Raw genomic sequence first — 68,601 nt, forward strand, 5'->3', positions numbered from 1 at the left:
TTTACTATAGAGAGTGTTGTGCTTAGTATGCATCCTTGTGGCACACCATTTTCCTGAATGAATACACGTGACAGCGCCGTTCCTAAACGCACCTGGAATGTTCGGTCCGACATGAAATCGGCTATACATTTCAGCATTCTACCTCGGATTACTAAATCTGCTGAATACCTTAAGATACCAAACTTCCATGTTGTGTCCATACGCCTTTTCAAGATCAAAGAAAACTGTGAGACAATATTGCTTGTGTAGAAAGGCCGCACTTATCTCGTCTTCTAGCCGGACTAGGTGTTCTATTGTGGAGCAACCTTTCTTGTATCCACACTGATAGTTATCTAGCAGGTTCTCCGTTTCAAGGACGTATGTCAATCTTATGTTGATGATGGCTTCATAGGACTTTGCAAGACAACTTGTGAGTGCTATGGGTCTATAACTGGTTGCTCTTGTGGGAGGTCTTCCAGCTTTCAAGAAAGGAATTATGATGGCTTTCTTCCATTCTTTGGGCATTTTTCTCGTTTCCCAGGTTATGGGCCCTATAATGTAAAGCTATTCCAATATGTTTCTATTCCAGTCTCCTGACGTCAAATTTGCGTAACCACCGACGCAAGCACCGGGCGGTCACCCGCAGGGTTGTCTGAACAGACCAATCAAACGCTCTCCTCGCTCATAGGAGGTCACTTTTGTTTGCTTGAAAAACGAATAACGTTGCCTAAACTGAGCGGCTTGTCGTATCTAATTGGCTGACAAGAGGCGAGGTGAACGCTCAAGTGGAGAGGGATTCACTGGGGTAGAGCCAGTGCACTGAAAATTGATAACCGGATGAAGAGGGTGGTGCCGGCGTGTGCGATTGGTCGGCTTTCCCTTACTTAGCTTGTGGTGGCTGGTCGAAAATCACGGCGGTATACAACGGAAGCTTAAGAGGAAGCTTTAGCTCGAGTGCTCCTATCTAAATACATGTAAAAGGAGAATTCGTTTTTCTCGGCAACCACTGCACCAAATTTGACGAGGTTTGTTGCATTTAAAAGACAAACTTAAAATCTAATGACTGTTGGTTTCGAATTTTTGAGTTAGGTTGTCAATTTTTTATTAAAAATTGGCAAAAATCGGAAATTTTCAGAAAACGAAACTATCAAGTTTACAACTCTGTAACTTAACCACTAAAAATGATAATACAATTCTGTGAATTGCATCCAATAGTACATCTAAAGCGGACAAAATTGATATGTTACACATGAATATAAAAAAAATTTATCTTAGGGAAATACAACTTTTGCAAAACCGTTGTAACCAACGTAACAAATTCACGTAAGATTTAAAATGACATATTGAATTTGTCCGCTTAGAATGATCTAATGAATGTCGTTTACAGAACCGCGATATCAGTTCTTGATGCAAACCTATGAATTTGTAAACTTCGTGATTCCATTTTTTTCTAATGGTCAAATATTTGAAAATCGTTTTAAGAAAATTCAAGCCCCCAATCGAAATACCGCTTCCAACAGTCACTTGAATTTAACTTTCTCTTTCAAATGCGACAAATTTCATCAAAATCGGTCCAGGGGTTATCTCATAAAAACGTTTTTGCGTTTTACATGTATTTGAATAGGCCGCGTCGGAGTTGGGCCCGAGCTAAAGCTTCCTCTTAAGAGGAAGCTTTAGCTCAATGAAGCCGATCAATGAGTTAGCGGTGAGAGGGAAAATAGAGGAATTCCACATCAAGCCACAGAACAGGTTTTCGGCGTTAACTGAGGAAGAAGACTTTAGTGTTGAAGCAATGAACGACAATCTTGTGGGCATCATTAAGGAGTGTGCAATAGAAGTCGGTGGTAACTCCGTTAGACAGGATACCAGTAAGCTATCGCAGGAGACGAAAGATCTGATCAAGAAACGCCAATGTATGAAAGCCTCTAACCCTACAGCTAGAATAGATTTGGCAGAACTTTCCAAGTTAATCAACAAGCGTAAGACAGCTGACATAAGGAAGTATAGTATGGATAGAATTGAACATGCTGTCAAGAACGGAGGAAGCCTAAAAGCACTGAAGAAGAAACTAGGAATAGGAACGAATCAGATGTACGCGTTAAGAGACAAAGCCGGCAATATTATTACTAATATGGATGAGCTCGTTCAAGTGGCCGAGGATTTCTATAGAGATTTATACAGTACCAGTGGCACTCACAACGATAATGGAAGAGAGAATAGTCTAGAGGGCTTTGAAATCCCACAAGTAACGCCGGAAGAAGTGAAGAAAACCTTGGGAGCTATCCAAAGGGGGAAGACAGCTGGGGAGGATCAAGTAACAGCAGATTTGTTGAAGGATGGCGGGCAGATTGTTCTAGGAAAACTGGCCACCCTCTATACGCAATGTCTCATGACTTCGAGCGTACCGGAATCTTGGAACAACGCTTACATGATCATAATCCATAAAAAAGGGGGAGCCAAAGACTTGAAAAATTATATACCGATCAGCTTACTGTCCGGTGCCTATAAAGTATTTACTAAGGTAATTGCAAATAGAATCAGGAACACCTTAGACTTCCATCAACCAAAGCACCAGGCAGGATTTCGTAAAGGCTACTCAAAAATACACCATATTCGCACGATCAATCAGGTGATAGTGAAATGTGCGGAATATAACTAACCCTAATAATAGGTTTCATTGATTACGAGAAAGCGTCTGATTTAGTCGAAACCTTAGCAGTCATGGAGGAATTACGGAATCAGGGTGTAGACGAGCCGTATGTAAAAATACTGAAAGATACTATAGCGGCTTCACAGCCACCGTAGTCCTCCATAAAGAAAGTGTAGCGAAGAGAGACGCTAGTGGGTTCAGCGCTACTGGCTCTAAACGCTGGTGGGTCGAGCACTGCTGCTCAGAAACGGCTCTCATGCTTGGAAGCTGTGACTGCCCTGCCCGTCGACGTTGCGCTGCTCCGAGCTCTGCCAAATAAACACCATTAGAATTGGTGGAGTGTGCGGGGTACCCTCAGACGATCATCCTGGAACTCCGGTCCCGTACCCTACCATCTAATATGCCTCAAGACGCCTCCCAGCAAACGCCTCCTCCTGAACCCACTGCGTGTCCCGGGGTGCCTCGTCATCGCGACCCTCCTATATACACTGGAGCGGACGACACTGACGTGGACGAAAGGCTCACGGCGTACGACAGGGCAGGCGACCATAACAAGTGGGAAGTAGCGGCCAAACTGAGCCATGTTCTGTTCTACCTCGCTGGAGTGGCCAGCCTGTGGTATAGCAACCATCAAGCAGAGTTCCAGACATGGTCGGAATTTAAGACTTCCCTCGCCGATGTATTTGGTCGCCCTGCTGTTCGCAAGCTGCGTGCCGAGCAACGTTTGCGAGAACGAGCTGAACAGCCAGGCGAAATATTCACCAGTTATATCAAAGATGTCCTGGACCTATGCAGAAAAGTCGATTCGACCATGGCGGAGTCTGATCGAATCCGAAACATCCTGAAGGGCATAGAAGACGGCGCCTTTAACATGTTGCCGGCCAAAAGTCCACGCTCTGTGGCTGAAATTGTCACACTGTGCTATGAAGAACTCCGCAGGCAGCGGTCACTGACCCGTCGATCTCTACCGCGTGACGAACACCTCGCTGGTTTGGCTGCCATGTCCAACCAGGCAGCGTTGCTCGCAGAAATGAAGCCGTTCGTCCGCGAGGAAGTTTCCCGGCAACTCTCGTTGATGGATTTTGTACAGCCGCAGTCGGTACACGCCCCTACGCCAAGTTTTGCGCATCCACTTCGCCGCGTCATAGCGCAAGAACTGCACGAGGTTTTGCCTGAGCACCAACAGCGTGTTTCTGCGGCTGCCGCCTCACAGCTACGCCGAAGTCATGGCCAGGTCCCAACAGATCCCGACGGCTGTGCCGCTCAGCTACGTGGAAGTCGACACCCAGCCTCAACAACTCCCTCAACGGGGATCTTTCACGTACGCCGAAGTCCTCGCTATGCCCCTACAACAGCCTGCTATGCAATCACTTCACCAGCCGCCACGTCCAACGTGTCCTTCCACATGGAAGGGACCTGCCGCAACGACTCGGTGGCGTACAGCAAACAATCGACCGATATGTTTTGCGTGCGGCTATGCAGGCCACGTCGCACGCCACTGTAGTCGCGTGCAGTCGCCTGGCGCTACACCATATGTGCCAAGTTCTACGGCGGGTTCTCCGCCCCCTTATTACGACGACGAACCTCGGGCTGCGTCACCACCATTCCGCTGGTCCGCCAACATTCGCCGCTAATCTCCTCCACGCCGACGCTCCCCATCATCGATGCGGCCTCGTCCAGAAGCTCAAGATGAGGAAAACTAATCATCGCAGTCCATGAGGCAAAGGCTGCGACGCCGTCGAAACGCGAAAGTCCTCAACGTACCCCGACCCATGTGATAGGCGTGTTAGTTGACGGTGTGCGCACATATGCCCTCGTGGATTCCGGAGCCGCTGTATCAGTTATGGACGCAAAGCTTTGTCGCTTCCTTCGAAAGGTTACGATGCCCATTGCTGGATTCGCCCTCCGCACAGCAGGCGCACAGCGTATTCACCCGATTGCGGCGTGCACCGCTCGTGTTCTCATCGAGGACGTTGTATACGCCGTCGAATTTGTTGTGATTTCCTCGTGCTCCCACGAAGTTATCCTGGGGTGGAACTTTCTCGCCCGCCACGATGCCGTCATTCATTGCGCACGGGCCGAACTAGAACTGTCGCCGATCTCATATATTACGCTTGCCGATAATGCTTCTTTTCGAACAAACTACTCGTCAGGCACGACACCAACGTTCCTCCCAACTCGTCAGTGATTGTATCAATGCATTGCAGCAACCTCTCTGACGCCATCGCACTACTTTCTCCGTCGGGCCGCTTTTATACTCGAGAAGGTCTGCTGCTGCCTTTTGCGACTGTGAACGTCAAACAGGGCTCCACAGCTATTTTTGTCTGTAACCCCTTCTCATACCCTGTGATGCTGCTTCAAGGCAAATGTCTTGGCCACGTGGAAGTGATCGACGCCGTACAAATTTCGGATGTTCCTGAAGACACGTCCTGCGCCAGTTACAACACGCTCGGTTCTCTCTCTACGACCGACCCTTTGCCCACAGGTGTGTTCGATTCATCTATTGCCGATGGCCTCACCCCACCTCAGCGTTCGCAGCTTCTGGGCATCTTAGAAGAATTTCGTTCTTTTGATGTCGGGCAACAGTCCCTGGGCCGGGCGTCTGCTGTCACGCACCATGTTGACACTGGCTCCCAACCGCCATTGCGGCAACGACCATATCGCGTCTCTGCCACAGAACGTCGTGTGATTAATGAGCAAGTGGACGATATGCTTCGCCGAGAGGTGATCCGACCCTCGAACAGTCGATGGGCATCCCCTGTCGTCCTTGTTACGAAAAAAGATGGCTCGGTACGGTTTTGTGTAGACTATCGGCGCCTGAACAAAATCACTCGCAAAGATGTATACCCGCTGCCGCGAATCGATGACGCCATCGATAGCCTACAAGGAGCAGAATTCTTTTCATCTCTAGATTTACACTCCGGCTATTGGCAAGTACCCATGGCCGACGTCGATAGGCTGAAGACAGCCTTTGTCACACCCGACGGCTTATACGAATTTAACGTCATGCTGTTTGGACTTTGTAATGTGCCAGCAACCTTTGAACGCATGATGGACAAAGTTCTCCGAGAGTTGAAGTGGCACACGTGCTTATGTTATCTCGACAACGCTGTTGTTTTTGCCTCTGACTTCACCACGCACCTTCAACGCATACGGCGTGTTTTGACGTGCTTAGCAAACGCTGGCCTCCAACTGAACCTAAAGAAATGCCGATTTGCAGCGCGGCAGCTCACGATACTAGGTTACGTCATCTCGAAGGATGGAATCCTCCCCGATGCAGACAAACTTCGTGCCGTAGCTGAATTTCCTAAACCGACGTCCGTCAAAGAACTGCGCAGTTTTCTAGGCTTGTGTTCCTACTTCAGGCGCTTCATTCGCAATTTCGCCGCCGTCATATCGCCCCTGACGAAGCTCCTTGGCAGCAACGGATCTCTCCATTCGTGGTCGTCCGAGTGCGACGAGGCGTTCACTAAGCTCCGTCGTTTGCTGACGTCTCCTCCCATTTTGCGCCACTACGACCCAACGGCACCTATTGAGGTATACACAGATGCCAGCGGTGTTGGCCTCGGCGCTGTCCTAGCGCAGCGCAAAGAAGGGTTTCCTGAATATGTTGTGGCATACGCAAGCCCTATGCTTACTAAAGCCGATACCAATTAGACCGTCACGGAAAAAGAATGCGCGGCGATCACCTGGGCGCTTACCAAGTTCTGTCCCTATTTGTATGGTCTCCAATTTGATGTCGTCACGGACCACCATGCCCTATGCTGGCTGTCGTCATTGAAGGATCCCTCAGTCCGTCTCGCCCGCTGGGCGCTTCGCTTACAGGATTACGATATCCGCGTACTGTACCGCAACGGACGCTACCATGCTGATGCTGACGCCCTCTCACGTTCTCCCTTGCCAGACGACAATGCCTGCTGCGCAATATCCCAGCTTGACGTTTCTTCCGTCGACATTGGTACCATCGCTTCTGAGCAGCGCCAGGACCCCTGGATTGCCTCCATCATAGACTGTCTTGCTGATCCGTCACCGCAGCCAACCACACGTGCATTGCGCCGTCAAGCTCGCCATTTCATCATTCGTGACAACCTGCTTCACCGACGCAATTGCACCTCTGACGGCCGCCAGTGGTTATTAGTTGTACCTCGAAGCCTGCGTTCTGAAATCTGCACATCGTTCCACTCTGATCCACAGTGCTTTCACTCGGGACTTTTCAAAACCTACCAGCGCCTCCGACGGCGTTACTACTGGCGAGGAATGTACAACTACATTCAAAAGTTCGTTCGCTCATGCCCCGACTGCCAGCGCCGAAAATCTTCACCCCACCTCTCACCAGCTGGTCTGCAGCCTCTACCCTGCCCTACCCGGCCGTTCGAGCGCGCTGGCATCGATTTGTATGGGCCACTTCCCCTGACGTGGGCTGGTAACCGCTGGGCCATTGTGGCAGTAGATCACCTTACACGATACGCTAAAACCGCCGCTCTCCCAGCAGCTACAGCGCGCGATTTCTGCTTCGCCGATTCATCCTGTGGCATGGTCCACCTCAAGAACTGCTCAGCGATCGCGGACGCGTCTTTCTGTCGGAAGTAATTGAAGCGATTCTCAAAGAGTGCCACGTTGTTCATCGTACTACTACGGCGTACCACCCTTAAACGAATGGCCTCACAGAACGCTTCAACCGAACGCTCGGCGACATGCTTTCAGTGTACGTTGCCTCCGACCGCACTAACTGGGACGCCATTCAGCCATTCGTCACCTACGCGTATAATCCGCTACGCAGAGCACCACTGGATTTTCACCCTATTTATTCCTGTATGGTCGACACCCTTCGCACACCATCGACACCATTCTTCCGCACCGGCCGGATGCATCCGAGTGCGTGCCTATTTCTGCCACGGTCAGATATGCACAAGAGTGCCGCGACCTCGCACGGGCCTTCCGATGATCAAGAGCTCGAGCACTTACGGTGACGCCACTGCCACGGCCACCTTCGATCCGGGAGCGCTCGTGTGGCTCTCAGTCCCTTTAAGTGCCCCTGGCCTCTCATCAAAACTGGTCCCTAAGTATGAAGGCCCTTATCGTGTTCTCGAACGCGCATCTCCTGTGAATTATGGCATAGAACCAGTTGAGCCATCTTCAGACATGCGCCGCCGTGGACGAGACATTGTCCATGTCGACCGTTTAAAGCGTTACTACGACCCGCTCATCGTGACGAGCTGTTAGGTCGCCGGACGGCTCCCTTCTCGCTCCCGGGGGGTGATTGTAGCTAAGAGAGAATCTAGTGGGTTCAGCGCTACTGGCTCTAAACGCTAGTGGGTCGAGCGCTCCTGCTCAGCAACGGCTCTCGTGCTTGGAAGCTGTGACTGCCCTGCTCGTCGATGTTGCGCTGCTCCGAGCTCTGCCAAATAAACACCTTTAGAAAAACAACAAAATCCCGATAAAGAAAGGCGTCAGGCAGGGAGATATGATCTCTCCAATGCTATTCACGTCGTGTTTACAGGCGGTATTGAGAGACCTGGATTGGGAGGAATTGGGGATAAGGATAAATGGAGAATACCTTAGTAACTTGCGATTCGCTGATGATATTGCTTTGATTAGTAACTCAGGGGACCACATCCAATGCATGCTCACTGACCTGACCTGAACATCGCCCCCGAGGGCTCCGTGGCCGCTGCGCATGCGTGAGCTGAGAGAAGATGAGGAAGGAGAACAACTCTTTTTCGCAGGATGTGGCGTCCAATTGTTGCTTGTTTTTACTTTTTTGAAAGAGCTACTCTCGAACGTAGATTAGCCATTGCCGTCGTGTCGGCTGCAAGACGTTCTGCGCGCGCTTTTGTGCGTGTAGAAAGGGCTCAAACGTGCGCGATGTTCCTGAGAGCGCAGTTCGACTTAAGCAATCGTGAGCTTGGACTCCGTGACATTTGCTTTCGTCATATGGGAGTTAGGGGCTTGCCGACAGGTAAACCGCCGCTGTACTTAGGTGAATACCTTGTTTTCCGTGGTCCTGAAATAAATGGCGCGGAGCTGCGATGGCGACTTCAATAGAGTGCGGTAATTGCTGCGCATTACGGGTGATTTAATTGCGCAATACGTGCTGCATTATCGGTGTAGACAGTGAAAACTTATCCTGTGAGCCTTACTTCCGTCAGTAAGTCGGTTACATCCCCGCAGGGGCGTCTGCGTCAGCAGGCGTTTGGTGCGTTGCGACACCACGTACCCGAGCACATGAGGGTTGGACCCTCCCGCGTGTAGCCGTGCGCGGCTTAGCCGTGTCTGGGGAAAGGGGGATCCTGGGGGTTGAGCCGATGCTGGGTGTTTGCACCTTTAAGGCCCCCTGACGGAGGCAACACACCACTTTGGTCTCTGCTTCACATAGACGGCACCCCCGGACTGACCCACCCGGGGGAAATCGGTAGTTGCCTTTTCCTGTCTCTCTCTCCCTCCAGCCTTCGTCTTTCTCTCACTTTCCATCTTTCCTGTCTTCTCCTGGCTTCTTTTTACTTCAAATTTTCCCAGGCAGCCAGGGTTAACCTTGTGTGAATAGCCAACATAGGTTATTTCATATTTGGTTATAGTGATGACTTACAGCTGGCGTTTACAGGACCTGTGCATACAGTCCCTGCAGCGTCCCCTTGTAGGGCACCATGGTAGGTGGCTGGCGTTATTGCCGAAAATTCAATTCCTCTATGGCTAGCTCCTTCCCTCCGCTTCCTGATCGCCCTCACAAAAGAGGGCGCACCGATGAAGTTTTCCAGTTCCTTCGACGTCAAAGACCAAACTTCCCACGTTACCATGTGATCCACTCAGAAAAATCCGATAAACAAGTACGAAACATTTCCCCTTTTCTAGTTTCCAAGTCCTTAACTGATGCCCTTGGCCCAGGCTAAAGGTATCAGGGCTGGCAAGTGGTGATCTCCTGTTAGAGCTCCATGATCAGAAACAGTACGAAAAGTTGCCCAGTCTAGTATCATTTGCAGTCGTTCCACTGACAGTAACCCCACACCGCACTCTCAACACCACCCGCGGCGTTGTCTCGGATGACGATTTGCTCCGGCTGACAGAGGCTGAGCGGCTGGAGGGCTTCAGTGATCAGAATGTTGTCAATGTGAGAAGAATTAAGATGAGAAGGGATGGAAAAGAAATTCAAACGAAGCACCTAATACTCACATTTGGTTCAAGTATTCTGCCCGAGTCTGTAGAGGCGGGGTACATCAAGCTCCGTGTCAGACCATATGTGCCAAATCCCCTAAGATTCTTGAAATGCCAGCGTTTCGGCCACAGTTCACAGAGCTGCCGGGGCCGCCAAACATGTGCAAAATGCAGTGCCCTTGAACACGCCACTGAAGCTTGTAATAACTCTCTCCACTGTGTAAACTGTGACGGGGATCACGCCGCGTACTCGCGGTCGTGCCCCTCCTGGAAGAAGGAAAAAGAAATTGTAACCATAAAAGTAAAAGAGAATATATCGTTCAGAGAGGCACGAAGGCGGGTAGCATACCTGCCCAAGAAAAGCTTTGCCGAAGTGGCGCATCAGGGGGCAGCGCCACAACGGCCTCCGGCGGCTATCCGACCCACAAACAGTGAGTCGGCAGTCACGCCATCTGCCCCCGCGGCGGTTGCAGCTAGCGCTGCTCCGTCAACCGAGAAGAGGGACCATCGACCCCGAAGGTGGGCGCAGCCGAGGCTGCCTCAACCTCCCAGGTCCCTTCCAGCACTGGCGACAGCCGGCGCAGCCAAATCCCTCAGGGAGCCCCATCCACCTCCGGGCTGGTGGGCGCAGGGGTCTCGCCTTCCGATGTGAGACTCTCTCGAAAAACTTCTCGCTCTCAAGAGCGCGTGTCCGGCGCCTCACAAGAGGCAATGGACACAACACCTATCCGCACGGCGCTCCAAGCGCCTAAGGAGCGGCGAGGCTCCCTCGAACGCTCCAAAAAAGGCAGAACCCCGGTTACAGGACCTCGCAAGAGCTCTGGAATGGAACCTAAGCCCTGAAATCTCTGTAATTAATACTTCTGTTCCCGTATACACAGCACCTATTTACTTCCAATATGGATACACCAATAATTCAATGGAACGTCAGAGGTCTTCTTAGGAACCTTGATGACGTGCAAGAGCTTATCCAAAAACACAATCCAAAAGTGCTGTGTTTACAGGAAACACACTTAAAACACCAACACACAAACTTTCTCCGACCGTATGTCACGTTTCGCAAAGATCGCGATGATGCTGTTGTATCATCAGGCGGTGTTGCCATTTTTATTCATAAAAGCATAGCGTGTCAACCTTTACAGCTACGAACGCCCCTTGAAGCAGTGGCGGTTCGTGCGATTCTCCTAAACAAACTCATCACCATTAGCTCTCTTTACCATACCCCCAAATTACAAATTAACAAAACATGAGTTCCAATCCCTTATAGATCAATTGCCAGAACCTTATGTTGTTCTTGGCGATTTCAATGCACACAGCAGCCTGTGGGGAGACTCTCGTATCGATGCGCGAGGTCGTCTCGTTGAACAGTTCCTTTTTTCTTCTGGTGCGTGCCTTCTGAATAAGAAGAAACCCACATATTACTGTCTTGCAAACAATACCTTTTCTTCAATTGATCTGAGCATAGTTTCCTCGTCCATACTGCCTGAACTCGAATGGGAAGTTACCAACAATCCTTACGGAAGCGACCACTTCCCCATACTATTAAGGACACTTATTAAACAAAACGAACATCCACCACAGCCTCCTAGGTGGAAGATTGACACAGCAGACTGGGAGAAATTCCGAAACTTAAATAGTATACCAGGGGATGACATGTCCTCGTTAGAAATTGATGCTGCTGTACAGCATTTTACAGCCTTCATAATAGATGCCGCATCTAAATGCATACGTGAAGTAAGTAGCTCGGCATGCAAACGGCATGTCCCGTGGCGGAACGATGAATGCAAAATCGCACGTAGGAATCAGAACAAAGCGTGGGGGTTGCTATGTGCTTCGCTCACTGCAGAAAATCTTGTGAACTTTAAAAAAGTAAAATCCCAAGTTAGGGGAACCCGCCGACAGGCCAGAAGAGAAAGTTGGCACAAGTTTTTATCGAGTATTAACTCGTTTAGAGATGAGGCCAAAGCCTGGAACGGGGTTAATAGGATTAGAGGGCGGCAAACATATTCACTCCCTCTAGTAAATACACAGGGCGATACACTGCAAGATCAGGCCGACTCACTTGGGGTGCACTATGAGAGTGTATCAAGCTCAAATCATTATTCGCAATCCTTCCTGAAATATAAACAAGTAGAAGAACGTAAGCCATTAACAAGAAAATGTCGAGAGAATGAGCCTTACAACCGTCCTTTTAGTATTGCCGAATTGAGAGCTGCCCTGAGCGCATGCAAGAGCTCCGCACCAGGATCTGATAGAATCATGTATGAAATGCTCAAAAACTTACACAATGACACGCAACTTACACTACTCACACTTTTCAACACCACCTGGGATGCAGGGTACCTTCATACTGCGTGGAAGGAAGCCATTGTGGTCCCTGTTTTGAAACAAGGCAAAGACCCTTCCTCAGTGGCAAGTTACCGCCCGATAGCCCTCACAAGTTGCATTTGTAAGGTGTTTGAAAAAATGATAAATAGGCGACTCATTCATTTCCTTGAACAGAGCAAAATGCTTGATCCTTATCAGTGCGGCTTCCGAGAAGGGCGCTCCACAACTGGTCATCTCGTACGTGTTGAAGGGAATATCCGGGACGCATTTATACATAAACAGTTCTTCCTATCGATATTTCTCTATATGGAAAAGGCGTATGACACAACGTGGCGTTACGGAATCTTAAGAGACCTGTCAGAAATGGGCATCCACGGTAATATGCTTAATATAATAGAAAGCTATCTGTCAAATCGTACCTTCCGGGTAAAAGTCGGCAATGCACTCTCACGTCCTTTTACGCAAGAAACGGGTGTACCCCAAGGTGGCGTGCTCAGCTGCACGCTTTTTATCGTGAAGATGAACACGCTTCGTGCTTCATTACCACCCGCCATCTTTTACTCTGTCTACGTGGACGACATTCAAATAGCTTTCAAATCTTGTAACCTCGCAGTCTGCGAGAGACAGGTACAGCATGGCCCAAACAAAGTGTCAATGTGGGCAGACAGGAATGGATTTAGGATCAATCCTAACAAAAGCTCTTGTGTTCTTTTTACAAGAAAGAGAGGACTTATCCCAGATCCTTGCATAGAACTGCGTGGACAACAGATACCTGTAAACAAAGAATACAAATTTCTAGGTGTCATACTTGACTACAGACTCACTTTCGTCCCCCACATTAAACATGTTAAAGAAAAATGCCTAAAAACAATGAACATAATTAAACTTCTATCCCAGACTACATGGGGTAGTGACAGGAAGGGCTTAATGACTCTCTATAAAAGCCTCATTCGATCACGACTAGACTATGGCGCCATGATTTATCACTCTGCCGCCCCGAGCGCACTAAAGATGCTAGACCGAGTCCACCATCTAGGAATCCGACTGGCCACTGGCGCTTTCAGAACGAGTCCCATACAAAGTCTATATGTAGAATCAAATGAGTGGTCACTTCATCTGCAGAGAACATACATCAGCCAAACATATTTTCTGGAAGTCCACTCAAATCCTCAACATCCCTGTTTTGATACCATTAATGGCATGACATATGCTACACTCTTTCGCAATCGTCCCTCAGTAAGATAGCCTTTCTCGCTGCGTGTGAGGGAGCTTAGTGAAGAAATGCACGTTCCACTCCTCGAGCTTCGCCTAATGCATCCAGCCAAGCTGCTACCTCCTTGGGAGTGGCAGCTCATACAATGCGATATATCTTTCGTGGAAGTCACAAAGCATGCTCCAGAGATTGAAATACAAATGCATTTCCGGGAACTCCAGCACAAATACTACTGCACGGAGTTCTACACAGACGCATCAAAGTCACACGACGGGGTGTCCTATGCAGCCGTCGGTCCATCCTTCTCGGAATCCGACGTACTGCATCCGGAAACTAGTATCTTTACGGCTGAGGCCTACGCACTGCTGTCGGCCGTAAAGCATATAAATAAATCACACCTCCAGAAATCAGTTATATATACGGACTCCCTCAGTGTTGTGAAGGCCTTGATGTCTTTCTGTAATCACAAAAATCCAGTATTTATTGAACTCTACTGCGCACTATGTAAAGCATACATATCTAACCAACATGTGAATATATGCTGGATGCCTAGACATAAGGGCATCGAGGGAAACGTTCTAGCCGACCAGATGGCCACATCAATTTCATTGCATGCAGTTAACCCTACTGCTTCGGTCCTGTCACAGACCTGAAGCCTTTGTTAAGAAGGAAACTACGAAACAACTGGCAACGCATGTGGGACGAAGAAATAAATAATAAACTGCATGTAATAAAGCCACAATTAGGTTTCTGGCCTCCTGTAACAAAATCCCGCCGGACAGATGTCCTATTCTGCCGTCTAAGAATAGGACACACTTTTGGCACACATAACTTTTTACTCACGGGAAACGACCTCCAACCTGCGGTAGATGCGGGGAGAGGCTGACCGTCCTCCATGTCCTCCTGGAGTGTCGGGAAGCCGAATCTGAGAGAAGGAAACATTTTTCCCTTGCATACCGGCAGCACATCCCCCTACATCCCGTAATGCTACTCGGCCCAGAACCTTTATTTAACACCAACACAGTCCTAAGTTTTGTGAAAGATGTTGTCTTGCATGTTGTTAGCCCCACATGTTCGTAGCGGGTCCTCTCTTCAGAGGATGCCGCTGTGATAGCTCTTTCATACAGCACGTGCCTCTAGGCCCTTGTGCTTCAAGGGCTCTGGCGAGGCAGCAGTGCTCCAAGTAATTTTACCATCCTATATTTTTCTATTTTGCATCATTCTCCTACGATTGATTTTAATGCTCATAGTATTCGTCATTAATCATCGGCATAATTTTATCCACGTAGCTTTTACGCATTTTACAGCGACTATTTTTAGGCCACTTTACAGCCAAGTCACATCTTCCATAATACATCGTTGACACTACCACTTGTCATGGCGCTCTTTGGCCAAACCTGGCCCTTGCGCCATAAAACACTACACATCATCATCATCAAGTCGGTTACATGTTTCGCTCTTATCCAATGCACATTTCTTGATATCCACTACCGATCTGCTGCAAATATCGACGAAGTGTCTATTCGTCGTGCAGATGTTTTTTCTTATACACACAACTGGCGATGGGCAGCAGGGTTACGGCCGTGAGTTTTCCTTTCGAGCAAACCTTTTCAAATTGCCGCTGTATTTTTCGATTCCATGTGACCTAGATTTAAGCTGCCTCAGGTTGTATTAACGTGCACAGAGGCTCTTAGAAAAATAGTTGTCACCTGAGAAATCAATGCAGTGTGCCAGTTCTTTTGGAATGGTGCTATTTGTGAAATTGATTATATTTCCTCTAGTGATGTTCAACTACTTACTGGTCAGATGCTTGAACTTTTGAAGTATTTGCAAAGTTTCCCGTCCAACTCAGCATTGTAACCGACGCTTCTCGGAAACATGAGTGTGGTATTTGCACCTGCAGCACTGCCATGAGTTCAAGTTGAAATTGTGCCCACCGATTGTATATCCGTGTGCCACTAGAAAGTACAAATCATTTCTCAATTGGCGCAACATTTCTTTTTTATTCGATCTTCAAGAAATTTGTTTACTTCTTTTCCTGGTCATTGTGGACTTTCACACATTGAAGTTTTGGATAGCTTGACCAAAATCATTGCATAGTGGGCCTGTAGGTTGTTTTTTTTTTTTGTATTTAGCGCGTTCCCTTCTGACTTGCCAAATTATTTATACACCAACAGTAACTGCATTACAAATATTTCACTTCCTTGGAATGTCTGTTCCATGTGCCTCATAACAGTACACGGTTGAATTTGGCTCATGCACCTTCATATGACCAAGTGTAGGTTTGTATTGCAATGGAAATAAGAACATGAGTGCTTCTTCAATTGTCTTCATCACATTGCTGATGCCTTCTTCAGTGTGTGAAAATGGCTTGTAACAATATTCCTGTGTTTCATGTGAGGATATGGGATAGAATAACTTTCTTCTTTTATGCTGAAGGTATTCAGCCGAAAAAAAATTTTGACAGCTACCCCTTTTGCCTGTTGGTCTTCAAATCTTGCAGAAAATGGTGTGGACAGCCTGGGGTGTGCCTGAAGAGTAATGCTAGTTTGTGCATTCTCATATTGTTGCTGCTGGGAAGACGACATCTTAAGCACATATTTTAATACAATTACCACAAATGTTTTCATCTTTCCCCTTGTGGCTCAATCGTAGTAGACCTGTTCGTATTTCAGTTACTTTGTTGTTTCTTTTTGTTACATATCAGTATTATGTACTATCAAGTCAGTAGGAATATCAAGCTATTTGATGTATTCATGGGAAATCCTAGCCGATCCCTTGTCATGGGTATGCGCCATATGTCACAGGTAATAGTCATTCTAGTCTCTCTTCTTCTGGTAAAAGTATCCTAAAGCCTGTTTTGTATGTTTGCTGAGCAGTTGAGATTTAGAGATTAATGCCTGCTCACAAAGCATCTTATACGACAATCAGCCAGCCACCTACGCAGATGGAGAATTCTGCAGTTTCTAATCAGACTGTTTCTGTTGTCGTTGGCAGAGATTTTGACTGTACACAGCAGCAATAAATTGTAGGACAATAAAAATAACTTGTGGTGACAAGGGCCATATATGGCGGAAATTATAGTAGACTATGACCAGCATTAGTGGAAGCCCTGCGGTGTCTAAAAAGTTAGTAAAGTGCTGGTTTTCATATGCTATAGCTGCTGTGTGCATTAAGCTCACAACTCCCTTCTTGGCAACATCACCCAGGTATGCCCACTCCAAACACTCTGTCACATGCACCTTGACAGCATCTGCTTTGATCTACTTAATTGCATATCAGTAAAGATGGGTCTAGTTCACTGAAGACTGACAATGCTGCATTCGAAAGGAACCAAACCGTTTTCGAAAAGTTCTTGAAACCAGCCAAGCAGGTTTAAGAGAACTTTTAATCTGGCAAAATGAAAGTTATTTGAAACAAGTGATGCAATGCTGATGTGGTTTGGGCATTTCAAGGTGCTTGGCCTTCATTATCTCTAGTAATAGTGAACCTGCCAAATTGGCAAGGGTCTTGAATGAATTCTTCACTAGGCCCAACTATTTGGTTGCTGCCCTATATTGTCTCTACAGGAAGAGTGCACAACAAAAATCTTGTGACTTCCTGTTATCATAACATCCTATAACTTCCTTAGATGTAGGGCCCCTATTTCATATTCTCCAATAAATACTTACACAGGATTCAGATGATGCCTTTAAAGATGTGTCCCTTATGCTTACATGTAAAGGAGCACTGACATTAAACTTTTGGACTGAATTTTTTTATATTTATCTGGTTCCACATGGCAGCTTTTATGACCACACCATGCCACTGAAAGCTGCATGTGCTTTGATCAATTCTTAATGTGTGCTAAGACTTGCTTCACTAAATAAATTTTCTTATGACTCTTCTCAAACATCTAAATTAAAATTAATTTAATTCTAGTGTTCTATAAGTCACAACAACGATACGATTACGAGGCATGCCACAGTTGCGGACTCCGGCTTAACTTTAATTCCCTGAGGTTTTAACATGCACCCACTCCACAGTGTGCACCAAGACTGAAAGGAAAGACCAATGTTGCGCTGCATAGTGGTCCTAACATGCTCAATAAATAATGACATGGCTTACTGATGAACAACTGCAGCATGCATCATTTGTTTGTGACCTACCATGCAATGTATCACCAGATTATGGGACCACACGGCCCTTGGCACATGTTTAAATATTTGCGTTAAGGATATATTTGTTGCGCATAGAAGAAATTTGAAGTTTTGTAGTGTAATTAACTGAATGACAGCTACACACGCATAAGAAAAAAATTGTGCCAGGACTACTTAAACTCTGCAGTGTTTCAGCTTGACCAATTCTTGCGATTTTACACATTTCGGATGACTGCAAGTGTTTCATTAGTTATACCAGCTTTTGTACTTTTTAGACATGCTGTTTTCCCCGGTTTCACACAGTGATCATAGATAGCCACACCACAACATGTTGGTAGAAGAATTCGTAATTTTAGTAAAATGGGGTTGCTCCATGTTGAGGTGCACCAGCATGTCAGTAAATGGAAGCCAGAAGCAGCGTTTTAAGGTATTGTGCCGCACCATGTAAAGTCAAATTATTATGCCCCCCTCCACTCTCGCTGGCAAAACCTGCTGGTGAAGCATTGTGAGGAAGCTTTCGAGGTACGCTGCACTCTTTCCAAAACAGCGTCCGAGGCGGCCATCTATTTTGCCTACAGGACTAAAAGTCTCTGGCCAGGAGTGCATCAAACATTCGGAAATAGCTGTCAATTGGGCTGCTGAGCTTCTAGATATTTATATTTTTGCCCTCAAGTTGCAGAACACAGCCATGCTATAGCAAGCAGCGTGGTGAAAGCTGTTTCAGCGCTCTACCACCACATAGCCAGCATTGGATTTGCATACTGTACACAAACACGACGTTTTTTTAGCAGCAATACTTAAGAGGAACCTTTAGCTCGGGTGCTCCTGTCTAAATACATGTAAAAGGAGAATTGACTTTTCTCGGCAACCACTGCACCGAATTTGACAAGGTTTGTTGCATTTAAAAGAAAAGCTTAAAATCTAGTGACTGTTGGTTTCGAAGTTTTGATTTAGTCGTCAATTTTTTATTAAATATTGGCAAAAATCGAAAATTCTCAAAAAACGAAACTATGAAGTTTACAACTCTAACTGAACAACATAGAAGGATAATACAATTCTGTGAATTGCATCTAATAGTACATCTAAAGCGGACAAAATTGATATGTAACACATGAATATAAAAAATTTTAGCAATATGGAAATACAACTTTCGCAGAACACTTGTAACCAACGTAACAAATTCACGTAAGATGTAAAATGGCGTATCTAATTTGTCTGCTTTGAATGATCTAATGGATGCCGTTTACAGAACCACAATATGTTTTCTTGATGCAGACCTATGAATTTGTAAACTTCGTGCTTCTATCTTTTTCAAAAGGTCGAATATTTGAAAATATTTTTAACAAAATTCAGGCCCTGAAACAAAATTCCACTTACAACAGTCACTAGAATTTACTTTTCTCTCTCAAATCCAACAAATTTCATTGAAATCGGTCCAGGAGTTGTCTCAGAAAAACGTTTTTGCGTTTTACATGTATTTGAATAGGCCGCGTCGGAGTTGGGCCCGAGCTAAAGCTTCCCCTTAACAGGAAATTGTATTTTTACTTCAACCTGTCTAACACTGCCCGACTTTAATATAGATGAGGTCACTCTCTTTCATTTGATGTGTTTATACAAAAAAAGTGTGTATGCATGGAAGAGGTTAAGGCTCCTTTATCAAGCCAAAAAATGCTTCCTGGCATGATAAAGTGAAACCTTGTGCATTCCAGTCTGCAGTCGCTCACTGCACTTTCAAAAGCGAAATCAGCACAGAGAGCCCAGGAAAACACACAAGCAATAGTTAAGAAATTTATTTGAAACAAATGCAACTTTATTTTACAGAATGACCACATTTCAAAAAAGCACCAACATGCAATGCAGACAATACAGCCAATTTACGTTAATTGGAAAGCTGTTAACGTGTCCTGCCTTTATATGTGCAAATGTTTCAAGTCTCAAAGTGTGCCCCTACTTTGTAACTTGTCCTTGAAACAATGTATGATTTGAACAAATGCTAAATATGTCACCACTGCCTCACTTATAGAAGAAAACTACATATTAAAATGGCAAGTCCTTGTAGAACAGAAAAGGGTGTACAGTAAACTTCCAATAATCTGACTCAAGTTAATTTAAATTTTCAGCTAATTCGATCCTGGCCGAAGGTCCTGGTCGGCGCCCATGCATTTCTATGGGCCTAAGCATTCATTATTTTGATCCCAAAACTGGCATTAGCCGGAGAATGTGAACTTCACCAGACCCCAATAGCGACCCCTTTAAGTGGCAGCGTCTCTCTCAGCAGCGCTTAGCGGACAGTAAGTGCGTTAAACAAATGCCATCTCCTCTCTGAAATGCCTATTTTTGGCTCACCCGAGAAGGATTTTCAAGCAGTAACGGTAGCTGACAACGTCCGATTGTGATACGTATCTGGTTTTGACGAACACTTTTTGTTTTCAAAGGACATTGAGCCGAAAATTACCTAGCTTTGCAATCGATTGCGAGACTAAACCCGTGGTTGTAGCATTCATATGCTTTAGCGGATATCATGGCTAAAATACGGCGAAGCTGACTAGAAAATCGGCTGCCATTCTAAAAAATCAGGTACGCGTAGGTTTTTACTTTGGTTTGGAGTTAAGTGATTTCTACTTTAGTTTTATACTTTGGACAAATAGAAAGTTGGTGCACGTCCGTTTCAGAGGCGTGTTACTCAAGCACATATTGCCAAATGAATCAATGGTGTTTCAGCAGGTTTTTGCATCTTAATTTGATCCGTCAGTCTCATGAGGGTAGAATGAGGGAAGCTGACTGTAGAAATTGCGTGATGAAGCACCAAGAAAGTTACCTTGCTCAGGTAGTGAAAAAGCATGAAAAAAGTGCTTCACACAACATGCACCGATGTTCTGTTGCAGATGCAAAAGCTGCCTCCCTTATCTGGAACAGAATAAATTCTTTTCGAAGGCAAAATCAAAAACAGAAAGAGAAGTCATCAAGGCATTCCACATCCATCTTATTCAGTCTTTAAAATGTTGCTACATCATCATTTGCTTAGCATCCTATGCCAAAGAAGGTTGTCAAAAATAAAATGACCTGATTCCCGCATTTTTCACCATACAAGCAGTGTTTACTGTCAATTATTACTGCTTTTTGTAACCTCACCTGTAAATACTGTAGGTTAACACTGAGCTATATGATAAGCTTAGTAAAACTTAAAAAAGAATATTGGATGTTTATTTCTGCTTTTTTAGACATAAGAAGGGGTGCTTAAAAGCAAGCCGCATTTGCAAAATGCTTGCATAAACAGCATATCCCGGTAATGTGCTAATTGTGGTCATGTTGTCCATGCAAACTTCTTAATCTCATCCGCCCACCTAACTTTCTGCCGCCCCCTGCTACGCTTCCCCTCTCTTGGAATCCAGACCATAACCCTTAATGACCATCGGTTATCTTCCCTCCTCATTACATGCCCTGCCCATTCCCATTTTTCTTGATTTCAACTAAGATGTCATTAGCTCGCGTTTGTTCCCTCACCCAATGTGCTGTCTTGTTATCCCTTAACGTTACACCCATCATTCTTCTTTCCATAGATTGTTGTGTCGTCCTCAGTTTAAGTAGAACCCTTTTTGCAAGCCTCCAGGTTTCTGCCCCGTAGGTGAGTACTGGTAAGACACACCAGTTATACACTTTTCTCTTGAGGGATAATGGCAAACTGCTGTTCATGATCTAAGAATGCCTGCCAAACGCACCCCAGCCCATTCTTATTCTTCTGATTATTTCAGTCTCACAATCCAGATCCGCAGTGATTACCTGCCCTTACCACTTCCAGTGCCTCGCTACTTATCGTAAACTGCTGTTCTCTTCCGACACTGTTAAATATCGCTTTAGTTTCCTGCAGATTACTTTTCAGACCCATCATTCTGATTTGCCTCTCCAGGTCAGTGAGCATGCATTGCAATTGGTCCCAAGAATTACTAAGCAAGGCAATATCGTCAGCGAATCGCAAGTTACTAAGGTATTCTCCATTAACTCTCATCCCCAATTCTTCCCAATCCAGGTCTCTGAATACCTCCTTTAAAAAAGCTGTGAATAGCATTGGAGAGTTCGTATTTTCCTGTCCTTTATTGGGATTTTGCTGCTTTCTTCATGGAGAACTACGGTGGCTGTGGAGCCGCTGTAGATATCTTTCCATATGTTTACATATGGCTCATCTACAACCCGATTCCTTAATGCCTGCATGACTGCTGAGGTTTTGACTAAATCAAACGCTTTCTCGTAATCAATGAAAGCTATGTATAAGGGTTAGTTTCTTAATTAGATCTTTCGTCTCCTGCGACAGCTTACTGGTATCCTGTCTAACGAAGTTACAACCGACTGCGATTGCACACTCCTTAATGATGCCCATAAGATTTTTGTTCATTGCTTCAACACTAAAGTTCTCGTCCGGGGTTAAAGCCGAATACCCCTTCTGTAGCTTGATCCGAAATTCCTCTATTTTCCGTGTTACGGCTAACTCATTCATCGGCATCTTATGTATCAGTTTTTTCCATTCCCTCCTCAAGTCTAGGCTAATTCGAGATCTTACCATCCTATGCTCACTTCAGCGCACCTTGCCGATGTCAGGGTCAGCGCAGAGTATGAGGTCTAATTCATTTCTAGTATCGCCATTCGGGCTCCTCCACGTCCACTTTCGGTTATCCCGCTTGCGGAAGAAGGTATTCATTGTCAGCAAATTATTCCGTTCTGAAAACTCTACTAATAACTCTCCCCTACTATTCCTAGAACCTATGCCATATTCCCTCACTGACTTTTCTCCAGCCTGCTTCTTGCCTACCCTGGCATTGAAGTCGTCCATCAGCATAGTGTATTTTGTTTTGACTTTACCCATCGCTGATTCCACGTCTCCATAGAAGCTTTCGACTTGCTGGTCATCATGACTGGATGTAGGCGGCTAGACCTGTACGGCCTTCAATTTGTACCTCTTATTAAGTTTCACAACAATACCTGCCACCCTCTCGTTAATGTTATGCCATTCCTGTATATTACCAGCTATATTCTTATTAATCAAGAATCCGACTGCTAGTTCTCGTCTCTCCGCTGAGCCCCGGTGGCACAGGATGTGCCCGCTTTTTGGCACTGTATATGCTTCATTTGTCCTCCCAACCTCACTGAGCTCTATGATATCCCATTTAATGCCTGCTAATTCCTCCAATATCACTGCTAGACTCGCCTCACTAGATATTGTTCTAGCGTTAAACATTGCCAGGTTCAGATTCCAATGGTGGCCTGTCCGGATCCAGAGATTCTTAGCACCCTCTGGTGCGTCACAGGTCTGACCGCCGCAATGGTCAGTTGCTTCGCAGGTGCTGGGGACTGAGGGCCGGGGTTTGACTGTTCTATTCATATAGGAGGTTGTGGCCAAGTACTGCGCCAAGGTTGCCAATCCTGCTCTGGTGAGGGAGTGCATTACCGGTTCTGGTCACCTGTTTATACAATTGTATACAACCAGACCTGTTTATACAACTGTATCAAAATGTAGATTTTTTTATCCCGTCGAAAATGGCGTGGCACCGGGATTTGAACCACATTCCTTTTGCACGTGAGGCAGATGCTCTACCTCTGCGCTATCGGGGCGCAAGTAGTAAGTAATTATACAGGAAGCATTTTATTTACGGTAGTTGGAGTAGATTAGTTCGACCATTCAAAGAGTGGGAATGGTCCAACTGTCAGAATTCCTACGAGTTAAAAGGACTGGAATCACATAAACTACAACTCTGAAGGAATGGAGTGGGAATAGAATGGAGCGCCCCCACTCTGCAATTCTGCACCATGCCGATACATCTTGTTCTTGGGTAATGCCAGCGCACCTCTAGAACCGCAAAGACGACCGCACTACCAGGGCGAAACGCATCGAAGGCCCGTCAGCTGCCGCATGATCACATGCTGCCAACGGGCAATCCTGCACAACACACACACACACACACACACACACACACACATATATATATATATATATATATATATATATATATATATATATATATATATATATACACGCAGTGCACAGACTGGTAACCTAGGTAGGGCTAGGACTCGCAAAAACTATAACGTTCTCCACAATTGTGACGAGTACCAGGTCACCAAACTCCTTGCCCTGTGCACGTTGCTGTCTATCTTCATGAGCCTAGATCCTGATGCAACCACTGGTGCCACACTGCTATTTCCAAAGGCCACCACTAGGTGAAGCACCAGGGCCCGCCCAGGCCATGGGACATCGGCTTAATCCGATACACAAACGACAGTAAACTTCGAATTGACAGAACTAAAAATTGAATTAGTAAATTTTTAACTAACCGGTACCAATTTGTAACTACTAATGAACTTTCTTCTCCATGATCGCTAGTAAGATACGGTGTGCCACAGAGCTCTGTATTGGGCCCAATTTTATTCCACCACAAACATGGCTCCACACAATAGTTTTGTTTCAAAACATATGTGAGTGAGTATGCTTGTATCGGACAGCGAGAATAAGTAAGAATCAGTAAGCAACGTCAAATACATGCAATTTGGCTTACAAAACAAAAGAAACTGGTCACTATTTAGTAACTGTTTTCTTTTGTGTGAAACAATTTCACCCTTGAAAAGTTCCTCATTCTACAAAGGTTTATATAGTGAAATATAGAAATATTTGGATGCATTTGAGTTATCACCTGGCCCAAGGAACTTCTAGTGGCAGCCTGTCTCGATCTCGCAATTCCTGGCACTCCCCAATATACAGCATGCCTGATTGCTGCAGCGGTCAAGTGCTCTGCGGCTGTAGGAAATCGAGGGATAACGGATGGTTGCACAATTAATGGCATTTCCAGATTTTTAACTTAGTATCATCTCTATAATATGTCGACACTATGCCACTAGACCACTGCTGTGCTGCAGTCATCATAATATTAATTACTCATCGTATACACAAGCTATACAACTGTTTAGGCAAAATTTTAAACTCCGCGAGGAAGACGGGACGTGAACTGAAACATAGACGCACACAAAGCACAGGCTTCCAACTGGTTTTATTTCGTGAAAGCAGAGGATATATAAGGTACTTCAAAATAGCAAAACACGGAGCAATTGCAAATAATTCGTGCACGAGGCAGTGACGAAAAATATCAAGGCCATGTATGCAATAAGAGTACAGGAGAGTCTTAATGTGCCCATCTAAGAATTTTATTTCTTTCCTTGAGAATCTCCTCTTGCAGTGCAAGAGCTGCGACAGCAAAATCTGCCGGCCTTATCTGGAACAGAATAAATTCATCTTGAAGGCAAACTCAAAAACAGAAAGAGAAGTCATCAAGGCATTCCACATCGCCAAAAGGTGTGACAACTAAGTTAGCTCACCTTCTTGATCCCTATCAAGGAAAGAAATAGAATTCTTAGATGGGCACATTGGGACTCTACTGCACTCTTAACGCACAGGTGGCTTGCCATTTTTCGTCGCTTCCTCGTGCACAATTTCTTTGCAAATGTTCTTTGTTTTGCCATTTTGAATAACCTTATAAACTCGCTAAGTATGGACAGCTGGGCTAGTTGGTTATGATTAGCATTATGAAACATCGTTCCAGCGCACAATTGAACAAGGACGAGTGTTGTCTTTCTCTTCTCGTCCTTGTTCAATTGTGCGCTGGAACGATGTTTCATAATGCTTATAAACTCTCTGCCTTCACCAAACAAATATGAATGTTTCATAGATTCTGATTAACCACTTTACATAGATTTTAACATGTACGTTGTATCTACATGATTCTTTTTTGTATTCCAGTGAAGAAACATTGCAGCATAAAGGTAGTACTATGTTGCACAGTGTCCATGCTTTGCTAGCTGCTACAGTGAGGGGACTTAGAAATGTGAGCGAATCCCAAAGGTGGTGCATTCTAACAAAGCACCACGAAGTCCAGCCACAAAGGAAGAATGGGAGACTGACATGCTCTCAGTTTAAAAAGCAACTTGCATATGCACACAAGCTCTGACACGTATTATGCACTGTAATACACGTGCCACTATCCCATATACACAGCTATGCATTGGCGAGCAAGAAGTATGTGCACGACAGTGGTCAAATGATTAGAGCGTCAGGTTGTTATGCTGGGAGATGGTTCGGGCTCACTGTAACATATTCTTGTTTTCAATGCACAAGATCGAAACGAGTCGGGACGTAAAATTGCCTACTGCAAAGTGCTTGGTGTGAAGAAATAATTCTTTGCATTAAAAATTCCCAAATCTAGCACATGGAAGTGTGCATTCCCACATACCTGAAATGTTTTGAGGTGCAACACATTACAAGTGCAGTGGCTTTGCCACACGGTTGACGTGTATACCAGTAAAGAGCGTAGCAACAATCGTAGCTTTTCCACATAACCAAGGTGCATTGCGGTGCAGCACATTGTAACAGCTGTGGCTTCCACACAAAGCAAATGTGCATAATGCTGCAGCATGATGGAGCATGTTTTCAACAGACACAACATAGAGGCTCTTTACATGCACTTCAATGATTTTATGAGCAGCTAAAGTGGTCGTGAATGTCGCAACGATAAGCTGAAACCGCTGAATCCCAAACTCTGTGTCACATAACATCTGAAAGAATTAGCTACTACGAGAGAACCAGCGAGATTAATCTGGCACGCTATGCATGCATCTGCAGCGTAATGGGGAAAGAATTGGGCTGCTGCACTAAGGGCCCAGAATAACGACCCACCATCAGGCACGTTATTAACTATTATTTAGCCTATCTGACTGGATGTACGAAGAAACCAGGAGACAGATCATGATAATGCTTTGCACAAGAGACAATGAAGCTGAACCCATGTTTTCTGCCTTGTGCTTGCAATGCTCTACCAAGTGAGCTTCAACGACAGTTGTCCTAATGTCAATTTTCTTGGATAGCTGCGCATGTGTACTAAGCATAGCCCTGGGAGTGCTAGGCAGCAGCACTCACAGTAATGATAGCAGATGTGAAGTATCCTTTAAAACACCCACATTACAAAGCACATCCTCTTAGAGGCTGGTAATTGGCTAATAAACGCTCGTTTTCTACCATGAGGCACCAAGGCAGCCGAAATCAAAACATTTGTACCTTATGGGCGAGAAAAATCAGGCAGCTCAATTTTTTGTTTACAACAAGCATGTGATGGCAACAGACAATGAAGCAACAGTGACTATATAGAAAAATGGGTTAGAGCTGACGACAATCATTGGCAGCTCACACTATAATGCTTTCTCTAAAATTTATTGTCTCAAGACATCTGGCAGCAAATCTTCTGGATTCTTCTTCTACTATGTCTTTTGCAACTGAAATTTTAAATGTGTGTAATACTTCATGGCAACTTAGAACACTTAAATGGTTAAGCATCTCCATACCTTAAATTTGTCGACCAGCTTTGTCACCTGTCTAGAACAATAACTCTCTGGTGTCATACATCACTCAAACCACTACTAATTAAATCTAGCTTTAGATGAGCAGCACCTGCATTAGACGCAGCAGCATACCCTTTCAGCAAATGGTTCTACATACCACGCTCAGACTGGGCAAACCAAACAAACCAACACCGACCAGTACTTGTGTCCATTTGTCTTCAACGAGGCAGAGACAGGCCAGGTCTCGATAAACACAACAAATATAAGGTGCAGGCAGAGGAAATAAGCAGAAGTTGTAAAGACAGCAGCAAAGTGAAACAAATTAGACAAATTTGCACAGTCAGCGATCTGGGCCGAGGAAAATTCAAAACGTTACTGCCACAATTAGAAGCAAATGCTCCTTATGCAACAAGAAAAAACAAGTTTTAGCTGTAAACAGCACGAGTACGTGGAGTTGGTTGATAGTCTAAAAACAGCACAGACAACAATTAAAGCAGACACACTACTTGTGTCATCTGCCTTCTTGCTGTTTTTACAATATCGGTCACGGTTGACAAGTGACGCACATGATCTATGAACGAAAGCAACGGACGTGCATATAAAGCTTGGTGAGCCGATTCATACTCATATATGTTTAATTTTGAAAGTTCCCGTAAAAGCAATAGCAGCACCAGCAGTAAAGTGGGTTCGTTTACCAGCTCGCTCACAATGTACGCATTGTACGATTTAACTCCACGGCTCGCAAAGGAGCTACTAAGAAGCTTTAAGTGAAGGAAATACGCTTTCGTTATCTCACTGCAACAAATGAAATCCACTGACGCCCCTACCGAGGTCAGTGCGAACAGTGCGAAAGGTAATTAAATGCATCCATGCGCTGCATGGCTGCATTGCATGGCTGCATGGGTGCATAAGAGGAGCATAGCGTAGTCATCCTATAGAGATGGAGAAAAATAGATTTAAGAACGCGATAAATATCGCAGGACGACATCCACACTAGTTAGGTGCATGCATTGCTGGCGCGTGGAAGCTGTCGCTGTTTGTTTTTCCTTTTCTTTTTTTACATCGGTGCATTGCGTAGGAACTGCTGTAGTATTTACTGAAGGCATGAACAAATAAATAATCCTGCGATCACTGCGGGACCTGCGACAACCGTTTCGTGTTCCTTCGAATTTCGAGACCACATCGACCACAGCTCGAATGCGCAACCGGTTTTGTACGTGTCAGCGAGACAACGGGTAATCGCACAACACTTACCGTTGCTCCAAGTACGTCGCGGTAGCACCAGCAGTTGGCCAACAAATGTCATCAAGCCCTGGCCCACCACAGTGTCCGCAACTTGAAGCTTCTAAGCATTCGCCAAAAACAAAAAGCAGTCCACATCATGCATACGGTATGCGCGTGAACGAGACGCGAGCCATGCCGTCTGAGTTCGAGAGTAGTTATTTCATAAAAGCAAAAAGAAGGAAGGAAGGAAATCAACTTTATTCAGGTCCTGCAGGCCACGAGAGCTTTGGGCTCTCATGGAGTGGGCGTCTCCCACGACGGAACCGGGAGGTTGAGTTTCCTGGCGGCGTCGTGGACCTGCTGGACAGCCCAGATTGGGGAGAGAGTTCTTCGCTCCGGATCGCTTTTTCAAACTTGCGCTTGTCCGGTTCGGAGTTTATGTGAGCTTGCGAGCACGGCCAGAGTAAATGATATACGTTAAGGGATGTATTGCAATTGGTGCAATAAGACTTGTCGTAGAGCTCAGGCATGTAATGGTGTAATCTGTTTTGCGTGGGGTATGTGTCTGTTTGTAGTATTCTGAGTGTAACCGCTTGAGCTCGTGTGAGCGTGCGGCGTGGCGTGCTATACTGTCTGCGTTGTAGGTAGTAGTGTTTAGTGATTTCATTGTATGTAGTGGGCGCGTCCTTATTCTCTGAGTGGTTGGGTGAAGCCGCGCGGTCTGTAAGCGCGCGCGCTGCCTCGTGTGCGGCCTCATTAAGGTTGGGGACGTCGCCGATCTTTGGTCCTAAGTGTGCCGGGAACCAGTATATGAAGTGGTTCTTAATCTCTTTCTTTGAAACAATTCTTAGAGCCTGTGCGCAGACCGCGCCCTTTTGGAAAGCTCTGATAGCGGCTATGGAGTCGCTGTAGATATGGGAAAGATTGTCGTCGGTGAGCGCAACAGCGATCGCAACCTGTTCGGCCTGTTCAGGCTTCCTTGCAATTACCGTGGCTGCATATCTTTTGGATCCGCGGCCGTCCACGACCGCCACTGCGAAAGCTTTGTTTCCCGTGTATGCCGCCGCGTCCACAAAAGATGATCGTTCACGGTTCGCCAAGGCTTGGTTAAGAAGGAATTGTCCTCTCGCTTGTCGTCTGCCCCTGTTGTTTTCGGGGTGTACGTTTCTGGGTATAGGGCGCACCGTGATCTTGGCGCGGATGTCCCGTGGGAGGTCCGCAAAGTCTTTTTCTCTGTCTCCTTGAGCACAGCCTAGCTTCTCTAGGATCGTGCGCCCCGGAGGCGTCGTCGAAAGCCTAGCAAGCTGGGTGCGCTGCTGGGCTTCGGCAATTTCTTCCAGGGTGTTGTGCATGCCCAGGTGCCCGAGCTTCTCGTTGCTGGTGCTGGTTGGAATGCCGAGCAAAAACAAACAATGTGACGTCACATCCGGTAAAATCAATTTGTCCTCCTTTCTCACCTTCTCGCAGCTAACGCCTGCGCAGCGACCACAGAGCCCTCGGGGGCAATGTTCAGGTGCTGACCAGGAGAGGCAAAGCAGAAGGGTGGGTCCAGTGTTGCCAGGTCGGACAAGGCGGCGTAGCCCAAAGGCAGAGAAACTGTAGCCCAAATGTAGCCAAGTACAAAAAAGAGCAAAACCAATTTGTACCCATATATAGCCATTTTAATTTGTATATGCATTGTCACATTCGACTGTGCTAATGCCTTTTTGCGCAACCCGTCGTAAGAAAAAGTCCGTGACGCTGTGACGGTCGACCCTTGACATCCAGAACAGCGACATCATGCTTGTACACAGAACACCTTTTTGTTGGCCCCGGAAACTCAAGCTCCAGCGAATCGCTGCTGAGGAAGAACCTGTCGAAATGAATATCGAATGTAAGCATGAAAAAAAAACTTGGAGGACGCTTAAAACGACTGACAACTGGCCAGAATGTGTTGTAAGACGTTGATGGAAATGAAATGATCATGATTTCTAGTGATAAAACCAGGCACGCTGTTTGCAATTGAAGTAAGATTATAATTTTAAATTGACAAAGCAAATGTCAAAGGCCAGTAAGTGGCGAGGCCTGGCAATGAAATATTGGTACTTCGGATGTAGTATATGAGATTACTTTAAGTATGTCGGCTGTTATTAAGTACGACATAATTACTGCTTAAAATTGCAGTTGCTATATTATTAGACACTTGCGCTTTATTCTATGCTTAGGAAGTCAAAAGCGCATGCATGGCTACGCCAACACGCTGAACTGCGTGTCACGTGTAAAATCGTCGCTTCGTTTTCAATCCGATTGGTTTCGCGTTGATTGTTTAACTCTTTCTGTATACTGCACCCATGGACATAGTTATCCCGCTAACGATAGTTTGAAACGCCGCTTTCGAAACCTTCCGCGCCGCTCACGGACACACTGCGCCATTAGACGCGAAAGAGGAGAACCACATTTGTGTTTTCTAAGCAGTTAGATTTTCTCACGCCAGGCGGTAATTATTTAATGCTCTCCGAAGTCCCGCGATCGTCAAAGCAGAAAGCAAAAATGGCTGCCTCCGGGAGCGGTGCGAGCGCTTCGAAAGATCACATTTCGCGATTCCTGTGGGTCTGCGGCTGATTTCATCGATGGATCGAGCAGCAGCGAGTCTCAGGATGCTGCCTATTCGTCGGACTCTGATAGCCATGACGATACAAAACAGCCCGGACCATGTGCGGCTGCAGCACGGCACGCCCTGCTTGCAGTTGAATTTTGTACTGGGATACCTGTTCAATGAAAACTTTCGATTTTTTCGAAGATAGTGCCCACTAGACGGTAATACATTTTCTATATCTCATAATTTTTGATACATTTATTTTGATACATACAGGCACGCTTGTGTCTTAGTAGACACAAGCATGTCTTTACAAACTTTGTTCAATTTTATCCCGCAATCTTGATTCTGGCAATTTGTCTTTTTTATGAAATACATCTCGTTAATAAAACCTTTATGCTTGAAAAGTGCATTCATTCTATTTTTGTTGATGTATTACGTAAAATATTTAGCGCAGCATTTCCTTGGGCAAAAAGAATCTGGCGTTACCTACAAAATACACCTATTTTCGCCATGGTAGGGAAAGAGTTAATTACCAAAGCAGATCGACAGGAAAAAATGAAAAGACGTAGCTATATTACCGCAGAAATGCTAACACTTCGGAAAACACGAATCGCAGAAACGTGGAATTGCTAGACAGAATAGTTTGTGACACTTGCGGCCGCACTTGTCTCCCACTAATGCCGGCGTATAATCACTACCACGCTCACCTACCACCGGTTTCAGCAAGCTTTCAGTGAACGACTACATCCTCACTGCAGATTAAAAATTCTCATAAGCAATGCTCCATGGCGTGTTCCGCGTTACCACTTCTTGATAGACACTGTCACCGGTAAGCTTTCCATTTCATTAAAATATAGGTACTATGAAAATTGCTTCTCAGTCCGTTTAATCCTCACCTTTTAGAGTGGAACGCGATAGCATTCAAAGGTCCCTGACTGCTTCCCACGCCTCCCGGCGACTGCAGCTTATGTAACCATAATGTTTACCTACAAACGCTAGAGGCGACCGATATGCACGATGAAGAACTTCTATTTTTTTCATCCCACTCTCACGGCACGCACCGCCGCTGCCGCGGAGGAGAGTGCCATTTGTATGGTGTTGCAAGGGGCCGAGTAGGGCGTGCCACTCCTACTTGGCAGTAACCGCTTTTCTTCGGTTTTTCCTGTGTCCCTTGTGTATCAGAGTGGGCTATCGTGCATGTGTGCCGATATCGTTTGCCACTTCTTCTTGTTTCCCTTCGTTTCCCTTCTTTCATGCTGGTGCCACGATCGCCCGACTCCACTGCTCTCCGTTTCAGGGCATAGCCATGTTAGTACAGTGTACTGTGAAACACCCTCCACTCCCAGGCTCATCCCGATGCCCGGTGATCTGGTGTCGGGATAAGACGAATATGAGACTTGTTGCTGGCGTAAATGTTAGCATGGTAAAGCGCGATTGTATATTTAAATGCGTCAAGGATAAATCCATCGGCTCAGAGAACGATGCACTGAGGGGGGGGGCGGAATTTTGCGCACACACGCACAGCCACGCTGCCAGCTCAGCCAGTTAAAACATAGCCTTCGAGATTTGTTTCTACTCGATGAGAGTCGCCTCTGGAGAGAGGATTAAGGCCCCACTTATAGCCCAAATAAAGGCAAGTTACAGATTTTCAGTAGCCCAAATATAGCCACGTAGCCAAGTCGCCCAAGTCGACGGCAAACATTTTTTTCTGTAGCCAAATTTGGCTATATATAGCCAAACCTGGCAACACCGGGTGGGTCTAAAAATTATTCTGCAGAAAACTAAAGTAATTTTTAACAGTCTCGCAAGAGAACAGCAGTTTACGATAGGTAGCGAGGCACTGGATATGGTAAGGGAATACATCTACTTAGGACAGGTAGTGACCGCGGATCCGGATAATGAGACTGAAATAATGAGAAGATTAAGAATGGGCTGGGCTGCGTTTGGCAGGCATTCTCAGATCATGAACAGTAGGCTGCCATTATCCCTCAAGAGAAAAGTGTATGCTCAGATCATGAACAGTAGGCTGCCATTATCCCTCAAGAGAAAAGTGTACAACAGCTGTGTCTTAGCAGTACTCACCTACGGGGCAGAAACCTGGAGGCTTACGAAAAGGGTTCTACTTAAATTGAGGACGACGCAATGAGCTACGGAAAGAATAATGATGGATGTAGCGTTAAGGGATAAGAAAAGAGCAGATTGGGTGAGGGAACAAACGCGAGTTAATGACATCTTAGTTGAAATCAAGAAAAAGAAATGGGCATGGGCAGGACATGTAATGAGGAGGGAAGATAACCGACGGTCATTAATGGTTACGGACTGGATTCCAAGGGAATGGAAGCGTAGCAGGGGGCGGCAGAAAGTTAGGTGGGCGGATGAGGTTAAGAAGTTTGCAGGGACGACATGGCCACAATTAGTACATGACTGGGGTAGTTGGATAAGTATGGGCGAGGCTTCTGCAGTGGGCGTAACCAGGCTGATGATGATGATGATGATGACCACCCCCAAACGAACGGCCTCACTGAACGTTTGAACCGCACCCTTCCAGACATGCTATCCAAATATATTTCAGACGACCACCGTGACTGGGTCCACGCTCGACCTTGCATTATCTTTGCGTACAACTCTTCCCGTCTCGAAACTGCTGGCTTTTCCCCATTTAACCTCTTGTATGGGCGAGAACCGTCGCTACCACTGAACAGTGTGCTTCCGTCCGCCACAGCTTCAACTAGCGATTATGCCCGTGATGCAATCGCCCATGCTGACCATGCTCGCCAACTTGTGCGCGCTCGTCTACAAGTGTCTCAAGGCAAACACAAGCAACGCTACGACCTCCATCACCATGACGTCCATTTTGTGCCCGGCACCTTCGTGTTGCTTTGGTCATAATCGCGTAAAGTTGGCCTTTGTGAAAGACTGTTTTCCTGTTACACAGGCCAATATCGCGTGCTCCGCCAAGTGACCGATGTCGCCTATGAAATCGCTGTAGCCACGCCCACTACGTCGTCCGCTGTGACTGCCAGTGACATTGTCCACGTCGCCCGACTCAAGCCCTACAACTCTCCACGCGCCTTGGATCTTTAACAGCACTGCAACGGCGCTTTTGCCAACGAAGTAGGGTGGCGGGGGTTAATATTACGATATTCTCGAGCGATGCTCAAGAGACGGGCCGCCGCGAGAACGACGATGAAGTTGGTAGCTGCCCTTAGCGCGAGCGAGGGTCGGCCTGGCTGTCTGGCTGCAGTGTAAATAGCCTGTAAATAGCCTCTTACGTCTGTGTCTTTTCACACGCAATATGTTAGACATATCTTCAATAAAATATCAGTTGAGAGTCAGCGCAGTGCTGCCGTTTTATTTTTTATTTTGTCCTTGTCTTGTGTTGCGCTGTAACAAACTCTCAATATGAATCCCAACCAACTGGCCGAACTTGCCGTCTTGATGCTGTTGAAATTCGTTTGAAAAGTTGGTACCCTGGCGTTTTGCATTTGGGCGCACTGCTTTTTGTTTTACTGATTACTCTGATATTGCTTGTACTGAGCTTGGTTAGCTAATTACACATCAATGGAAATTTTCTTAATATTTGTTTCAGGGCATAAGTTGTAATTGAAAAAGTTGTAGAGCATGCTCAAGAACACTTGGCGCACTCTTTCTACCATGCTATCCTGTACAGTGTCCTTTCACCAAAGCCCTGAGAAAAGCCAGCAACTTTCTTCGAAGCTTTGGTAGTAAAACATCCTCTAATACTCTTGGAAATACAGTCTATGCCTTTAAAAATATTTATTATTGAATTATGTTGAGTTAATTAGAAGTTGGATTCCGCAACGTTTTGATGAGACACACAGAAGAGAAACACACACCACAGAGCGCTCTGTGGTGTGTAATTCTCTTCTGTGTGTCTCATCAAAATGTTGAGCAATCCAAACTTTAATATGCTTTACCAACACGCCCAGTCTTCAACCTTGGCGAGCTAATTAGCTCATCAAGCGCAATATCAGAAAGATATTTAGTAGCTTACAAGACATTTGCAAGCAATATACTGCTGGTTTTTTCCATCTAATCACTTTCTTTTTTCTTTTAGTCCAGGACTCATTACATGAAACACTTAGTATTGATTCAATGTCACAGAGACGAATACATAAAATAAGGTATAAATTAAAGACAATACAGAATCAAGGCAAAATACTCCACAGAGCAGTAGACAGAATAGCAACAGAATATATGATAATGGTCAGTCATATAAACATATAGAAATTGTGAAGGCAGAAGTTCAGCCATTTCATTAAATCATAGCTTGCATTTGGACAATATGATAATAAGCAGCAAGAAGGCATTGCCATACTGAAGAACCCAGTATAAAATGCTGAAATAAACGAGACATTCCTTGGCTAACTGCAGGTACTGTTGTCAGGGTGCAGTGTAAGCAATTCTTACGTTGAGCAAAACACTTGGCAATCTGAAAGAGCGTAGGTTAGGGCGTGTTGGTATTCCATAACTGAGGTTCTTTAGCGCACGAAAAGGTAATCTATACTTGGCAATCTACAGCCGGAGTAAAACACAGTACAACACACATCAGAATCACAGGCCCACATCTTAACAATATGACAATATATGAACGTTGCACAATTGGCTTTTCATGTCTGAAGCATTCCAAGAAATATTCGCTGAACATCCACTGCATCACACGCAAGTCAAGCAGGCTGTAGTCCTGGGATAGTTGGCATTGAATCCATAAATGCACATGCACAGGTCCAGACAAATTTCTGAAAGTATAAAAGAAAATCATCCACTACATAAGAAGTAATTCGCATACATTTGCACGGTTCTTCTAGTTGAGAAACATACATAGGTCGGCACAATAAGCGGATATTCTCATACTCAGTCACCAATATTTTTATTGGCAATGTGCTCACTCACTGATACTCACGTGCACTCGTAGGCACTCGCTCACGTTCCTACTCGAGGTCATAGTCACTTCCATTCGCACTTGCCTCTACTGACTCACGCTCATACTCTGACAACTCGCACTCACTCAAATGCATTCTGACATATATCGACAGTCACTCACGTCCGCTCAAACTCACCGTCATTCACATATGTTGACACCCAAGTCTACCAATCATCACTCACTGACGCTGTATTTCACGCCTGTAAAATGAGAGGGGAGAATGTGTCAGTGTAACTGCGAGTGCGTATGCTGGCCAAAGTCGGCAAAGTAACAAGAGTATCAATGCACAGTCATATACACTTCTCCATAGGGCTGAAACAGTGCACCTTCATGCAAGGAAAGGGACATTAGTGCATTGCCGGCTCGTTTGTGAGAACACTTGTCACTAATGGAAGCACCACCGACGCCCAAGTGAAACATAACTCAGCCTTGAACCTAGTAGGTGGTGTGTCATTACTTTTTTTCGCTTTGCAGCTACATGATCGAGCGCTGTATAGAGAAGTGTGGATGACTGTACAAACTTCTGCAACCTGTCTTAATTTATTAATATGTTGATAGGGATTGACGGGGCTAATAGGGGGCACTGAAAAGCTCAAAACTTATTTCTTTTACTTGATCACTACTTTAGATGTGCATGCTCTGCAATCAAATTCAAAGCCTAGCTCAGAATTGTCATGCAGTGAGATACCAGAGACACAAACATGTTCAATTATAAATAATGTCATTCACTATTAAATTTCTGGGCAACATGTTGGTGTTTTGTTCCTGTCCTGTGTCCAAAGCCATGGGTTCGATGCTCAGCCACGATATGCCAAAATCGTTCCAGAATGTACACCAATATTTTTCTCAGCCATGCATTCTGATTGGGCAAGATTGTGTCACTGTCACTATAGAATCGACAACAACATTCAGGAATGCTCCAACAGATGCAGCACATCTTGTGCCGAGCGATAACGTTGTAACAGTTGTTAGTTCATGAAAAACAGCCCCAGAAAAGCAGAACAATGCACACATTTCAAACTTTGATTCAAACAAAGTAGCTGGTTGGTCACATGGGTAGTATTTGAAGCACAGCAGCTTCATGCAAACGCTGCCTCATATTGGTGCACTGCTAAGCTGATTCCGATGGTTGTCTTGGAGTTGGTTCTTAGCTATGCATGCCCTATATGGATAAAGGGACACCAAAAAGAAACGTTAAATCAGATGCTACTTATAAAGCACTCTTTCAAAACTGCAATTCCATTATTTTCATGCTATGAGGTTCATTACTAGAAGAGAAAATGAAGATCAAACTTCTATTTCTGAATTTCTAGGTCCCAATCTTTGTGTCGGTGCCTCACTGTGATGTTTCCGACTTCAATGCATTTTAACGAGACACTAAAGGCAAATACTAAGTCAAGCTAAAGTGATAGATAAGTGCTCCACAATCACGAAGGCGTCAATATTATCGCGAATAGAGCCTTAATAATCGAGAAATCGAGGTAAATGCAAGTCATGATTAGACACTCCCCAGGGACATTCAAGCACTTGCCGGATGACGAAAGCACTACCCAGGTAAATTCTGTCGCTAGTACTCAACTACTCGCTGCAAAAAACATACTCGTATTGTATTATCAGATGAAATAAAATGCTACTTCTCCAGTTCTATTTCATGTTTAGAAAAAAGAACTCATTGAAATTACCGTTGGCAACGACAAGGGCGGTTGAAAGGTATCGTTTTCTCTCGACGCTGCGCTGCCCATGCTTTCGCGTTTCAGTACTTTCCTGATCGCATAGTGCTGCCCTGGTTTTGATGGTTCGCGAAACTCGCACAAACTGCAAATAGCATAGAAGTCAACTTCCGTGTGATGTCGCGGGATGCCCGAACGGTCTACGCCACTTGACCAAAAAGCAGCTGCGGCGGCGAATCCGCCGCTCTGGATGGATGGATGTTATGAGCGTCCTCTTTGGAACGGGGCGGTAGGTTGCACCACCAAGCTCTTGCTATTATACTGCCTAATGTCCTACCTAGGTTAAACAATGAAAAAGAGAAAAGAAAACACTATGAACTATCCCACACAAATTTTCTGATCCCCTATTTCGAACTGTGCTTTTGTACGTCTCTGTTTTTTGTCGTTTCTCTACTTGTCTTCCACCAATCCTCTAATCGCCTCTTACTGATGCCTATTGCGGACATGTTTACTTTTCCACTGCTCTCGCTGAACCCAAGTGCTTCAAGGAGGCCAGTTGGGCCTAAATCGACCGCTGGGTAGACGTCTTCACTTTCTAATAAAACATGCTCCATAGTTTCCCTAGCTTTACCGCAGCAACCATATGCTTTTTCTTCCGTCTTATAGCTCGCTTTATAGGTGCGTGTTCCAAGGCATCCCGCTCTCGCTTCGAAAAGTAATGAGCTTCCCTTTGAGTTATCATAAATACGAACTTAAATACGAATCGAAATACGAATTGATATGAGTTATCATAAATCATATACGAATTCATCGTAATGCCTTTCGGCCTGTGTAACGCTCCCGCCACTTTTGAGAGAGTGATGGATAATATTTTACGCGGCCTCAAATGGAACACATGTTTATGCTATCTGGATGACGTAGTTGTCTTTCCCGCTGATTTCCGAACACATCTCAGCCGTCTCGAGCAAGTTCTGAAATGCCTTACTGACGCGGGACTTCAATTTAACTTTAAAAAATGTCGTTTCGGCGCCCGAAAGCTCACTATTCTTGGCCATGTTGTGTCGCGAGACGGCGTCCTTCCGGATCCAGCCAAGCTCCGCGCAGGCACCGATTTTCCGCAACCAAAGAAGTTAAAAGAGCTTCAAAGTTTCCTTGGTTTATGCTTATACTTCCGACGTTTCATTCGAAATTTCGCTTCCATAAGTGCACCCCGGACAGCCCTTCTAAGTGGCGACAAAGAACTTTCCGCTTGGTCGCCCGCCAGTGATGAGGCCTTCACGAAATTACGCCCCTTGCTAACCTCGCCACCTATCCTCAGCCACTTCGATCCTGCAGCCCCCACAGAGGTCCACAGAGGCCGTACTCGCGCAACGAAAAGCGAGGTTTGATAAATATGTCGTTGCCTACGCGAGCTAACTCTGATAAAGGCCGAGGCTAATTACTCTGTTACAGAGAAAGAGTGTTTAGCCATTATTTGGGCCCTTCGAAAATTCCGTCCTTATTTGTATGGTCACCCTTTCGATGTCGTCACTGACCATCACGCCCTTTGTTGACTGTCTACCCTTAAGGAACCATCTGGCCGACTTGCTCGCTGGGCTCCTAAACTACATTACGACAACCGCGTTCTCTACCGTTCCGGCCGCAAGCACACGGACGCTGACGCCCTTTCTCGCTCACCGATCTCCGCTGACTGCGCTTGCCTATCTGCCCACACTTACATCTCATGCACTGCGCAACATGCCGTCGGAGCAGCGCAGCGATCCCTGGCTCAGTGCTCTCATCAGCATCTTTTCTGATCCACCCACCTCTTCACCATCTCGCGCTCTTAGCCGCCAGGGTACCCACTTCTGCATTCGCGACGGCCTTTTTTATCGTCGTAGTTACCTCTCTGACGGTCGCAGGTGGCTTCTCGTGATACCCCGCCTCTCCGTGACCTTATCTGCGACGCTTTCCACGCAGACCCTCAGTGCGCGCATGCCGGCCTCTTCAAGACCTATGCTCGACTACGCATCCGATTTTATTTGCGCGACATGTATAACTATGTCAGAAAGTTCATTCGCACTTGTGCCGAGTGCCAACGCTGAAAATTACTTCCCGGACAGGTCTACCCGTCACAACCCCTTCCATGGCCTAGTCGGCCCTTTGATTGTTGGTATAGACATATACGGCAGTGGCGTAGACAGAAATTTCGTTCAGGGGGGGGGGGGGGTCGCACAATTAAGCTCGGCCTCCTCCTAAGAGGAAACATTAGGTCGGATGCTCCTATCTAAATACATGTAGAAGGAGAATTCGTTTTCCTCGACAACCGCTTCACCAAATTTGATGACGTTTGTTGCATTTAAAACAAAAACTTAAATTCTAGCGTTTGTTTGTTTCAAATTTTCGATTTAGGTCGTCAATATTTTATTGAAAAGTGGCAAAAATCGAAAATTTTAAGAAAGCGAAATAATGAAGTTTACAACTCTGTAAATCAGCAATGAAAATTGATATTACAATTCTGTGAATTGCACATAATAGTACATCTACAGCGGACAAAATTGATGCTGCACATGAGTCTCAAAAAATTAAGTATTATAGAAATTCGGCTTTTCCAGAACCCTTGTACATAACATAACCAATTCATATAAGATACAAATAGACATATCGAATTTTTCGGCTTTGAATGGTGTAATGGATGCCGTTTACAGAACTGCAATATCTGTTCCTGATGCAGAGCTATTAATTTGTAAACTTCGTGCTTCTATTCTTTTCGAAGTTTCGAATTTTTCAAAATATTTTAAACAAAGTTCGGGCCCTAAATCGAATTCCGCTTCCAACAGACACTAGAATTTAACTTACTCTCTCAAATGCAACAAATTTCTTTATATGCGATTCAGGAGTTATCTCAGAAAAGCGTTTCTGCGTTTTGCATGTATCTGAATAGGCCGCGTCGGAGTTGGGCCCGAGATAAAGCTTTCTCTTAAACAATTCGCCTAGGAATCAAATACATGAATAATAACTGCATTGCCATTTCCAAAGATGCTGCAAACGAATTCTTGAACCCTACGCACTGTCAATACAAGTAAAATATGTAGTTTTTCATAAAATATTATACTCGTGTGCCAAAAATTCTGCCGAACATAACTGATGTCAATGCTCCCATGTTTTTTGTCTATTTAGTAAGTAAAAAAAAATATCACACGAACCTTAGAACTACATCAGTTCGAAACCAGCAAAGCAGTGCATGCCGCTGATATGAAAAATGTAAAGGCCATGAAATGAACAAGTTGAGGACAAATATGTTAATGAAACTTTGTCATTCAAGATCTTTGTTTACATTCTTGTACATATGCAACGGCCAGTGAAAAATCTCAATGACGCTGTCATTTGTTCCACTGTATTACGCAGGAGCAGCTATCACCGGTCGTGTATCGTGAGTAATTGCACCGAAATTATAGTCGCAACTGAGAGCACGTATAAAAAGCAGGAGTTCTGCAGAATATACGAGGGCGAGTCAAATGAAAGTGAGCCAATGCGAATATATGACAAACGGGGTACTTTATTTAAAAGTAGCCTCCATGAGCATTTAGACATTTGTCCCATTGACTAACGAGTCACGTGATTCCCGTCTCATAAAGCTCCTTGTGTTGTTGCTTCAAAACGTCTGCAACTGACTTTCACTTCATCGTCCGAGACGAATCTGGTTCCCTTGAGCTGTTTTTTCGGTTGCCCCAAAATGTGGAAGTCGCAAGGCGACAGGTCTGAGCTGTATGGCGGATGTTTCAGCGTTTCCCGCTTGAACTTTGCCAATTTCGTATTAACCACATCAGCGACGTGAGGACGGGCATTGTCGTGGAACAAGATGTCCCCATTCGTCAATTTTTCACGTAGTTTGTTCTTGATTACGACACGCAGCCGATCTGGCGTGTCACAATATCGGAAACAATTGATAGTCTCTTAAGATTTAGCAAATTCTATCAGTAATGGCCCCTGACGATCGAAAAATAAAAGTCAACAATACCTTCCCGGCGGGAATGACGGCCTTTTCTTTCTTTGGGGGTGGTGAATTCGAATGTTTCCGTTGTAAGCTTTGCCGTCGTGTTTCAGGCTCGTAGTAGTGGCATGATGGTTCGCCTCCGATCACAATTGCAGGCAAGAAATCGTCACCCTTATTGTGATACTCGATCAGATGAGTAAAGGCAGCGCCGAACTTCTCCGTATTCTGGCGGTGGTTCAAAATCTTGGACATCCATTGCGCACACAAGAGCCGATAACCGAGATGTTCATGAATTATGGCGTGAACGATGACGGCCGGTGAACCGAACCGTGACTGATGTTCACACGCTCTGCCAGTTCATCGATGTTTATCCTCCGTTCTTGTGTCATCAGCTTATCCACCTTTGCAATTCTGTTAGGGGTTATTGCACGATGGCTTTGGTCCGGTCTGGGATCGTCTTTGCTACTTTCACGTCCTTCTTTGAACTGTTTGTTCTAACGGTTCCCAGTGGCCACTGAAATACAATGTTAAATGTACGCGGCAGCCATACGGCGACTAATTTCTTTTTGGGAAACACCTTCAGCTGTCAAAAACCTCACGGCACCACGGTGACCAACTTCTGGAGCGTCCATTACGTCACGCAACCATGTTCAACCCATCGTATGAGCGCATTAAAGGACATTTATCCTCACACCTGCGTGTCACTTTTGTAAATGAGAGATGCCTGTGTGATACGCGCAGGTCTTGCAGATAATGAACAGAACCATAATTGCGCAGGGTGGGTAGGCTCGCTTTCATTTGACTCGCCCTCGTACATTAGAAATGCGAAGATACAGTGGAATATACGAATGCGAAGATACAGCTTGATAAAGGGCAAAAACGTCCCACTGGAAACAATGTTCACTGCACGTATCCACAAAACCTCGCAACAAGATATCTAAATATGCGTATAAGTCTCCAATAAATCTACGTATCTAAGAAAAAGTCGTGGTATATGATGGGTCAAACAAGGCAAATAAACATGTTGCGCAATCACAGACTATCAGAAACCTAGATCCCTCCCCCATTCCACCCACTCCCCCCGATGTATCGTGCGCGACGGAAAGCGGCGCGCTAGCTCCTCACTTTTCTCCCTTGCGCACACAAGACTGAGCCGCCACCGACGGTCCATCCATTCCCCCCCACCTCCCACACGCTTTCACTCGCACATACAGCTTGCGGCGCGCGGTCACGATGTTATCGCCCTTGGACTTTATGCAGAACATGAGGGCGACGGCGACGGCAGGAATGCGCCTAGAGTTTTCATATAATTGCTATCGCAATAATATAATAAGAGTATCCGGCAGCTGAAGCGTCCCATGGCCCATTACTTTCCGCAAAGGAAGTAACAAAATAGAACTTTCACCATGCCACAATTCGCTGCGCCGCAACAACGTTTTTTTTTTTTCTTTTGTGGGGTGGGGGCACCGCAATGGAAAAAAAACGCAAGGGAAAGTACGTTGGTCATGATCGAATGCCTACTTTGGGCAACTAATGTGGCTATTAAAGGAATATCGAAGAAAAAACGACGGCATGGTTCTTGGTGGACGCTTGGTCCACCAAGAACCATGCGCATACGGCTCGGTATCCTACACCGGCGAGACAAGACTTTCTGGACAGGTTGCGCTCAAGCGCACGCGGTGCAGTCCGTCGAGTCCCCACAGTGATGGCTGTGAGCGACCATTGTTTCTTTTTCTCGTCTGCTATCTAGAAAGCGTCCAAAACTCTGCCAGGCATCGGCCAGCGAAAACCGAACGCACACCGAAGTGCGCCGCGCGGGTGTCGGGACAACACGAGAAAAACGCATGCGCTCTGGCTGGCTCTGGCAGCCCGCGGGTAGGGTAGCGAGAACAAAAAAATTGAAGAGGTTCAATGTGTCCTCGCGATTAAAAGTCAAAGTAGGAAAAATAAATAAGAACGTAGTTACTTTGGCTGGCTTTAGTGTCTTCACTGGATGCTTTGGCGTAGGTGAAAAGAAATGTTGACATTTTTTTATGTGACATGACGGCACGAATGAACCACCACAACGCTTCGTCTCATCGGGCCTCGCTGCGGGCTTTGTCAACTTGTCTGATAGTGTGTTAATTTGGCTTGTCTCGTTGTATGGCCCATGTACGACTTTGAAAAGGTTAATGAACTTTTTGCGTCAAATATTTATGGGAACATTAAACTTACAAAGCTCCGCAATTGAAAATCTAAAGCACACGTTTGGAAATGTCGATGTACCTTTCACATCAAAAGTTTATGAGAACTTTATACCAATAAGGTTTCGGAATTGACATCCACGCGCTCCGTAGATTCCATGATATAGTGTAGATTCCGCGGCCTCCGCGAGATGCCGCGGCGAGCCCGTTCGCCATCACAACGTCCTTGAAATTTTGTGCTCGGATGGGGCTGCTTGCGCTATGTCACTCCAGTGCATGGGCGTTGATTCGAAATCCAGCCCGAGTTCGCAATTTTTGCGGTGAAATGGCTTTTCGAGCGTGAAAAAGACGACAAAATCCAGAATGATTTCCGGCGCCGGGGTTTGCTTTGGTCGGCGGTGCATGGACAGCACCAAAAAAATTCGGGGTAGTGGATCACTTGACCCGCTATGCTGAAACAGCTGCTCTGCCGACTGCCACCGCCCGCGACGTTGCATCGTTTCTGTTACGACATTTCGTTCTTCGCCATGGTGCCCCTCGCGAACTTCTGTGCGATAGAGGCCGCGCCTTTCTTTCCGATGCTTTGAAGGCACTACTCGACGAATGCCGAATCGTCCACCGCGCCAGTACAGCGTACCATCCGCAAACTAACGGCATGACCGAGCGCTTCAACCGTACTCTTGGCGATATGTTCTCGATGTACGTCGCCTCTGATCATTCAAAGTGGGACGAAGTTCTCCCTTTCGTGACGTATGCGTACAATACTGCGGCACAAGCAACTACACGTTTTTCCGCTCACTTTCTCTCATACGGACGAGAACCTTCTACTACGCTCGATACCATTCTTTCATATACACCTGACAAGTCCGAAAGTACTCCGCTATCTGAAGCTGCTCGTCATGCCGAGGAATGCCGCCAGCTTGCCCGCTTTTTTTCCACTGAGGACCAGTGGCAGCAGCAATCCCGTCAACCTGCCGACCGTTCTGCACCAACTTTTTCGCCTGGCTCTCTCGTATGGCTTCGGGTACCGGCTACTACACCCGGCCTCTCCTCAAAACTTGTCACAAAATACCTAAGACCCTACACCGTTCTGGAGCAAACGTCCTCCGTCAATTACATCGTAGAGCCCCTCACGCCATTGACGGACCTACGCCATCGCGGCCGCGAATTTGTCCACGTCGCTCGCATTAAGCCGTACTACGACCCAATAGTAGTCTCTTCGCCTTAAGTCGCCAGGATGGCGCCTTTTTCTGCGGAGGGCGATTGTAACGAAGAAGAGTAGCCTGCCTGCGACATAGCACCATCGCTACCGGCATGAGCTCGTGGTTGCTGTCCTTCGCCGAACGCTTGTGACTGCTCCCCGTTCGCGCCCGTTGCTAATAAATATCTTCGCATGTTTCTTTCCTCATTTCGTTTGTTCCTCTTAAGTAGTTACACATGGCAGGTTTCTTTTCCATTGCCGCCACCCATGAGATTAATTCAGCCTCTCTGACTTTCCGCTTGACCTTCTTTGTTGCTGTGTTGCCCATCCTACAGGCCGCCTATTTGCTGGTAAGCTTCCTAGTTCTTTTCCTCCACTGTAAATCAATGTTTCCCCTGTACACATACCTGAACACTCTCCCAGCCCATTTACTTTTTTCCATATTCCTCAGCCGTTCTTACTCAATTTTACTGCGAGCTTCCCTCCCTTCAAAACTAGTCCAGCCCATATCACCCTGCACAGCTTCATTTGTAGACCCGCCGTGGTTGCTCAGTGGCTATGGTGTTCGGCTGCTGAGCACGAGGTCGCGGGATCGAATCCCGGCCACGGCGGCCGCATTTCGATGGGGGCGAAATGCGAAAACACCCGTGTGCTTAGATTTAGGTGCACGTTAAAGAATCCCAGGTGGTCAAAATTTCCGGAGTCCTCCACTACGGCGTGCCTCATAATCAGAAAGTGGTTTTGGCACGTAAAACCCCAAATATTATTATTATTAGCTTCATTTGTAGTCTTCCCGTGAGCGCCCAATGCGAGGCGACCCACTGACCTTTGGTTCCCGTCGAGTCCTGATTGTACCCCTGATTTAAAGCAAACAACCGCATTTCCAAAAGTAAGTCCTGGAACCATTACACCTTTTTACATACCTCGGAGGACCTCGTACCTATTGTCACGTGGTAGTGATGTTGACGAAAGCGGCCAAACTGAGAAAGACGAAACTAGCGTTTTATTGGGCGAACTTGTGCCCTCAAAAACAGGCTACACTCAAAGAACGGTGACAGCCCACGAAACACAGAACCTCTTAAAAACTTCTTGAAATGGCTACAAACGGCTATAGACGTCTTGGTCTATGATAAGACTGAAAATAGAATTTCTTCTAAACATAACCTCAGCACATGGAATATGCTAGTATATATTCTATCTGCGGCAAAACCCACTACTGGTGTCACTAGAGTCTATTTTGGTAAACACATTCAGAATGTCTAACTCAAGAACTTTTCTAGATCTTTTTGTCTAAAAGTGCATAAAATGCCAAACGACGTGTTAAATGTGCGGTTACCGTAGGCCGTCGGCGTTAGCGAATAAAAGACGCCACAGACAAATCGAACTCGTTGGAAGCAACATAAGTTAATTGCCTTTAATATTAAATAATTTCACACAAGAACTTCAACGATCAAGGGCGTGTTATTGTTTTCCATACGGGGCGCGCACACGACGCCTGGAAACCATTCTATGCTCGCGCAGCAGGTATTTGCAGCAGCAGGAGCGAAACGCCGGTGTTGCACAGCGGTGTCATAGAGCCACCACGCTGCGATCACTTCGGCGGCACAATTCAAATTTGTCGGACATCTCATTCTGTGCTGGAAACACTGGGAGGCAGGAAGTTTGAAAAAACGGCCACTGCCGCCCGCTATGTCTCGGTCGTGGGTTCGTTATACAGTTGTGCATCATTCTAACCCGTTCTGCCCATTTATACTGTCATTTAGCTGTGCTGATGCTGTGTGCCGTGTGTTTTGCATCAGTGCTTTGCGACATCGGCTGCATTGCGTGTTTTCGCCGACGGCTTACTACCACAATGGCGGGATCTGCGTTCACCGCTTTCGTGTCTCGGTGCGTCTTTGCCCGTCGCACGTTCGGATAACACTTTTTCCGGTAAGTGAAATACATTGCGCTTCGTTTTTCGTTAACAATGTGAATCTATTTAGGTATTACCCGCGACAATTCTTGATATATGGGCTCTTCTGCAGTGCGAGTTTTCGTCATTACTTCTATACGAGGGTTCTGCTTGTGTTGAGCTGTTCAGCACTAACGCCCTCCACGACTTCCGCAACACCAGTCAGAACTTTGCCCTGCTTTTTAGTTTTTGTGGTTAACGTAGCACGAACCAACCGAAAGGAGTGCATTCGAAGACGACGTGCTGGCTGCAAGGCTGAACCAGACTGAACTCGCCCTATTTTGTGTCCTTTTGTTCTTACGTGTGCACGTGTGTGTGTCAGTGACTATGCAGTTTGTGGCGTTCCCACTTTATAGCAAAACAAAAAATATAACTGCAATGTTTACTTCATCTATACAATTCCAAATTAAGTCGTCTGCTGATGTACAAATTTCACTTGTGTTTTGTTCTAAATAAGCAGCAAAACCTTTAACCTAGTAGGTGCTTCACCTGGGAGTGAAATCACGACAGCTTGGCATTTATTAATGAATGACTGTGACTGGGTCACCTTATTTGTAATTGCAAATCTGCCTTTCAACTGACTTGATGCTATCTTATTTTGTCCCTTTTACTCTATAGACGGCTGGACATCCTTCTTGTACCTTGGCGCTAGCTGGATGACGGGACCTCATCATGATCAGTTTAAGCCAATGTACTGCACCCTCTCTGGTCCTCCCAATGCTTTTTTATATGGGTTAAGGCCAGGGAGCGCTTCGTGGTAAACTAGCTAGTTGGTGCCTCACAAACGGCCATTTTTTTGCAATGGTCCATTATAAGCTGCCACTATAACCAATTTCTCAGTGCCAGTGTACATACACAGTTCTACTAATAATTAGTTTCCCTAAGCCTTACAAAATTTACCTGTACGTAGTCATTGCTATGTAAGAACTCACAAATTAACTCTGCTGTGTCATACAAGTATTCGATACATGAGTAAACATTTTCTACAACAGTGTACATTACACCTTGCTTCCCTAATGCACAAATGTATTCAGGCCAGTATTTGATTAGTTTGGTATTCTAAATGTTTTCTGTGTGATTTAGTTTCTTTACAGGAACTTACTGTACAGCATCAGCAAGCAGTCTAATTTAAGATTTACGTGTGCTGTAAAAGGTGCGCTTTGCTGCTAGAATTGATAAAACATGGGCCAAGTTCTATACAAGGACAAACTTCAAGTTCGCTTTACCACCATCAGCACGTGGTTGGCGTTTGCAAAATGAATCACATCAAGTAGCTTGTGCCAGACTGTTTTTCAACCTTATTGTGAGGAGATCACAAAGTGATCTGTGGAGGTGCCTGCGTCTGAGATATAGATTGCGCTGCAACCTATGTGCATGTAGAACAGGCATGATGCTGAGGGTTCCAGCAGTTTGGAGAGGTGCTTTTAAAATTTTGTCATAACTGCAATTTTACCTGTGCTGTTTTTTATCACCTATTTCAATAATATCATTGGAGGTGTTATCAGAATTTATCAATCTATTCGCCCTGGCCCATTAGCCTGCCACATTTGCCTTTTCCCTAGGTGGGCAATTATTCTGCATGAACCATTACTTGAATACACCTTTTTGTGTGCAGTGGCTTCTCAGTTGCAAGTCAGCATAGATGCTCAGAATTACCTGAGGCTATACACCAGAACACCGTGAATTCAAAGCGCGCCGCCATATTGATGAGCGCTCGTCGCGCCATCTATCGCAAGCGCCGCGAAGTAGCAGGTCTGGGCTGCCACGCCGGGAGATGCGACCCGGCGCATAAGCGAAACTTGGGCTTTTCAGCTGGGCGGAAGGCGTGTGTCGCGTTTTTTCTAACCTGTAATTTTCGCTGTCTCGATCCAATCAAACTTCAAGACCTCATGCAAGTCTGCAATGGCCACACTGAGTGATGTGCAGGCTGCAGAAGCGAATACAGGCAAGTACGGTATTACGTTTGTACAAACCGTGCGCTATATGCTAGAACACGTGTGAGCTGTAATATCTCCGCATTTTTGGCACGTAACCTGTGAAGAAATATACAGCACTGTGTTGGTGCCATATATTAATAAAGCACGCAGAACATTGTCCTCTGCACTTTCAGTTTGGTCTTGTTTGTCATGGTCACTACAGGGTTGGCCGCGTTTGGCAACCAACTGGCGAGGTCGTATGACTGGGCTTATAGACTGCCTGATTAGCAGACGCCTGCCCTTCACCACCTGCATATTGAAAACAAAATATATGTTATAGTAAGAACGGCTGTAGTTCTTTCCCATGCCATCACTGTTGCGAAGATATAAAGTCCTCTCAAAATGAAAAATACACCAGGCCAATTGTATCGAGCAACCACTTAAGAGTACAACATTCAGAACACAAGCCTACAGCACTCGAACAAGCAGCATACGAAGCTAAACCTGCACTCAATGGAAAATGAGGAACTACAGTAGTTATAATGCTCAACTACATGTGCAGTCAGAGCCCGTATAACAGGGTCAGCATGACAGATGCAGGTGTTGTACAGCTGCTGCAAAAACCATGACAGGGCACATAAAATTACCATCCCTACTTTAAGCTGCATCATCAGGGACCCCTTTGTACAATACAACAACCGCACCTGCATTAAATTAGCCCCACCAACTGCAGCTACCTGGTATCAGACCCGTTTCGCCTGTGCGAGGCCATATCGGATTGTTGGCGCTCGCTTAGAAAACAGTAAAATAAAAAAACTGGCGAGGACGAGCAAAAGTTACAAAATACAACAATAACTAACCACCTTATTTTCCTCGCTATATAAACGGAAAAATCTTGCATTTTACCCCGCATAACAGCCCGCGCGCAGTTTAGAGCTCAGAAAGCTCAAATGAATTCGTCACGAATGACACCTGCAACACCAGCTCGTAAAAACAGGCGCGCTGCACGAGCACCTTCGGCGACGACCAGTCGTCTACGTTTTTGTGGACGCATGCTACGTGACGAGCAGACTTCGGTTTACTTTCATAGCAATAACGCTCACCAGCAGGGCAACATTCTATGGCCTACAACTTGTCGTTCACGCTTAATGGTCATGCCGTGCACCAGCTGCAAGTATCGCTAACCGCAAACTCAACTGTTCCGCTTAACCGTCGGGAGCTCTGCATGACTAAAAACACGAAAAGGCTTGTCTTTTTGTTATAGCCAAGGCGAAGCACCGGCACGGGATTCTGCTCTGTAGGCTTGTTGCCCAGAAAGTGCTCGGAGCAAACCTGCGTGTTACACATATTACGTTCGTAGGGCGCAAAGTTGAACGTGGCACCAAAATATACAGAGATCGAATACTCACTCGTGCATTTTCACTGGGTTGGTAGTTCTTCCTATTCACTGCAGCTATCCACTGGTGGCGCAGCTTGGCATTCTTCGTGGCGGATGGAAATCGGTGCAGGCTGAAAACACCGCACCGGCACGATTCCCTACGTGTGTTGTGCTCTTCGCAAACAGCGCTAAGCAACCTGCTCCTTTTGCGCTGGTTGTTTTGGCATCCAAACACGATGCAATGATGCCCAGATGACTTCCTGTACTTTGGATCCGCGTGAACGGGCACATTTCCGCACTTTGCAGTCCTAGAGCTGACGCTCGCCATGTGTGCCGGTCGCCGGCGAACACACTTTGGCAGCCCAGTACAAAATGGCGCCGGTCGATCGGGCAACCCGGGTGCGAGAGTATGCGTTCGGTTAGTCTGGGTGCGAGGCTGTTGTGTTCTGGTCTATAGATGCACTGATGAATTTGCCACCTATACGAATCACTTCACAATTTCTCATGCAAACAGCATGTTAACACTTCCAAGTCAGTGGCCAATGTTATTGTTTGATCACATCATGAGATACTTTCAATTTTGTATGACGCATCATCTAAGGTGTTGCGTCATTTGTGTGTGGTATTGCCCTAAGCCAATAAGGGTCACATGAAAATATATCAACAAAAGTGATTGATCCAGCTAGGAGTGTTGCTTTGGAACACTACTTTATCACCAGTCCTCCTTTGCATGCTACCTGCTTACTCTGTACTGTGTCATGTTTAAGTTTGAAAGAAAGGCAACAGCTAGGCAGCGCAAATGCCAAACTTGCTTTTAGTTCAACAATATAAAACGCTATTTAACTTTTTAATTAAGTTAGTACATCAATTACCTGCAGAGTGAATTACTGTTTTAAACTGATTATATTTTGCAGGAAGCTTCTTAGACTTGTTTGACAGGTTGATAAGTGGATTTTTAGCCACAAAACACCATACAATAACCTAAAGGCTGACTTTGACTCTGCTATGCAACTTAATGACTATATGCCAGGAACAAGGTCTCTGAGTTGTGGCGCTGGCTAACACTCCCAGGGTTCTACTAGGACACATAAATACCCAAGAAAGTGGATGGGAAAACGACGCCGCTGTAGCTCAATTGGGAGAGCATAGCACGCGACATGCGAAGGTTGTGGGTTCGGTTCCCACCTGCGGCAAAGTGTTTTTTCATCCACTTTAACTTCCATTAATTTATCATTTCTTTATTTAATTTATTAAGCACAAGTAATTTCCCCTATGTTGTCCTTGGTGTCAGTGTTTGTTGGCTTCTTATGATAGGAAATATACTAGTCATTTTAAACATCATCGTATACATACCTTAAGATACCCGTAATTTAAGAGAAAGGAGTGCCTAAATTTATTTTTAATGTGAGCCAAACTTCTTACTTAGCACATATTGCTAATTGAAGTTCTAATTTCAACATTCCCATTTCCTCCCTTGCCCTTTTTTTCCTGTTCTGTACAGGTATTGCTTTCCTATGTCTACAAGAACCGTCACGCGTGGCCTGTGACAGCAAGCTTTTGTGGGCAGCCAGTGCTCTCCTACGAAGGCTGGCCTACTCTGGCAGCAGCGGCAATTATCTTCAAGATTTATCCATGATCACCTTTGCTGCTATTTGTCGCTCTTCTTAATTACACTTTCTGCATCTTTTCCAATTTATTAGGTAATAAAGCATGAGTATGTGACATGGTCTGAAGTTGATTTCTTGCTCCATTTTCGCTTGCAATCACCATTTACGCATGAAAAGCTCCTCATACAGTTTATGAAAAAAAATAACAGCATATTATGATTTATCTTTCAGTTCTTGTAACATGCAACGTACAAGGAATTTACTAATGGATGGTATGCCAAAGAACTGGCCATTATTTCTGCGTGATGCTGTGCAAGCATGTGGCGTTACCTTACAAGGGGCACCCACAAAGTAAGTTATAATTTACTTTCAAATGAAGCATGGACATCAGAAAAAATATATTTATATTGCTAGTTAGAGTGGTTCGCAGAGTGTTTTTCCAGATGTGTACTGTCCTTTATTTCTTAACTCATTGTAGCACAGTGTTATGTTTCGTATACTGGTGTAAGTCTATTGTGCCCCCTGTAGCTGAAACCAGGATGAAATTTTACCTGAACTGCAGCATCACTGACAAAAATTTTTCTTTGCTAGAAACTATTTCAATTTGGTGGAGACCCAGCAGGGCGAAGTTCTGTCAATAATGACGTGTTTCATGCAGAGATGTTCTTGTTTAGGTCAATGGGCGAACATTGGCATGATAGCATACAATACAGATCTTGTTTTATTTGCAAAAAAAATTCTGACAGGCGGCATTCAATGATTGGTCTAGATAAAAAACCACTAATTGACCAATGAGGCTGTACTGCACTATTCCCATGGTTAACATCTGGAAAAACTACCTGTGCATCCCTCTATCCGACAATATACTTTTTTTCTGATCTTCATGCCTCGTTTATAATAAAGTGTAACTGTGGGCAAACGTCGTGTTACTGTAACAGCTGCCCCAAAAATTTGAGGGAATGTCTAATAAAAGTCTTCAGTTGTTCTTGTCAAGCTGTCCATTAGCGAACTTTTAGCGTAACGTTAGCAGAGCTTACTGAAGTACTTCTAGACGTCAATGGCTACAAGATTTCTTGATCAAGACAGCTACTAGGCTTTTGAATTAGCCGTTCGACATATTTTAGACATCAAATAGCTGCTTGCGTGTTTCGTGGGAGCGGCGAACACAGTCGGCGATCGGCGAAAATCTTATTAGCGGGTCAAGCGCGTCGGCTTTTAAAGATCGGTTGTCGAATGTTCCAGAGAAACCGCTGGGACCCGCGTGTCTTCCACAAAGTTCTACACTATTCGCGTCGCGCATACGTGCAATCAGATGACACAAGTTGCGGTGAAAGACAGTGGACGGAACCATCGATAAAATTCCAGTAACTTCTTTTACATGCAGGCGCGTCCTGCGCTATGCGATAACATTTGTTAGGCGGTGAGAAGTGGTCGCCCGATAAAGAAGTACACGTGTCATTACCCTCCTCTTAAAAAGCATCGTCCCGACGCTGCAAATATAAGAGAGCGAAACACAAATGGACACTTACTAAACAAAAGTAACAAAACAACGAAAAGAAACAAAGTCCAGAGGTCAGTTACGCGAAGTCCCAAAGTTCATTAACGCTGGTAGTACGGCTTGAGTCGCACAACGTGGACAATTCGAGGTCGTGAGCGGCGCCGCTGTGATAGCGAAATGCCGTCTGGCACGACCTCATAGTCCAGTGCGCCAATACGTCGGATGATCTTGTACGGTCCGAAATAGCGACGCAAAAGCTTCTCGCTCAGTCCTCGTCAGCGTACAGGGGTGCTCTGAGTGCTTTCGTCCGGACTTGTAGATTACCGTGACATCATATTCTTGCAGTCTGAGGCTCCACCTCGCCAGGCGTCCTGAAGGGTCCTTTAAGTTAGCTAGCCAACACAACGCGTGATGGTCGCTGACGACTTTGAATGACCTGCCATAAAGGTAAGGGTGAAATTTTGCTGTAGCCCAAATGATGGCAAGGCATTTCTTTTTAGTCGTAGAATAATTGCCTTCCGCTTTTGACAACGACCGGCTAGCATAAGATATCAGCCGTTCATGTCCGTCTTTCTTCTGGACTAGGACGGCACCGAGGCCTAGGCTACTGGCGTCAGTGTGGATTTCGGTATCGGCGTCTTCGTCGAAATGGGCAAGTACTGGCGGTGACTGCATGCGTCGTTTTAGTTCTTGAAATGCGTCGGCCTGCGGCGTTTGCCACTTGAACTCGACGTCACATTTAGTTAGCTGTGTCAGTGGCTCCGCGATGCGTGAAAAGTCCTTGACAAAGCGCCTGTACTAGGCACACATGCCAAGGAATCTACGCACTGCCTTCTTGTCGATTGGCTGCGAGAACTCTGCGATGGCAGCTGTTTTCTGCGGGTCGGGGCGTACTCCGGATTTGCTGATGACGTGGCCTAGGAACAGAAGGTCATCGTAAGCGAAGCGGCACTTTTCTGGCTTCAGAGTGAGCACTGATGGCTTGATGGCCTCTAGTACTGTCGCAAGCCGCCTAAGGTGATCGTCGAAATTTCCGGCGATGACGACGACGTCATTCAAGTAAACAAGACAGGTCTGCCACTTCAATCCTGCTAACACCGTGTCCATTACGCGCTGGAACGTTGCAGGCGCCGAGACAGTCCGAATGGCATGACCTTGAACTCGTAGAGGCCGTCTGGCGTGATGAAAGCGGCCTTTTCGCGATCTCTCTCGTCGACTTCTGTTTGCCAGTAGCAAGACTTGAGATCCATCGAGGAGAAGTATTTTGCGTTGCAGAGGCGATCTAATGCGTCGTCTATTCATGGTAGGTGGTTACATCCTTCTTTGTGATCTTGTTCAGTCGACGATAATCGACGCAGAAACGTAAGGTTCCGTCCTTTTTCTTCACCAAGACAACAGGCTATGCCCACGGGCTTTTCGACGGCTGGATGATGTCGTCACGGAGCATTTCGTCGATTTGTTGCCTAATCGCTTCACGTTCTCGCTTCGAAACTCGGTAAGGGCTCTGTCGGAGTGGTTGAGCGCACTCTTCGGTTATTATACGATGCTTCGCAACTGGTGTTTGTCGAATCTTCGATGAAGTTGAAAAGCAGTCCTTGTATCGTCGGAGAAGACTTCTGAGCTATTGCTGCTTGCTCATGGGGAGACTTGGGTTTACGTCGAAGTCTGGTTCGGGGACTATGGTCGGAGGGGTAAATGAGGCAGAATCTGAGAGGACAAAGGCATTGCTCGTTTCCGCAATTTCCTCGATGTACGCGATTGTCGTGCCCTTGCTGATGTGTTTGAACTCTTGGCTGAAGTTGGTGAGCTACACTTCCATTTTCCCTCCGTGGAGTCAAGCGATCCCTCTTGCGACGCAAACTTCACGGTCTAGCAGTAGACGTTGGTCACCCTCGATGACGCCTTCTAGGTCGGCAGGTGTTTTGGTGCCGACGGAAATGACAATGCTGGAGCGAGGCAGGATGCTGACTTGACTTTCGAGCACGCTTAGGGCATGGTGACTACGAGAGCTCTCCGGCGGTATCGCTTGATTTTCAGACAGAGTTATCGACTTCGACTTCAGGTCGATGACTGCACCGTGTTGGTTTAGGAAGTCCATGCCGAGAATGACCTCGCGTGAACATTGTTGGAGGATAACGAAGGTGGTAGGGGAAGTCAGGTCATGAACGGTAATTCTTGCCGTGCAGATTCTAGTCGGCATAATCAGGTGTGCTCCAGCGGTCTGAATGTGAGGGCCTTCCCATGCGGTCTTAACCTTCTTCAACTGGGCGGCGATGTGTCCGCTCATGACGGAGTAATCGGCTCCTGTGTCTACTAAGGCGGTGGCTGCGTGTAGTCTTGGCTTCCTGACTTCGTCGGGACGGCGGCGTGTCGTTATTATGTCGTCGAGATGGTCTCTTCGGCGTTTTCGTCGGCGGCGGAGGATCGATCTTTGTCAGTTCGACTGACGACAACCGCACCTCCATCGGTTGCTGCTTTTAGTTTTCCGGATAGGGGCTCGCAGACCGGCCCCGGGCTGGACCAATGTATGGTCGGCGCTGCGGCGACAGGTAGCGGCCTGGTGACGTCGAACGCGACGGTCATCGAGCGCTCCACTGAGTGGTGGCGAGGTAGTCGGCGATACCTGGCGCCCCTGTGGCTGCAGCGTCGCCTCACTCGGGGCCCCATTGTTGCGCTGCTTCACTATAACAAAGCCGATTCCTCGGCGGCGAGCCGACGACCGTTTGCTCTGCCTCCCTGCCTCCTACTTCGCCTGTAGGGTCTACCCTACTTTCTGGGCTTTTGCCACCGGCTTGATGTCCAGTCCAATTCTCCGCTGCCCGCGTCTCAAGTACATTGAGCCGCCTTTCCAGTTCTGCGCTCCTTTCCTTCTCTTTTCCAAGCTCGGCCACGGTCCTTACTAATTACGCGGCCTGGACCGCTTCCACCTTCACCAAATCGTCGACTTTCGCCTGCAGTGCCACCCGCTCCTCGCTCAGGTCTGCTTTGAGCTCTTCGAACTTGGCTGTCCAAGTTCCTTCCAGTTTTTTACTGCTTCCCGGACACCCTCTCACAGCCTGAACGTAGAGCTAGACCCCTCCTCGTCTGCTAAACTCTGGAAACTGGTATCGTCGAGGAAGCACTGCACTTGCTCCCCGTCCCCCGCGGCCTTCCCTTTCTTCGGTTTCATCGCTAGGCCTACGAACCTAAGCTCAAGGAGCAAGTCCGCCAAATCACTCGAGCGACCTCGACTGCTATCCCAAACAAAAGTAAAAATTTAGCACTCCTTACCCCATGTAAGAATCACTTCAAAGAGCTAGCTGAGAAAATTAAATCAGCCTACTATATAAGCCCCGCCTACCACCTAGGCCTAACGGGGGAATCGCCAGACCCAGACAAAGCTGATACGTTTACTGCTCTTATCAATAATTCAAAATTTGGGCCCCTACTGCATGCAAAAGAGAACACATTGAAAACACTAGCTAATAAAAAGAAAGGAGTACTTTGCTACGCACGACGTCGCTGAAGCCTCGACACAGGAGCGTCCGCCACATCCACCCTGCAGCAGCGAAAAAACCTGTCTTGGCTCGGTGCCGCCGTCTGTCGGGCTTACTCACCGTCAGGTTTTGCTCACCGACGGCAGCAAAGGGCGGTGATGGCGTAAGAAACGTCACCACTCCCTCGGTTGGGTGGCGGGAGATTTGAATTTTGAAAAAGGTATTCGGACCCTTCAGATGCAATTTTCTCGTAAACTAAGTCACTTGGCACAAAACAAGCGTTGCGAGGTTTCTGGAAAGGTATTTAAACAGTCCACGTTGACTTGGTATTTGCCTTTAGTGTCCCTTTAATGCGGTTAACATTCTTTGAGAACTTTGCGCACTTTTCAGTATGTCTGTATGTATCTACAGTGGCGTAGCTAGGTCATCTGGCACCCAGGGCCCAAAGGTCTTCTGTCACCCCCCCCCTCCCGGGTGTAGTAGAGGAAGGCGAGGATATCGACAATTTCCGGGTTTCAGCACCAGTACAGCCGCCTTGGATACCGCGCACGTCCCCCGGGTCCCCCTCTCCTTCGCTTTCTTTCCCAGAGATCGCGAATGCAGCAGGTATTGGCGGCGAGGAGTTACGGAGTCGCCATCTATCGGAAGCGCCTCGCTGGCGTAGTATGAAGGATCACGCGGCGCGCGCCTCACAGGGTTTGCTGTCAGCGCTCACTGAAAACACAGCGCGGGAGCTCTCCCGGACATTTCTGTAAGTACTTTCGAAACACGAGAAATTTTTTACTGTCTAAATAATAATCTTGGGCAAACTGAAAGCACAGAATCGTTTAGAGACGCTATCTCTTTACCGAATACGTACAGTGAACGCCACTGTGCACGGTCGACGCGATGGAGTCTCCCGAACCGGCTTCTTGTGTGAAAGATAGGCAAACGCTGAGAGCAAACTATGTGAAATATGTTCTTATAGTGTTTGTGTAACTAAATGGAGCGTAATAGAATGAAGCCTCAATGCAGCGATCGCACAGCTTCGCAGCGACCGACTGCATGTCTGCATGCTTGTCCGCGTACTGTTTCGCTTTCGCCGTGTGCGCGTTTTCGCACCTTGCCATGAGCTTTAGGCCGCAGAATATGGTCATTTGACAGTATACAAGCAACCATTGTCGCGTGGGCGCTCTCAGAGCAGTTCAAAAATAATTTCATTGTAGAGTGTTCGACGCCTACGGGGACTGTGATGTGCCGTCGCGACGATTCAATCTTTTTTGTTTTCTAAATTATTGGACGTTTCAATATTATTTCTCGAGTTGCGTCGCACTATATGTTTATCAGTGTTCTCAGCGTGCGATTTCCCGCTGCTTCTCTTTTGTAATCCAGTGCCTTAATTCATAACACAAACATGATCATATGCCATGCTTCTTTTTTAATGTGCTTCTTACCGCTCCCCTTCCCCTTCAATGAACTTGCAAGTATCTATAGCATCGACAAGTTCATAGACCAAACCGTCATGACATTAGTCGCGCAGCGGACTCGGGCGAGCGTCTCAGTGCGCGTTTTCCGAACATCGCAGTCCCGGCGCTGTAGCAGAAATCTTCCTCGCGTCTGTGCTTGCTGCATACCCGAGTTGTAGCCGATGACTGTTTGCGGTTTTATGTTTCGCGAGCCAAGCTTCACGCAGCTTCTTGTCCTGCGGCTACTTCTGAATAAGGCTGACACCGTGCTTCATTGCGTACGTCTGGCACTGCGGCACTGAGCAGTAGTTTACCATGTTGCACGCCTTAAAAGGCAGCCACTACCTATTGTAGTGCTTTCAATCGTTGTAAAAGAGACACTCGAAGCGGGAAAATCTCGCCACTAAATGAGGACCGCAGCGTACGAGGGAACTTAAACTCTCGTTTTCCGCTCGCTTCGGCGCTTCCGAAGCAGCCGACGCGGCCGCTAAGTCCACGTGATCCCTAATAGCACGTCACGCCGACGGTGGCGCCAGCTTTTCCAGTGGTGCAGCTCGAGGCCAGTACACGCTGTTTTTTCTGCGCCAAATAATACAGGGTGCTGCACTGATAACTTGTAATAAGCGCATGTGCACATCTTCTGTCAAACTGTAAGGCTTGGCAACCAATACAAATGTGGCATCGTAGAAAATACGGGTCACGTCACAAGTAAAAAAAATTTACGAAGTTTTAACCATGTTTTAACTACCAATTTTAGCAGCAACATTTCATTTACAAAATTGAAGGCCGACATTCATATCTTTCCCAACAACAACTTCACAAAAATCGTCGTAGGTACTATGGCCTGCAGTATTTTGGCTGTGGGCAGCCCTGAACGAAAACGAGAGTTAAATTGTGCCTGAGTGACGCTGATCTCCCCACCATATTAGAAAAACGGAAAACGCCACCTGCCTCCCTGCTGCGCGGGCGCCAATGTTATGACAACTACGATTTCTCTTCATTCTCATCAGTAAAGCCTTGTTTTTAATGGCTGCTATACGGACAAACGTGATTATCCGAGCTGCGGTACCAACAAAAGATTGGGAACAGAATAGAGCAGAATTCTTGGCGTCACCATACAAAAAAGAAAAAAAAACCGCAAAGAAGTCCGTGCCAGCGAAACCTGTTGGTCTGCACTCGCAATGGAGAGGGTTGAGGGATCAACCTCACTGGTCCACTATTTCATATTTCTTTCGCTACTGCCATACTGGGCGCCGCCCGCAGTGCCAAAGTACTGTAGGCTGTAGCACCCAAAACGATTTTGTTTAAGAAGCTTTTGTTGAGTTAATAATATGATTTTGAGTCCTAAGTTCTGGAATTGAAGTGCTTCCTCTATAAGTACTAATTGAGGGATTATTAAGGATATGGTTATTACTTACCTGCCATATTTTTCACGCTACCGAATTCACAGTAATCACAGACACATAACTTTATAGAATATCGGGAAATATCCTTACAAAATTCACGTTTTCTTTTCTTTTGTAAAATTCTGTGCAGCTGGCACAGACACTGTACTTGTGACATGAAGTCACACAACCACAATAGTTTTGTTAAACGTTCGAGGGTAAGAAGGAAAGCGTGAAACATAACGGCAGGTTTCTCAGCGGCTTCTCGGAGCGAGCGGGAGAGGGGAAGTAAAAGCGAGCTGAACATCGCAGCGCCCGCGACTGTATACAGCCTGTCGAATCATACGCCGCCAAACTCTTCGGCCGCACCGAGTCTGAAGACGATCCAGAAGTCCTATTCGCGGCTTTTGACGGCCGCACTTATACAACGTCGCTCTCAACGAACGCTTCGCCGTAAACGCGAGCGCCGGGCGCGCTCATTGAACGTCCTCTTGCTGCTGTCTTTGTTCGTCTTCGCTGCGCGTTCTGAACGGAAGAGGAACCCAAGAGCCTTAACGCCTTACAACGCCTCACTGTATGTTTAGCGACTCCTGCTCCCAGCATGAACGCACGGCATGAGCGCACCCCACACGAAACGTTCCGCTAAGGCGAATAGTTTAGCGACCATGTTGAGAGAGAGAGAGAAATAACTTTTATTTATATAGCCGGCAGATGTTGAGAATTAAATTTTTTAGCCCGCACATTCGTGCAATTATTTCGTGGGGTGTTGATAGAGCTGCAGCCGACAATTCGGCGCAACGCATCGGGTACATGAGCTCGGGCTTTTTGATACCGGAGCATTCTTTGCCATTTGCGCCCAGTCAAGCCGGCGGAAGGAGGGGCGTCTTCAGGCGTATGACACCCCCCCCCCCTGGCCCCTTGCACCCGGGGCCCACGGCCCCCCGGCCCCCCGGCCCCCCGGCCCACCCTGTTGCTACGCCACTGTGTATCTAACCTCTTTCACACCAACTTGCGCTACTGGGTATGTGGCCGAATAGACATCTTTGGTTATTGGGTATGTACAACTAGGCATGTGCCATTGGGTATGTCACACTGGGTATGTGCTACTATGTGCCACTGGGTATATGCCACTGTGCATGTGGCACTGGTATGTGGAACTGTCTATGTGTCATTGGGTATGTAGAACTGTTTATGTGCCATTGGGCATGTGCAACTGGGCATGTGACACTGGGTATCTGTGACTGTCTATGTGCCAATGGGTAAGTGCCACTGCGCATGTGACACTGCTTATGTAGAACTGTTTATGTGCCATTGGGTATGTGCAACTGGGCATGTGACAGTGTGTATGTGTGACTGTCTATGGGTAATTCGGTATTTTCCACTTTGCATGCGATACTCTTTATGCGCCATTGGGTATATGCCACTGTGCACGTGACACTGGGTATGTAGAACTGTTTGTCATTGTGTATGTGCAACTGGGTACCTTCCTGAATAGACAACTTTGGTCATTGGGTATGTACAACTAGGCATGTGACACTGAATATCTGCCACTGTTATTGTGCCACTGGGTACGCACAAACGGGTATGTGCGACTGTCTATATGCCATTGGGTATACACCACTATGCATGTGGCACTGGGTATGTGGAACTGTTTATATGCCATTGGGTATGTGCAACTGGGCATGTAAAGCTAGGTATGTGCCACTGGTTATGTCCTTGAATATAGACAACTTTGGTTATTGGGTATGACAACTAGGCACGTGACACTGAGTATCTGTCACTGTTAATGTTCCACTAGGTATGCACCCAACCAGACAACTTGTGTCATAGGGTATGTGAAACTTGGCATGTGACACTGGGTACGTGGAACTGTTTACATGGCATTGGATATGCGTAACTGAGTATGTTCTACTATGTGCCTGAGCAGACAAATTGGCCCATTAGGTACGTGCAACTGGGCAAGTGAACATCTAGACCGATCCTCCAGAATGGTTTGTGGCACAGGGCAGTTGTCCAGATAGGCAAGCAGAACAAGAGGCAAGAAGTGAGGAAGTCGGCATCAAAAGCAGCCGTGTGGAAAAAAAGTGAACAGAATGGGACCAGAGCGTGCACTGAGCGCGAAAGGCTGGGTACCCGCTCGCTGTGCTGGCGTCGTGCGCTAGACTTATGAAAGAACTTAAAAAGGATAAAGGACAATGCACAAAGAATCAAACGCAGAAGGATGTAGCTTCCAAGGTTTCAGTGATTCCGTATGTGCACGGCCTTTCACACAGACTTAAAAAGGTGGCTGATAGTTATGCAGTAAAAGTGGTATTTTCGGCAAAAAACAAAATAGGTAGTGTGTGTTTTCTAAGGTTAAAAATAAGTTCGAATGTAAGGATGATGTAAAGAAAGAATGTAATGTTAAACATCCGCGCAAGAACCAGTTTGTTGATTGCGCGATGAACGTTGTTTATCAGATCCCTATGGCGTGTGGTCATGTGTACGTAGGGCAGACTGCGAGATGCATTAACCCAAGATTAAAGGAGCACTTGTCTAGTCTGAAAGGTCGCCCTAGTACGCATTTGGCAATGCATTGCCAAGAACATGATTGCTCCCCTTGTCTTAGTAGCACAGACATTTTGTATAGCCATAGGAATCAAACCGCTAGGGAAATTGTGGAAGCGCACTGGATTGAAAAACAAAAAAAGAAATGCATCAGTCATCCTTCTGCTTCATTGTTAGATAAAGAAAATTCGCTTCTATCATCACATCTTTAACGCAGTTTATTGTAAGCGGTTGTTTTATGCACCTTGCTGTTTTTAGGCTGACCAGGTGGCTTTTGTCCACGTCTTTTTATCACACGTGTTATATGTAATATTGACATGCTCTCTTGACTTGATCGCGCAGATCTGCGGGTATCATACGCGCTATAGGCGTGCTCTGTTGACTAGATCGCGCAGATCTGTGGGTATTTAAGCAGCTAGTTCTTCAAAAATAAAACCAGTTGTTGGAAAGCGCTCGTCCTTGTGTTGCCCGTATTCTTCGTCCCTGTTTGTTCGCGCACAAAAACTTTTAAGATTGTCTGATAGTGTGTTGATTTGGCTTGTTTCGTTGGATGTTCCGATGTACGACTTTAGTAAAGTCAATGTACCTTTGGCGTCAAATGTTTATAATAACATCAAACCCCCAAAGTTCCGCAATTGAAAATCTAAAGCACAACTTTGGAAATGCCAATGCACCTTTCACATCAAAAGTTTGTGAGAAGTTTACACCCATAAAGTTTATGAATTGACATCCATTTGCTCCGTAGGTTCCGCGGACTGCGCGAGATGCCGCGGCGATCCCGTTCCCCATCAAAACGCCCTTGAAACTTTGTGCTCGGATGGGGCTGTTTGCGTTATGTGATTCCGGGTGCATGGGCGTTGCCGCGAAATCCAGCCCGAGTTCGCAGTGTTCGCGGTGAAATGTTTTTTCGAGCGTGAAAAAAACCCATTCTAGACAAAATCCAGAACGATTTCCGGCGCCGGGGGTTGCTTGGATCGGCGGTGCATGGACAGCACGAAAAAATTTCGGGGGGGGGGTTGAAGCCCCATAGACCCCCCCCCCCAGCTACGCCCCTGCTGGCACCTAATGTTTGCCTTACATATTTTCGCAGTATGGCGAGGCCTGGAAGAGCGGAAACATCTGTTTGCCTCTTTGAGCTTCATTTTCATATCTTCATAAGGCATCGTTTCCCTATAATCATCCCTATAATGAGTAGTATTCTAGCAAAATATGCAAAACATTGCAGCTGCACTTTGAAAATTAACAGTTCTTGTCTGCTGCTTACTCTCAGTTCTGTTGCCGTAGCTTTCTCTCCTTTCTGTCAACAATTCCTCTCTGCACTCTACTTGATCTTCTATGTGTTTCATCAAGCGCCTAAGAATACCTTCTTGACGTAAAGCCACATTCTGATCTTGCGCTGAAGATCTACTGATCCTTTAATTCTGTTTAACTGGAATCCAATGTACATATCCACTGGCAAAGCTCTTTTCAGGATCGGAAGCAACATCGATGCATAGGATTCGCTTTTCAATCCTAAGGATTCCAATCCACGTATGTGCACTTGCACCTTTTGTGACAGCTTTCTTATACCGTCATCATGGTCGTTGCAGCTTGCTACTGTATTCAAGTTAGTTTTTTCATATGCATTTCTACCAGCACGTCGTCTTTTCCGTACTTCTGTCTGAGTAGATCAATGACTTTCCATAGTTACTGTTGGAAAACTGTAGTCCATCCACGGCAGCTGCCGCTTTTCTGGTTAATGATTACAGGATCGAGTTACATAAACTTCTGATTTTCGTTCAAGTCGGTTCTTTCGTGTACAGCTGTTTCAAATTGCCGCCGCTTCATTTTATCGCCGTCAAACTACATTATTTCTAGCTTTGGTAGCTTGACTATCGTTACTTGCTGCGATTGTCTAGCTTCGCCGTTAAAGTTGGGTTGCTCCCTCGCTGTTTCCCATATTTCTTGTGGAGAAAAGTACGTGTTGATGCTGTGCAGAGCACTTATTATCTTTAACTCGTACTCAGTGGTTTTCGCAAACTCCGAGTCAGCTGTTTCGGATATTATGAACTGCTCCATCTGCTCGTCTGCTTTCTTTAGCGAGTCTGCAATACCTTTAATCTAGTTGGCTATTGCGACATCGCTGTAGGATTCTGATTTTCCTCCAGTTTCTTTTCAGCATCGCTCACTAAGTTTGTTATTTGTGTCCTCGGCGTTTTTCGCTTTTTTAAAATCACTTCTCTGTTCATCTTGAACAACTGAGGAAACTGCTGGTCGCTTACAGATTCTAGCAACGAGACGCAATCAGAGTATTGGTCGCCCTCTGTGTCAGTGCCGCTCCTTGCTGTCGATATCTCGCCTCGCTGCCGTTGGTTCGCCTTCGGGCCTCCTCTTCGTCCGTCTTCTGTGGCCAGTTGGAAGAGGAGTGGCCATTATCCTCGTCAGGGCACCATGTCGCAGAAACGATACGAGACAGCTGTGTTCAATGCGAATGAAACCAAGATTCTTTTTTCTCTTTATTGCCTTTTTAGCGAGCGCGCCTTTGGAGCCCGCCGTCTTCTTTCTCGTCTTGTCCGCTCCCATGAGTTTCAATAGTAAGCGCCCACAACAAATGGGACGATCCAGCCAAATTGAGCAACGTGCTCTTCTATCTCGCGTGTGTGGCCAGTCTCTGGTACAACGACCATGAGACCTACTTTCCGGCGTGGTCCTCTTTCAAGACCTCTTTAGTAGCTGTGTTTGGTCGCCCTGCTGTGCGGAAGCTGCGAGCGGAATCGCGTTTGCGAGAACGTGCACAGCAGCCAGGTGAATCATTTACCAGCTACACTGAAGATGTACTGGACTTGTGTAAGAAAGTTATTGCGACAATGCTAAAGTCCGACAAAATCGTAAATATCTTAAAAGGGATAGAGGACGATGCTTTCAACATGCTACTTGCCAAGAATCCTCAGTCCGTTACAGAAATCACTCTATGCCAAAGCTACGAGGAGCTACGCAGGCAGCGCTCGTTGACACGTCGCCCTTCCTCGCGCGACGACCTCATTGCTGGTTCGGTTACCATCTCCGAATCAGCGTTGCTTGCTGAAATAAAAGCGTTCGTTTGGGAAGAAGTTGCACACCAGGTCTCCTTGATATATTTCGCTCAGCCGCCACACCTCCAGCAGTCTGCATCGAATTTTATGCCTCTGCTCCGCCGCGCGATCGAGCTGGAAATCGCCGATGTCTTGCCGGACCAGAGCCAACTTGCCGTCTCAGGTCTTGCCGGACTAGACCCGAGTGGGCTCAGGGGCACGCCAACAATGGGTTATGCTCGTTGGAATCCCGTCCTTTTCTTGCAGCTTGTCTTTCTGGCGTCTTCATTGCCGCTGCATTGTCAAGAACTTCCTGCCGTAACAGTGCTAACAGCACAAGCTTCGCGGCCCCAGGTGCAGCCTTGCTTGACATCAGCTCGACAATCAAGGGATAAGTTGCTGTGTGACATCAACGACCAGCCCTTCAAACAGCGTAAGTGCTATATTGCAGTGATTTGAGCTTGTTGGTATGACACGTGAGGCTTATAGCATGCAAAAAGAGAAGGATGAAAGGACGATGCCACACCAACACAATGTCATACCAACAAGCCCAAATCACTGCATTACAGCATTTCATTTCTAGTACATCGGGCTCCTTTCTACTTGTTACTCGGTACCCAGCAGCAACTGTCGCGTCCATGGCAAGCGCAGTTTTCAAATCTCGATCCCTTTCATTTTGTCTTCGAAACAAGATTTCGCCGCAAGACGTTCGAGCTTTATTTGGAGGCTTTCTACCTTCAGCAAATCATGGCAATCGGGTCTGCAAGATTCAGAGGTCAGAATGGCTTCGCCTGGCTCGTCTGCACAGAAGACTACTGGTTGCACAAGTAAATGCAACCGGGAATTCACCCACGGTCACCAGGCGCCTCCGGGAGTGTTCAAGGCTGATCAACCAAACGACGGAGTCCTTGTGGCAGATTCAACTCAAGGAATTGCGTGGGCTCCTCCCCGACAAGTTGCCTGCGTAAAAAGGGAAAGTTGATTTCCTTCAACGGGAAAGTGTTCCTCACGACGTGCAACGCATGCTCGTCTTAGGGCCAAAGTTCGCTGTCGAAAAACGGAGGACCCCTCCGGAGCTCCTGTCTCTCGTCAGACAGGTTTCCCAGCGCGCCGCCGGAGAGGACGCTGTGCGTTGTGTGTTGGACGGTGTCGATGCCTTTATCCATAGCAAGCCAGCGGTTCCAAAGGTATCTGTAAAACGCGTAGCCCCTGTCTTGAAGGACAACAAGCTGTGTGTGAAAAGGTAGACAAAACCCGGGGCACTATGTCGACCAAAGTAAAATTTAAAAGAAAAGACGACATTTCATAGTCTGAACGATGAGCGACTCAAGATAAAGGCGTCGAGATTGCCCTTTTTCACTGGCAAGGACACGTGCCTTTCCCCAGTCGATTGCGTGGCCGCTTGAAGCGGCATGCTCAGCCAAAACACTTTCACATTTTCTTTTCTCACATCATAATTGTGCTGTTTAAGACGCCTTTCAAAGTCACAAGTTTAACCAATATACACGTAGTCACAATCCGCGCATGGGACAACGTACACAACACCTGGGAATTTCTCTTTTGGTAATTTGTCCTTAACATTGACGAGAGATTGTCGTAGTTTCTGGTTTGGAATGTGTGCCACTTCAACATTGTAAGAACACAGAATACGGCTTAGAGCTTCGCTTGTGGACGGGATATATGGTGTTTCGGCGCGCTTTTGACTAGATGCAGCATAGGGTAACTCTGGACGTGCCATTTGTCATTCAACAGCATTCAAGAAAGAACACGGGTAACCACAGGGTGATAGTTCCCGCGGACTTGTTTGTAGAAGCTCTTTTGGAACGTAAAATACATGTTTGATAAACAGAACTGCAACAGCCCAGCCAGGTCCGGTGCATCGATGGGCGATCTTTTGGGTAGAATTGCATCCGACTCCAGAGTGGTCTTGCATACATCCACGGCCAGTTCCGTCGGCACACTAGTGAAAAGCGACTTCACATCAAAAGAGACCAAGATGTCATTTTTATCCAGTATAACGTCACGGACTTTGTCCATCAAGTCATAGGAGTTGCGGATGTGAGTGGCACGTTGTCCGGCAAGGGGCGAAATGACATGATATAAAAATCCTGATAGTTTGTGTAGGGGCGAATGCGTAAAATCTAGAATTGGACGCATGAGGACGCCTGGCTTGTGAACCTTGCGGAGGCCATAGAGCTGGTGCCGAACCATTATGACAAAGTAACGTGAAATACAGTCACTTGCGTTCAGGGAGAACCACGCAGAAGACAACGGCGTGGCCGCTCCAGCGGCCACGCCGATATCAACACATAGTATTAAGGCCTTCTCTGTAGACATAACAGACCTGTTTTACTCCTTACCGCATTCTGGTCTGCTCTCCAGTGTTTAGTGTTTTTGTTGACACCTTTGCAAACATTGCCTTCACGAACGCCACTGGGATGTCGAATGACGGTTTCTTAGAACTCCTTAGTTTTTATCTTCGGTCTACTTTCATTCTGTGGGAAGGGCAGCCTTGTATACAGAAGGAGGGAATTTGCATCGGATCGTGTATAGCTCCCATTCTTAGCGATATGTTCACAGCAGAACTAGACAAGAACATGAGTGGTAGGCTTCCAGATTTTGAGATTCTCAAAGTTTTTAGATACGTCGATGACTTGTAGTTCTACTTGACTGCATCGCTGTTTTGATTTTTTAACCACTAATGCATTTTCTTTTATACGCGAGGGTTTATCTACTCTAAAAGTAACGCATGAACTGCCGATTGACGGAAGTATTAGATTTCTTGACATCAGGTTCTTATTTTGCAACGAGCATGTATGCTGGAAGTACGAGCCGCAAGGACAAGCCACTGCTCCCATATCAGTCGGGGCACTCTAAGTTGGTTAAGACGGGAATCGCAATGACATGCTTGTCAAACGCATTATCTAAGCCATGCTCTAAGCTGATGACCGAAAGCTTCAACGATCAGATCCTCCGTTTTCGTTTGGCAGGTTACCCTACACATGTACTTATTAGCGTTGCTGAGGGAATGCTTAAGTCGAAGTTATCAAAGAATTCCGCCAGCCTGTCTTGTGTATATAGATAAGAGGAGCGTAGCTGTCATCCCGTACATCCACGACCTATTGCACCGTTTAAAAAAATAGGCCAACGTGCGAATGTTAGGGTTGTGTTTTCAGCTTCCACAAAATTGCAATGTCTGTGCAGAATAGACAGACCAGGCCTGTCTGACAAGCGCATGTGCAAAAAGAAACACCAGGAACCGTTCGTTGAATGTGCGGGAGCAGTTGTTTACAACCATCCTTTAATGTGTGGGAGAAACTACGTGGGGCAAAGCGCAAGGTGCCTCAACGAGCATTTCAAGGAACACCGGTATAATGTAGCAGAAAAGCGGGGTGGGTTCTTTGGCGCTCACTGCAGGCATTGAAAGTGCGCTGTTGCCGGGGCGGATGATGGTGACCACTCGACGTGTGCTCCAGCATACAGAGACTGCTCCATCGTGGCAAGAGCCCGAGGAAGATTAACTCGCGAAATTATCGAAGCAGAAATGATTGATAGGCTAGGGGACAACTGTGTTTCAAAACCATCAATTGCCCTTCCCCGCAAAGTAGCTTACACCCGCCGTGGTTGCTCAGTGGCTATGGTGTTGGGCTGCTGAGCACGAGGTCGCGGGATCAAATCCCGGCCACGGCGGCCGCATTTCGATGGGGGCGAAAATACCTGCGTACTTAGATTTAGGTGCAC

General features: G+C 46.3%; 1 long non-coding RNA gene across 1 annotated transcript; it reads right to left on the minus strand.

The window, feature by feature from the left end:
* Positions 1-32,129: 32,129 nt before the first annotated feature.
* LOC142567701 (uncharacterized) lies at positions 32,130-56,577 on the minus strand. Its single transcript, XR_012825218.1, has 3 exons — positions 56,452-56,577; positions 35,714-35,777; positions 32,130-35,392 (listed from the first exon to the last, which is right to left on the minus strand). It is a non-coding gene; the product is annotated as an uncharacterized LOC142567701 (long non-coding RNA).
* Between the last annotated feature and the right edge of the window lie 12,024 nt (positions 56,578-68,601).

The sequence above is a fragment of the Dermacentor variabilis genome, unplaced genomic scaffold (assembly GCF_050947875.1).
Source record: "Dermacentor variabilis isolate Ectoservices unplaced genomic scaffold, ASM5094787v1 scaffold_14, whole genome shotgun sequence".
NCBI classification, from domain to species: Eukaryota; Metazoa; Arthropoda; class Arachnida; order Ixodida; family Ixodidae; genus Dermacentor; species Dermacentor variabilis.